Raw genomic sequence first — 71,054 nt, 5'->3', positions numbered from 1 at the left:
GCTTCGAAAAGTGGGATCCCAAAAACGACGGAGTACACGTAAGCAGCCAAGGCCGACCGAGCCGAGGGACTCCTACGCCTCCGGGATACGGATACCTCACTCATCACCTTCTGCGATAAGTAACTCACGCTCGGATAAGCGATTCCGCTGGCCGAACAAGTCTTAACACTCGAAAGCTCTTCTACCGAAACAATTTTTCGTGCCTTCTCGACTATGTCGATAACAGAATCCTACAGACGAGTAAGAGCACACGTAAGCGGCAAGGCCGACCGAGCCGAGGGACTCCTACGCCTCCGGGATACGGATACCTCACTCGTCACCTTCCGTGATAAGTAACTCTCGCTCGGACAAACAATTCTGTTACCAACAGATAAGTCCTGATACTCGAAACAAGAAGAGAAGAAACGTGGCTTTACAACACGACAACAGTATGTTTGGGCCTCGGCGGCCGCAAAAATATATGCATACTACAGGCGAGCTGATCCTGCAGGCTCAGACGACGACAGAGGAGGAGCAGCAGCACCCTCGGCGTCACCTCCACCTTCGGCGAAGTCCGACCGAGCCTCGGACGGCAACACGGTCGGAGGATCTCCGCTCCGAAGGACGACGTCAGCACCACGCCCGGGCCACCGCCGCCAGGGTCTCCTCCAGGAACCTGGTTCGAGCAGATGGCTCGGCCGGCCGCCCCGAAGCCTCAGCCAGCTGTCCCCCGAGGACACCAGCCCAACTTGTGGCCTCGACAACTCGACTCCGGCGTCGGTCTCGCCAGTGGACGACCCGGCCAGGCTCCGGCCGACGAAGTCTTCTTTTCGATCCAACTCTGCCTCTGTCCACGTTGACACCACTACCCTCGGCTCCGGCTCATCGCAGAGCGGCCGAGGGTTTCTTTAACTAAGCAAGTGAAGCCTCGAGCGGCAAGGCCGACCGAGCCGAGGGATTCCTACGCCTCCGGGATACGGATACCTCACTCGTCACCTTCCGCACAGAGCAACTCACACTTGGTTAAGCGGTTCAGTTAGCCGACAGGCGGGTCCTAGTGCTCGAAATGAGAAAAAAACATAGCTTCACGCCGAAAATACATACATGTTCAGGCCCCGACAGCCACAATGAACAGACACCGGCACTCAAGGTGCCATTACAAAGAACTCCAGTTCCACCCCCGCAGGTACGAACAACCCCCCGCGTTGGAGGGCCTGCTGGGCGACGAAACCCCAGGTGGCTCACCGCCGCCCGCTCCGGCAGCGGCGACAACGACCTCCGCTCCGAGTGGCCAAACAGCAGCAGCGATGACCTCAGGGCGGACGCTGCTGCGGCGAGCTCCTCGCCCACGTCCCCACTCGAGGGGCGAGGACAAGCTATCAAAGCCAAAGAGCCGGAGGCCCGGAGCGCGGATGGTGGCGGTGATCCCGTCGGCGACGGGGACTTCTTCAGCCGCCACCACCGCAGCACCGACAACGGCAGCCGCCTGCCCACCGGCAGATCCCCACTCGGATCCTCCCGGACGGGCGAACACCGACCTCCACGCGGGGGCGTCGTACCGGAGCAAAGGCAGGACAGCCCAAGAACACGAACGCCGCCCTAGCAGCGCGCAACGTCTTAGGCGGTCCCCCGGTGCGCGCGGCGCGACAGCCGCGCCCCGCCCAGCGGCGTAAGGCGGCACCGGAAGCTGCGCCAGAGCCAGCTGAGCCAGCGAGCACAACGCGCTGAAGCTGACGACGCTCGCCGCCGACCAGCCCCGTGTTGTCGAAGTCCGACCCTCCCGCTAGGCTGGTGAGCGCCCTCTCCCTTGAATGCTGAGGGAGAAGGTGACCCACGAACCCGCGCGGGAGGTAGGGCTCCGGCTCAGTCGGGCCTCCGCCCCAGCCAGGATGATGAAGATCCTTGAAGCTGAGGGTGGGGCAAAGGCCGCAGCCCGGCTCGCTTCTCCCCACCATCGAACTGGTGGTCACCGTCTTGGGTGACCACCGGCGAGGGGATGCAGCCGGGCTGCCCGATGAAAATCCTTGAAGCCGAGCGATGGCTGAAAGGTACCAACTTCCGCGAAGTTGCGTTCCTCCAACGACAGTAAGACGAAAGCGACGCGAGCGCTCCCCATCCGGGGGCTCGGAAGGTGGAAGGGCGCGAGACATGAAGGGGGTGCGAAGACATGGTTGCCATCCAAGGGGGTCACCCTCCTTTTAAAGGCGACTCTCCCCACTTGCGTCCTCAGCCGGCGCGGACTGAGTCTTCTCCAACACGCTCCAGGGTCCTCCCCCTACGACACGGGGGTCGGGTCCCACACGTCATGCAAGATGGCCCAGGACAGAAGAGGCCAAACCGTCGCGCGCGGTGCCCGTAACTTCCCAGTGGTTACAAGCACTCCTCCACTTTCGCCCAGACCAGCGGGTGAAAGGGCGGACCGCCATGCAGGCGACATGCAACTGCACCAAGGGGGCGCACCCTTCCGACTTCGACGCGTCCAGCATGGAGGCCCAGGCCCACATGTCATGTAACCGGCGCGCCGGTTACTACGTGCGAGAAACTGCACCGCCACTCGCGCCAGTACCGCGCCTCCTCGACTGCGGAACCGGTGCCCCGACTCGAGGCGACTCTGCGCATGACCCAACACTGCCAACCGAGCACATCGGCCATGGGTCAGTCAGCCACGGGAGAAGGCGCGACGGTCGATACGGCCAGAAATGGGCCGACAGTAATGGCGGTGGCAGGCGGGCGGAAGCGGCAGTCAAGTCGTCAGCAGGCTCACGTCCCCTCCTAGGACAGCGAGAGAGCCCTCTCCCACGGCGTGAAGACGACGCGCCCGTGTTCCGTTCCTCGAACGGCTCGCGCACGCACAACAGCTGCCCCGTGAACCACTCGTCCCGTCGCATTAACTCTGTGGCAGGACAGGCGGCGCCTTTGGCAGGCGAAGCAGGCGACGCTTCACCTCCGCCATAATGACCGCGTCAAAAAAGGTGTGCCACGTCGTTTGATTTCGTATCCTTTTCCTCTTCCTCTTTCTCTCTCTTACAACAGGGACCGGGAAAGGGGATACTCCGAAAGGGATCCTTCTACGCGAAGGAAACGGGCCCCGAGCCCTCCCTACTGATCAGAGGTTCGAAGGCTGGCCCCTCGGAAGGGTTCAACAGCCGCCTCAGAGCACTTGGGCTCCGCGCCCACTACTGGTCAGAGGTTCGAAGGCTGGCCCCTCGGAAGGGTTCAACGGCCGCCTCAGGCCACTCGGGCTCCGCGCCCACTACTGATCAGGGGTTCGTAGGTTGGCCCCCGAAGGGTTCGACAGCCGCCTCAGACGCAGAGCGAGGGATGACCCTGGGTACGTTCGATACATAACCAAGGCTCGGGCTACGCTCCCAAGGTACCCTAGGACATTTCCGAGACCGACGAGAACGATTTTGTAACGGAATCCCACCAGAGGGAGGCATCGAGCCCTCGGACCCCGTCAAAAGGGGACCGGGTCCGGTAAATCACCCGCAGGTACTTTTGGAGCGCGCCTCCGGGCCACTAGCCGACCCCTAACGAATGGGGCACGGGCGTCCACTCGGATTACCCGTTAGCAACTCACTGGAGACACCATGTTCGGCGCCCTCCGAGGGCAACATGGCGCTTTCCCTCCCTCCTCCTTGCCGAAAGGCGACGCAGGGGCGTATGAAAAAAGCCAAGTCTGTCCTTGACCGTCCTCTCGCTCTGTGCGGAGGCTCGGGGGCTGCTCTCGCGAACCCGGCTCCGGCCAAACCGTTGATAGCGTCAACATACCAGCCCGAGAACTTGGGACTCGGCTAAGCACCCGGGCTACGGCCAGTTCGCATGAGGGAACAACCAGACCGACCAAAGCATTACGAAACGCGCTAAGACCTCGAAGGAGTCAAACCACTCCTCCGAGGCCTCGGGGGCTACACCCGGCGGGTGCACTCGCGCGCACCCACCGGAACAAAATGCAACCGAGAAAGGCCGGTCCCCTTGCAAAAAAGTGCGACAAAAGCCTCCAAGCGAGTATTAACACTCCCTTCGAGGCTCGGGGGCTACTGTCGGGGACCATAATTAGGGGTACTGCAAGCGCACCCGACCTGGGCGCAGGACAACACGAAGGCCGCGGGTTTCCCCTTTTCGCCTGCCTCCTTTTTCCTCCTTCGTGCTCCGTCTCGCGCCGACCCATCTGGGCTGGGACACGCGACGACAATTTACTCGTCGGTCCAGGGACCCCCGGGGTCGAAACGCCGACAAATTTATTTTTGAACTAAACTATGATAAATAAAAAAATAATGAAGAAGTACAATGTTAGACACTTGAGTATTGCTCAGGCTATATAAACTGAAATTGTAGCTTCTTGATGTGAAATCGTGTGTGATGAATTATTAGTTAGTTCACATTGGAACATTCTGTTAGATTTATATTGGCTTAGTTAAGTGATTGCTAGTTTTTAAATGTTGTGCATGCGTAAAAATATGGTTTTTGTATTGATGTAACATGACATGGTAGTAATATTGCACAAATTGATCTTGAGTCAAGTGATGAATTTATTCTCGTACTCGAATATATGTGCAGGTGTTGATTGAGGTCAAACATGCCATAGGTCTAAGGTTGGACCTCAATCATGATCGTTCTCACATAGACTATGCTATCGTGTATGGATGTGGGTATGATTTGAGGGTTTTCTCAACTTACGTGAAGATTTACTCCTAGAAGTCGAGTTTTTAATTATAAATATTTAAAATTTATAGATATATTTTGACTATTAGCTAGCGACGGTGAGAGCTACAGTCTTGTGACTTAGAGCATCTCCATGGGACTTTCTTAAACTCGCTCTCTAAATTATCATTTGATATTTCATTTAAATAAAAATTAACTTTTCACACTCTAACATTTTTTGTGTATAATGCGTCCACTCTAATCTAAAGAGACAATTACACTCTTTATTTTTAGCTAGCAAGAAATCCAAAAATGTATGGTAGCAAAATTTAGAGATCTAACTAAAGAAGATGTTGGATAACATTTATTCCAGTTAATAAGCATAAGCGAGGACATATATACTTTTGCCATAGGAATATAGGATACACTGAAAATGGTCAGCCATTAGAAATTGCAATACGCAAAGCAAAGTGTGTTTGATGTTTTAAATAAAACACAGTAAAGGAAGTAACAAGTCTGCCGCGGAAGGGTCCTTACCATTGCAGAGGAATATCAAATAAAATAAAAACCAAACGGTGCAAAAGTTCGAATCAAATGGGTGCACAAAAAATGCAAATTCAAAAACGACTCCGCTGGGGATCGAACCCAGAATCTCTGGTTCCGTAGACCAGCGCCTTATCCATTGGGCCACGGAGTCAGCTGATGGTAATAGGTATCTACAAGATTACTAAACGTATAGTACGCGTTTGAAATTTAAGAAAGGCTGCATTACCAAAAGTACGATCGACGGCCTCATTTTGCACCTCATCTGTTATCAAAACGGGGAGGGGGGTGGAGGGGATTTTGTCGTTCTATTCAATACCCCTCATCTGTTATCATATCTTCTAGAAATAAGGTTGAAGTTGATTAGTTGAATGCTTTGAGGCCTCATTTTGCACCTTGGGAATCTCGAATTTCTAGAGACAGCCCTACGTTTAAGTCCATTTCATGGCTAGTCAATATAAAACGATTTAAGAAAGATACGTGACTGCAAAAACTACATCCAAGTCCGTGTTGAAAGAAAACTTTGAAATGCAAGCATACGCCAAAATACGATCGACAGTTATGGTCTATTATAAGCCATCTGCATTCTAATTTTGACCATCCTAATCAAGTTCACCATCATATGCTCTCAAATTTCTAAAGACAGCTTTAGTAGTGTTTACATACGCTTGCACATTCAATCACCATCAAATGACTCCGTGGCCCAATGGATAAGGCGCTGGTCTACGGAACCAGAGATTCTGGGTTCGATCCCCAGCGGAGTCGAATGAATAAATTTCTCTTTTTTTTGGATTTGTTGTTTTGATTTGAATCCACTGATCCAGTTCGCATAAAATATGCCGTTTTCTCTGATCCTCTGCAAGTCTGCAGTCAGTTCTTTTTTGGCCCTGAAGCAACGAAGTTCGTTATTTCTTTTTTCAATTCACTGATCCTCTGCAGTCAGTTCGCATAAATTTTGCCGGTTTTTCATTTAAAATTTCATTCGTTGCTCCTCTGCAGTCAGTTCTTTTTTTTTGCTCCAAACCAACAAAGTTCTAGTTACCAGTTCAGATCATGTCATTTTCCTTTTCGCTGTGGCCTGCCGCAGAAGACTAAATCTCGTCCCAACCCGTACCGTTTTCTACATTTGACCGACTGTTTCCGTATTTAGAAAAAATATAGAAACAGGACGGAAACGGGAGAGAGCTTATTCTGTCCGTTTTTGCGGGATCCCGTTTTTGCCCGGATTGAACCCATATTTATTCTGTATTTGACAAATATGGGACGAGTCTAATATGCATTAGTGTATAAACTAAATCCTCGTATTTAAGTGATAAATTATAGCATAATTGGCCATTGTAACCACCAACTCTTTTCAAATGACAAGTGATCTAAAATCTTAAACAACATCGGATGTAGCTAAATATACACATTTAGCAACCAAACAACAATAAAATGATGCATCTCTATATCTATTTGTTTTATGTTATTGTTCTGTCAATCAATCACTAGTCAAACATCAATAACATTTCTATTTGTATTAAATTATGAGTTTCCGTTAGTATTTCCGTTTCCGTCCGTTTTCGCAATTCCATTTATCCCACTTCCGTTTCCGTTCCCGACTATTCCGGACCCGATCCCGTTTTTGATGATAAAATGTGGATACGGAAACGGAGAGGGGTTTTCCGTCTGTTTTCATCCCTACTGTCTTTACTGTGTTTTATTTAAAACATCAAACACACATTACTTTGAATACATATATCCCCACTTCCAATGGCAGACCTAGAGAACCCGGTGGGTTTTTGCTCTATTAGAGCTACTTTGAGAGTCCAAAAACCGGAGTGGATTAGAGGAGTTAAAATCTTCTTATTAAATTTTGTCGGGGACCATAATTAGGGGTACCCTCATTACGCCTAATTCTCAGCTGGTAACCCCCATCAGCATAAAGCTGCAGAGGCCTGATGGGTGCGATTAAGTCACGGATCAGTCCATACGAGCGACTCGATCACGCCTCGCCCGAGCCTAGCCTCGGACAAGGGCAGCCGACCCCGAGGGATTTCCGTCTCGCCCGAGGCCCCCCTCCAACGGCGGACACATCTCCGGCTCGCCCGAGGCCTTGCCTTCGCTAAGAAGCAACCCTGACTAGATCGCCGCACCGAACGACCAAGTCGCAGGAGCATTTAACGCAAAGGTGGCCTGACACCTTTATCCTGACGCGTGCCCCCCGGCAGAGCCGAAGTGACCGCCGTCACTTCGTCGCTCCACTGACCGGTCCGACAGAAGGACAGCGCCGCCTGCGCCACTCCGGCTGCAGTGCCACTTGACAGAGTGAGACTGACAGGCTGTCAAGCCCTGCCAAAGGCACCATAGGAAGCTCCGCTCCGCCCGACCCAGGGCTCGGACTCGGGCTAAGACCCGGAAGACGGCGAACTCCGCTCCGCCCGACCCAGGGCTCGGACTCGGGCTCAGCCCCAGAAGACGACGAACTCCGCTCCGCCCGACCCAGGGCTCGGACTCGGGCTAAGGCCCGGAAGATGGCGAACTCTGCTCCGCCCGACCCAGGGCTCGGACTCGGGCTTAGCCCCCGAAGACGACGAACTCCGCTCCGCCCGACCCAGGGCTCGGACTCGGGCTCAGCCCCAGAAGACGACGAACTCCGCTTCGCTCGACCCTAGGGCTCGGACGCCGCCCTGGCCTCTACCGAACGACCTCCGCCTCGCCCGACCCAGGGGCTCGGCCTCGGCCTCGGCCATGGAAGACAGACTCGACCTCGGCTTCGGAGGAGCCTCCACGTCGCTCGACCTAGGGCGCAGGCCAGCCACGTCAACAGGAAGCGCCATCATCACCCTGCCCCGATCCGACTCGGGCCGCAGAGAACAAGACTGGTGTCCCGTCTGGCCAGCTCCGCCAGATAGGCAATGATGGCGCCCCGCAAGCCCTGTGACGACGGCGACTCTCAGCTCTCTTACGGAAGCAGGGGGACGTCAGCAATGACTCAACCGCTCCGACAGCTGTCCCTCCGCCAGGCTCCGTTGCTCCTCCGACAGCCACGACATCACACCAGCTGGGTGCCAAGATCTCTCCGGCTGCCACATTGGCATGTACTTAGGGCGCTAGCTCTCCCCCGCTAGACACGTAGCACTCTGCTACACCCCCATTGTACACCTGGATCCTCTCCTTACGCCTATAAAAGGAAGGACCAGGGCCTTCTTAGAGAAGGTTGGCCGCGCGGGGACGAGGACGAGACAGGCGCTCTCTTGGGGCCGCTCGCTTCCCTCACCCGCGTGGACGCTTGTAACCCCCTACTGCAAGCGCACCCGACCTGGGCGCGGGACGAACACGAAGGCCGCAGGATTTCCACCTCTCTCACGCCCGTCTCCGGCCACCTCGCTTCCCCCCTTCGCGCTCGCCCACTCGCTCGACCCATCTGGGCTGGGGCACGCGGCACACTCACTCTCGGCTTAGGGACCCCCCGGTCTCGAAACGCCGACAGTTGGCGTGCCAGGTAGGGGCCTGCTGCGTGTTGACGAACAGCTTCCCGTCAAGCTCCAGATGGGCAATCTCCAGCAACCTCTCCGGCCCGGGACGGAGCTCCGTTTCGGGAGTCTTGAGTTCATGTCCTTCGACGGCAGCTACGACATGATACTCCTTCCACCGCCGCGCGACAACGACAATGGCGGCCGACAACCCGCCCGCCGGCGGCGGAATCGACGACGTCTTCCCCGTGTGGTGGAAGAACAACATTCGAGCTCGCCCCGTCCTCTCCCCCGCCAACGGAGGAGGAGGCGGGGCAACCAAGGCCAAGCGGGAGGCCGCGCTTCGTCGGCTGTCGAGCGAATCGACGTCCCCAGCGCCCCAACGGGGGGCGCGTCGGGCGTCGACCTCGCGTTTGAGACGAAGGCGAGCATCGTCCCCCGCGACACGCCAATCCCGAGCAAGTGGACGACGCCAGCGCGCTCGCGGAAAGCATGCAGGACGTCGCCCTCGTACCTGAGACGGCGGTGCAATCAGTCCCCGACGTGACTATGTCGCTGCTCGTCGACCAAAAGGTACCGACCGATTCCCATCCTACGTCATTTCGACTCAGCCTCAACCCGCCCAGCGACCTCGCGTTGGCGGGCGCTCTCGTTGAGGCGAGTGCAACCCCTCTGGGGTTTCGTATGCGGTCGCCTTGGGACCGGTTGACGGACGTCTCGACCTACGGGCCCTCTGGGTCCGAGGAAGATGACGATCCCAGCATCTGTTGGGATTTCTCTGGATTTGGCAACCCCAGTGCCATGCGGGACTTTATGACCGCATGTGACTACTGCCTCTCCGACTGTTCCGACGGTAGCCGCAGCCTCGACGACGAGGACTGCGGCCCAAGCCGCGAATGTTTCCACGTCGAGCTAGGGTATCCCTCCGAAGGCAACCATCTCGGCATGCCGGAGGACGGTGATCTCCCTAGGCCGGTGCCTCGCGCTGACATCCCGCGGGAGCTAGCTGTGGTCCCCGTTCCGGCGGGGGGTCACGACCCACAGCTCGAGCAAGTCCGCGGGGCGCAGGCCAGGCTCGACGAGGGAGCAGGAGCGCTTGAGCCGATCCGCCGGGACGTCGGGCAGGTATGGGCGGGCCAACCCCCGGCCGGAGAAATACGTCACCTGCCCCAGGGTTTCCAGCACCGCGTCGCCAACGACGTCAGGGTCAAACCGCCACCCGCATCCAGTGGAGTCGGTCAGAACCTGGCAGCCGCAGCGATGCTCCTCCGCACGATGCCGGAGCCATCAACCACCGAGGGTCGGCGAATCCAGGGAGAGCTCAAGAATCTCCTGGAAGGTGCTGCGGTCCGACGGGCCGAAAGCTCTGCCTCCCGAAGGCAGGGATACCCCTCGGAACCTCATGTCGCGACTTCCCGATCCATGCGGGAAGCCTCGGTCTACACCGGGCGCACGCGCAACACCGCGCCTGCGGCCCTGGGCCACCTCGGCAACGAGCACCATCGTCGCGACCGTCGGGCCCACTTCGACGAAAGGGTGCGCCGAGGCTACCCCCAAGGCGTGGGGGACGCTACGACAGCGGGGAGGATCGGAGTCCCTCGCCTGAACCACCCGGTCCGCAGGCCTTCAGTCGGGCCATCCGACGGGCACCGTTCCCGACCCGGTTTCGACCCCCGACTACTATCATGAAGTACTCGGGGGAAACGAGACCGGAACTGTGGCTCGCGGACTACCGCCTGGCCTGCCAACTGGGTGGAACGGACGACGACAACCTCATCATTCGCAACCTCCCCCTGTTCCTCTCCGACACTGCTCGCGCCTGGTTGGAGCACCTGCCTCCGGGGCAGATCTCCAACTGGGATGACTTGGTCCGAGCATTCGCCGGCAATTTCCAGGGCACGTACGTGCGCCCCGGGAATTCCTGGGACCTCCGAAGCTGCCGGCAGCGGCCGGGAGAGTCTCTCCGGGACTACACCTGGCGATTCTCGAAGCATCGCACCGAGCTGCCCAACATCACCGACTCGGATGTCATCGGCGCGTTCCTTGCCGGCACCACCTGCCGCGACCTGGTGAGTAAGTTGGGTCGCAAGACCCCCACCAGGGCGAGCGAGCTGATGGACATCGCCGCCAAGTTCGCCTCTGGCCAGGAGGCGGTCGATGCTATCTTCCGAAAGGACAAGCAGCCCCAGGGCCGCCCATCGGAAGATGCTCCCGAGGCGTCAACTCCGCGCGGCGCCAAGAAGAAAGACAAGAATAAGTCGCAAGCGAAACGCGACGCCGCCGACGCGGACCTTGTCGCCGCCGCCGAGTACAAGAACCCTCGGAAGCCCCCCGGAGGTGCTAACCTCTTCGACAAGATGCTCAAGGAGCCGTGCCCCTATCATCAGGGGCCCATCAAGCACACCCTCGAGGAGTGCGTCATGCTTCGGCGCCACTTCCACAGGGCCGGGCCACCCGTAGAGGGTGGCAGGGCCCGCGACGACGACAAGAAGGAAGATCACCAAGCAGGAGAGTTCCCCGAGGTCCGCGACTACTTCATGATCTATGGTGGGCATGTGGCGAATGCCTCGGCTCGGCATCGCAAGCAAGAACGCCGGGAGGTCTGCTCGATGAAGGTGGCGACGCCAGTCTACCTAGACTGGTCCGACAAGCCCATCACCTTCGACCAAGCTGACCACCCCGACCACATGCCGAGGCCGGGGAAATACCCGCTCGTCGTCGACCCCATCGTCGGTGACGTCAGGCTCACCAAGGTCCTAATGGACGGGGGCAGCTGCCTCAACATCATCTACGCCGAGACCCTCAGGCTCCTGCGCGTCGATCTGTCCTCCGTCCGAGCAGGCGCTGCGCCCTTCCACGGGATCATTCCCGGGAAGCGCGTCCAGCCCCTCGGACGACTCGACCTTCCCGTCTGCTTCGGAACGCCCTCCAACTTCCGAAGGGAGACTTTGATGTTCGAGGTGGTCGGGTTCCGAGGAACCTACCACGCGGTATTGGGGAGGCCATGCTACGCGAAGTTCATGGCCGTCCCCAACTACACCTACCTGAAGCTCAAGATGCTGGGCCCCAACGGGGTCATCACCATCGGCCCCACGTACAAACACGCGTTCGAATGCGACGTGGAGTGCGTGGAGTACGCCGAGGCCCTCGCCGAGTCCGAGGCCCTCATCGCCGACCTGGAGAGCCTCTCCAAAGAGGTGCCAGACGTGAAGCGTCATGCCGACAACTTTGAGCCAGCGGAGACGGTTAAGGCTGTCTCTCTCGATCCCAGTGGCGACACCTCCAAGCGGATCCGGATCGGTTCCGGGCTCGACCCCAAATAGGGAGCAGTGCTCGTCGACTTTCTCCGCGCAAACGCCGACGTCTTTGCGTGGAGTCCCTCGGACATGCCCGGCATACCGAGGGATGTCGCCGAGCACTCGCTGGATATTCGGGCCGGAGCCCGACCCGTCAGGCAGCCTCTGCGCCGATTCGACGAGGAGAAGCGCAGAGTGATAGGCGAGGAGATCCACAAGCTAATGGCAGCGGGGTTCATCAAAGAGGTATTTGAGAGCACCTAGAGGGGGGGGTGAATAGGTGATCCTGTAAAAACTTCAAACTTAAGCCACAAAAACTTGTTAAGTGTTAGCACGATTATTGCCAAGTGGCTAAGGTGAAGTCTCAACAAAACACAGTACCACAAGAGAATCAAGCACAGAGTGACACAGTGGTTTTATCCCGTGGTTCGGCCAAGACCAACGCTTGCCTACTCCACGTTGTGGCGTCCCAACGGACGAGGGTTGCAATCAACCCCTCTCAAGCGGTCCAAAGACCCACTTGAATACCACGGTGTTTTGTTTTCCTTTCACTATCCCGTTTGCAAGGAATCTCCACAAATTGGAGTCTCTTGCCCTTACAAGTATATGATCACAAATGAAACACAGAGTAAGGGAGGGAAGCAACACGCACAAATCCACAGCAAAAGCGCACACACACGGCCAAGAATCGAGCTCACAAGACTATCTCAGAGTTCTCACTTAGAACAGAGCTCGAATCACTTAGAAACACAAACGAATGCGCAGAGACTTAGTGTGGATGATCAAGAATGCTCAAAGGTTGCTTGTGTGTCTTCTCCATGCGCCTAGGGGTCCCTTTTATAGCCCCAAGACAGCTAGGAGCCGTTGAGAGCAAATCCGGAAGGCCATCTTTGCCTTCTGTCTCGTGGCGCACCGGACAGTCCGGTGCACACCGGACACTGTCCGGTGCCCGATTTGTTTCCTTAAACGGCGAAGACGACCGTTGCAGACCGTTGGCAGATCTGGCGCTGTTGGCGCACCGGACATGTCCGGTGCACACCGGACAGTCCGGTGCCGTCTTCCGACCGTTGGCTCGGCCACGTGTCCCGCGCGGATTGCGCGGCCGACCATTGGCCCTGGCCGACCGTTGGCTCACCGGACAGTCCGGTGCACACCGGACAGTCCGGTGAATTTTAGCCGTACGCCGCCGGCCAATTTCCCGAGAGCGGCCAGTTCGAGTCGCGCCAGCCTGGCGCACCGGACACTGTCCGGTGCACACCGGACAGTCCGGTGCTCCAGACCGAGCTGGGTCTTGGCAGCACACAGCCAAGTCCCTTCTCCTTTTCTCTATTCTTCTTCTTTCTGTTTCTAACACTTAGACAAATATATTAGTACTTAAAACCAATGTACTAAGGCTTAGAAACATACCTTTACTCCATGATTTTCACCTTGTTCATCCATGTACATAAATTCCCAATTAAGCACATGTGTTGGCACTCGATCACCAAAATACATAGAAATGGCCCAAGGGCACATTTCCCTTTCAATCTCCCCCTTTTTGGTGATTTATGCCAACACAACATAAAGCAACTAGAACAAGTGCAAAATCACTTTAAATAAAAACTCAAATTGGTTTTATTCAATTTTGGCATATATGGATCATCCTTTGCCACCACTTGGTTTGTTTTTGCAAATCAAACTCAATTCTCTAACTCTAAGTCAAACACACATGTTGAAGTATAAAGAGAGTCATTCCAAAAGAGATTGATCAAAGATTTCAAAAAACTCCCCCTATTTCCCATAATCAATACTTCTCCCCACAAGAAGCCAACTTTTGACAAGAGAGACAATAAGAGCTGACAAGAGAGACAATAAAAGCTTTTGACACACAAAAACTCTATTCTACTATTTTCAAAATCTCTCAAGTGGTAGCTGATCCATTTATCGCTTTGGCCTTTATTTTCTCCCCCTTTGGCATCAAGCACCAAAACGGGATCAATCTTGGCCTTTTAACCTCATTGCCTCACCAAAGTCTTCAATTAAGAGCAAACAGCAATAAGAGTTAATGAGATGGACTTGGAATAAGTTACCCTCTCATTGGAGTGCAGTGGAAGTCTTGCATGATTCAAGTCCACCTTTTCCCTTTCAATCCTCCTTCGAGACTAAATTATCAAACTCAAGCACATGGTTAGTCTCAAAGGGTCAAGTTGTAGCACATCTCCCCCTACACATGTGCATCACTTTGCAACGGACTTGTGAGGTCCAGGGAGGGTTTGTACAACTTGAGCACCACAATAAGCAACAAAATGCAGAATGAACCTGATCAAATGCATAAACACATGTATGCTACAATTCAATCCAAGTTCCGCGAATCTAAGACATTTAGCTCACTACGCAGCCTGCAAAAGGTCTTCTCATCTAGAGGCTTGGTAAAGATATCGGCTAGCTGGTTCTCGGTGCTAACATGAAACACTTCGATATCTCCCTTTTGCTGGTGGTCTCTCAAAAAGTGATGCCGGATGTCTATGTGCTTTGTGCGGCTGTGCTCAACAGGATTTTCCGCTATTCGGATAGCACTCTCATTGTCACATAGGAGTGGGACTTTGCTCAGATTGTAGCCAAAGTCCCTGAGGGTTTGCCTCATCCAAAGTAGTTGCGCGCAACACTGACCTGCGGCAACGTACTCGGCCTCAGCGGTGGATAGGGCAACGGATGTTTGTTTCTTAGAGTTCCATGACACCAGGGACCTTCCTAAGAATTGGCACGTCCCCGATGTACTCTTCCTATCGACCTTACATCCAGCATAGTCGGAGTCTGAGTATCCAACTAAGTCAAAGGTAGACCCCTTTGGATACCAGAGCCCGAAGCAAGGCGTAGCAACTAAATATCTAAGAATTCGCTTCACCGCCACTAAGTGACACTCCTTAGGATCGGATTGAAATCTAGCACACATGCACACGCTAAGCATAATATCCGGTCTACTAGCACATAAGTAAAGCAACGAACCTATCATTGACCGGTATGCTTTTTGATCAACGGACTTACCTCCTTTGTTGAGGTCGGTGTGTCCGTCGGTCCCCATTGGAGTCTTTGCGGGCTTGGCGTCCTTCATCCCAAACCGCTTTAGCAGATCTTGCGTGTACTTCGTTTGGGAGATGAAGGTGCCGTCCTTGAGTTGCTTCACTTGGAACCCAAGGAAGTAGTTCAACTCGCCCATCATCGACATCTCGAATTTCTGCGTCATCACCCTGCTAAACTCTTCACAAGACTTTTGGTTAGTAGAACCAAATATTATGTCATCGACATAAATTTGGCACACAAACAAATCACCATTACAAGTCTTAGTAAAAAGAGTTGGATCGGCTTTCCCAACCTTGAAAGCATTAGCAATTAAGAAATCTCTAAGGCATTCATACCATGCTCTTGGGGCTTGCTTAAGTCCATAGAGCGCCTTAGAGAGCTTACACACATGGTCGGGGTACCGTTCATCCTCGAAGCCAGGGGGTTGCTCCACGTACACCTCCTCCTTGATTGGCCCGTTGAGGAAAGCGCTCTTCACATCCATTTGGTACAACCTGAAAGAATGGTGAGCGGCATATGCTAGCAAGATTCGAATTGACTCTAGCCTAGCCACAGGAGCAAAGGTCTCCTCGAAATCCAAACCTGCGACTTGGGCATAACCTTTTGCCACAAGTCGAGCCTTGTTCCTCGTCACCACCCCGTGCTCGTCCTGTTTGTTGCGGAACACCCACTTGGTTCCCACAACATTTTGCTTCGGACGAGGCACTAGTGTCCAAACTTCATTGCGCTTGAAGTTGTTTAACTCCTCTTGCATGGCCAACACCCAGTCCGGATCTAGCAAGGCCTCTTCTACCCTGAAAGGCTCAATAGAAGAGACAAAGGAGTAATGCTCACAAAAATTAACTAATCGAGATCGAGTAGTTACTCCCTTGCTAATGTCACCCAGAATTTGGTCGACGGGATGATCCCTTTGAATCATCGCTCGAACTTGAGTTGGAGGTGCCGGTTGCGCTTCTTCCTCTATCACTTGATCATCTTGTGCTCCCCCTTGATCAAGCGCCTCCACTTGAGGTACCTGTTCGTCATCTTTGGTTGGGGGTTGCACCATAGTTGAGGAAGAAGGTTGATCTCGTTCATCTTGTTCCTGTGGCCGTACTTCTCCAATCGCCATGGTCCGTATAGCAGCCGTCGGAACATCTTCTTCATCTACATCATCACAATCAACAACTTGCTCTCTTGGAGAGCCATTAGTCTCATCAAATACAACGTCGCTAGAGACTTCAACCAAACCCGATGATTTGTTGAAGACTCTATACGCCTTTGTATTTGAGTCATAACCTAACAAAAACCCTTCTACAGCTTTGGGAGCAAACTTAGAATTTCTACCCTTCTTCACTAGAATGTAGCATTTACTCCCAAATACACGAAAGTACGATACATTGGGTTTGTTACCGGTTAGTAGCTCATACGACGTCTTCTTGAGGAGGCGATGAAGGTAGACCCTGTTGATGGCGTGGCACGCCGTGTTCACGGCTTCCGTCCAAAAGCACTCGGGGGTCTTGAACTCTCCTAGCATCGTCCTCGCCATGTCGATGAGCGTCCTGTTCTTCCTCTCTACCACACCATTTTGCTGTGGTGTGTAGGGAGCGGAGAACTCGTGCTTGATCCCTTCCTCTTCAAGGAACTCCTCCACTTGAAGGTTCTTGAACTCGGACCCGTTGTCGCTTCTTATCTTTTTCACTTTGAGCTCAAACTCATTTTGAGCTCTCCTGAGGAAGCGTTTGAGGGTCCCTTGGGTTTCAGATTTATCCTGCAAAAAGAACACCCAAGTGAAGCGGGAAAAATCATCAACAATAACTAAACCATACTTACTTCCCCCTATGCTTAGATAGGCGACGGGTCCGAAGAGGTCCATATGCAGCAGCTCCAGGGGTCTTGAAGTGGTCATCACATTCTTGCTGTGATGCGCTCCTCCCACCTGTTTCCCTGCTTGACAAGCTGCACAAGGTCTATCTTTTTCGAAATGAACATTGGTTAGACCTATCACATGTTCTCCCTTTAGAAGCTTGTGGAGGTTCTTCATCCCCACATGTGCTAAGCGGCGATGCCACAGCCAGCCCATGCAAGTCTTAGCCATTAAGCATGCATCTAGACCGGCCTCTTCTTTTGCAAAATCAACTAAATAAAGTTTGCCGTCTAATACACCCTTAAAAGCTAGTGAACCATCACTTCTTCTAAAGACAGACACATCTACATTTGTAAATAAACAATTATATCCCATTTGACATAATTGACTGACAGATAGCAAATTATATCCAAGACTCTCCACTAAGAATACATTTGATATAGAATGCTCATTAGAAATTGCAATTTTACCTAGCCCTTTTACCTTGCCTTGATTCCCATCACCGAATATAATTGAATCTTGGGAATCCTTATTTTTGACGTAGGAGGTGAACATCTTCTTCTCCCCCGTCATATGGTTTGTGCATCCGCTGTCAATAATCCAGCTTGAACCCCCGGATGCATAAACCTGCAAGGCAAATTTAGGCTTGGGTCTTAGGTACCCAACTCATGTTGGGTCCTGCAAGGTTAGCACAAATGTCCTTAGGGACCCAAATGCAAGTCCTGTCTCCCTTGCATTTTGCCCCTAACTTCCTAGCAACTATTTTCCTATCCTTTCTACAAATAGCAAAGGAAGTGTTTAAAGCACAATAAATTATAGAAGGTTCATTCACTACTTTCCTAGGAGCATGAATAACATTCTTTCTAGGCACATGAGCAATATTTCTCCTAGGCATATCCCTATCATGCTTATAAGAAGAACTAGAGGCAAACATGGCATGAGAATCATAAACATGTGAATCAAAATCATTATAAGCATTTCTAGCATTTCTCCTATCATAATACATAAAAGCATGGTTCTTTTTAGCATTACTAGCCATAGGGGCCTTCCCTTTCTCCTTGACGAAGATGGGAGCCTTATGGCTTGTTAAGTTCTTGGCCTCTCTCTTGAAGCCAAGACCATCCTTAATTAAGGGGTGTCTACCAATTGTGTAGGCATCCCTTGCAAATTTTAGCTTATCGACATCATTCTTGCTAGTCTTAAGTTGAGCATTAAGACTAGCCAGTTCATCATTAAGCTTGGAAATTGAAACTAGGTGTTCACTACAAGCATTAATGTCAAAGTCTTTACACCTAGTACAAATTTCAACATGTTCTACACAAGGATTGGATTTGTTTGCTACTTCTAATTTAGCATTTAAATCATTGTTGACACCTTTCAAAGTAGAAATGGTTTCATGACAAGTAGATAGTTCAAAAGAAAGCATTTCATTTCTCTTAACTTCTAAAGCATAGGATTTTTGTGCCTCAACAAATTTATCATGCTCTTCATACAACAAATCCTCTTGCTTTTCTAAAAGTATATTCTTTTCATTCAAGGCATCAATTAATTCATTAATTTTGTCTATCTTAGATCTATCTAAGCCCTTGAACAAACATGAATAATCTACTTCATCCTCATCACTAGATTCGTCCTCACTTGAAGAAGCATAGGTAGAGTTGCGAGTACATACCTTCTTCTCTCTTGCCATAAGGCATGTGTGACGCTCGTTGGGGAAGAGGGTTGATTTGTTGAAGGCGGTGGCGGCGAGTCCTTCATTGTCGGAGTCGGACGAGGAGCAATCCGAGTCCCACTCCTTGCCTAGATGCGCCTCGCCCTTTGCCTTCTTGTAATGCTTCTTCTTTTCCCTCTTGTTCCCCTTTTCCTGGTCACTATCATTATCAGGACAGTTAGCAATAAAATGACCAAGCTTACCGCATTTGAAGCATGATCGCTTCCCCTTGGTCTTAGTCTTGCTCGGCTGTCCATTGCGACCCTTTAGCACCGTCTTGAATCTCTTGATAATGAGGGCCATTTCTTCATCGTTGAGTCCAGCCGCCTCAATTTGTGCCACCTTGCTAGGTAGCGCCTCCTTGCTTCGTGTTGCCTTGAGAGCGAGAGGTTGCGGCTCGTTGATCGGACCATTCAAGGCGTCGTCCACATATCTCGCCTCCTTGATCATCATTCGCCCGCTAACAAATTTCCCAAGAACTTCTTCGGGCGACATCTTGGTGTACCTGGGATTTTCACGTATATTGTTCACCAAGTGAGGATCAAGAACGGTAAATGACCTTAGCATTAGGCGGACGACGTCGTGGTCCGTCCATCGCGTGCTCCCGTAGCTTCTTATCTTGTTGATAAGGGTCTTGAGCCGATTGTATGTTTGCGTTGGCTCCTCGCCCCTTATCATTGCGAACCGTCCAAGCTCGCCCTCCACCAACTCCATCTTGGTAAGTAAGGTGACGTCGTTCCCCTCATGAGAAATCTTGAGGGTGTCCCAGATTTGCTTGGCGTTATCCAAGCCGCTCACCTTATGGTATTCATTCCTGCACAAGGAAGCTAGAAGAACAGTAGTAGCTTGTGCATTCTTATGAATTTGTTCATTAATGAACATGGGACTATCCGAACTATCAAAATGCATTCCACTCTCTACAATCTCCCATATACTAGGATGGAGAGAGAATAGGTGACTACGCATTTTGTGGCTCCAAAATCCGTAGTCCTCTCCATCAAAGTGTGGGGGCTTGCCGAGTGGAATGGAGAGCAAATGAGAATGTGAACTTTGCGGAATACGAGAGTAATCAAAAGAAAAGTTCGAATTAACCGGTTTTCTTTTCTCGTAGTCGTTGTGGTCCTCGTCCTTTTGGGAAGAAGTAGACTCGTCGCTGTCGTAGTAGACGATCTCCTTGATGTGCCTGGTCTTCTTCTTCCCTTCCTTCCGTCTTTGGCCCGAGCCGGAGTCGGTAGGCTTATCGTCCTTCGGCTCGTTGACGAAGGATTCCTTCTCTTTGTCGTTGATCACTATACCCTTCCCCTTAGGATCCATCTCTTCGGGCGGTTAGTCCCTTTGTGAAGAGAACGGCTCTGATACCAATTGAGAGCACCTAGAGGGGGGGGGGGGTGAATAGGTGATCCTGTAAAAACTTCAAACTTAAGCCACAAAAACTTGTTAAGTGTTAGCACGATTATTGCCAAGTGGCTAAGGTGAAGTCTCAACAAAACACAGTACCACAAGAGAATCAAGCACAGAGTGACACAGTGGTTTTATCCCGTGGTTCGGCCAAGACCAACGCTTGCCTACTCCACGTTGTGGCGTCCCAACGGACGAGGGTTGCAATCAACCCCTCTCAAGCGGTCCAAAGACCCACTTGAATACCACGGTGTTTTGTTTTCCTTTCACTATCCCGTTTGCAAGGAATCTCCACAAATTGGAGTCTCTTGCCCTTACAAGTATATGATCACAAATGAAACACAGAGTAAGGGAGGGAAGCAACACGCACAAATCCACAGCAAAAGCGCACACACACGGCCAAGAATCGAGCTCACAAGACTATCTCAGAGTTCTCACTTAGAACAGAGCTCGAATCACTTAGAAACACAAACGAATGCGCAGAGACTTAGTGTGGATGATCAAGAATGCTCAAAGGTTGCTTGTGTGTCTTCTCCATGCGCCTAGGGGTCCCTTTTATAGCCCCAAGACAGCTAGGAGCCGTTGAGAGCAAATCCGGAAGGCCATCTTTGCCTTCTGTCTCGTGGCGCACCGGACAGTCCGGTGCACACCGGACACTGTCCGGTGCCCGATTTGTTTCCTTAAACGGCGAAGACGACCGTTGCAGACCGTTGGCAGATCTGGCGCTGTTGGCGCACCGGACATGTCCGGTGCACACCGGACATGTCCGGTGCACACCGGACAGTCCGGTGCCGTCTTCCGACCGTTGGCTCGGCCACGTGTCCCGCGCGGATTGCGCGGCCGACCGTTGGCCCTGGCCGACCGTTGGCTCACCGGACAGTCCGGTGCACACCGGACAGTCCGGTGAATTTTAGCCGTACGCCGCCGGCCAATTTCCCGAGAGCGGCCAGTTCGAGTCGCGCCAGCCTGGCGCACCGGACACTGTCCGGTGCACACCGGACAGTCCGGTGCTCCAGACCGAGCTGGGTCTTGGCAGCACACAGCCAAGTCCCTTCTCCTTTTCTCTATTCTTCTTCTTTCTGTTTCTAACACTTAGACAAATATATTAGTACTTAAAACCAATGTACTAAGGCTTAGAAACATACCTTTACTCCATGATTTTCACCTTGTTCATCCATGTACATAAATTCCCAATTAAGCACATGTGTTGGCACTCGATCACCAAAATACATAGAAATGGCCCAAGGGCACATTTCCCTTTCAGTATTCCATCCCGAATGGCTTGCCAACCCTGTGCTTGTGAGAAAGAAAGGGGGGAAATGGCGAATGTGTGTAGACTACACTGGTCTCAACAAAGCATGTCCGAAGGTTCCCTACCCTCTGCCTCGCATCGATCAAATCGTGGATTCCACTGCTGGGTGCGAAACCCTGTCCTTCCTCGATGCCTACTCAGGGTATCACCAAATCCGGATGAAAGAGTCCGACCATCTCGCAAATTCTTTCATCACGCCCTTCGGCATGTACTGCTATGTCACCATGCCGTTCGGTTTGAGGAACGCGGGCGCGACGTACCAGCGGTGCATGAACCATGTGTTCGGCGAACACATCGGTCGCACAGTCGAGGCCTACGTCGATGACATCGTAGTCAAGACAAGGAAGGCTTCCGACCTCCTCTCCGACCTTGAAGTGACATTCCGATGTCTCAAGGCGAAAGGCGTCAAGCTCAATCCCGAGAAGTGTGTCTTCGGGGTGCCCCGGGGCATGCTCTTGGGGTTCATCGTCTCCGAGCGGGGCATCGAAGCCAACCCGGAGAAGATCGCAGCTATCACCAGCATGGGGCCCATCAAGGACTTAAAAGGCGTACAAAGGGTCATGGGATGTCTCGCGGCCCTGAGCCGTTTCATCTCACGCCTCGGCGAAAGAGGTCTGCCTCTGTACCGCCTCTTAAGGAAGACCGAGTGTTTCGCTTGGACCCTAGAGGCCGAGGAAGCTCTCGGGAACCTGAAGGCGCTCCTCACAAAGGCGCCTATCTTGGTGCCCCCAGCTGATGGAGAAGCCCTCTTGGTCTACGTCGCCGCGACCACTCAGGTGGTTAGCGCCGCGATTGTGGTCGAGAGGCAAGAAGAGGGGCATGCATTGCCCGTTCAGAGGCCAGTTTACTTCGTTAGCGAGGTACTCTCCGAGATCAAGATTCGCTACCCACAAGTCCAGAAGCTGTTGTATGCGGTGATCCTGACGAGGCGGAAGTTGCGACACTACTTCGAGTCTCATCCGGTAACTGTGGTGTCATCCTTCCCCCTGGGGGAGATCATCCAGTGCCAAGAGGCCTCGGGCAGGATTGCAAAGTGGGCGGTGGAGATCATGGGCGAGACAATCTCGTTCGCCCCTCGGAAGGCCATCAAGTCCCAGGTATTGGCGGACTTCGTGGCTGAATGGGTCGACACCCAGCTACCGACGGCTCCGATCCAACCGGAGCTCTGGACCATGTTTTTCGATGGGTCGCTGATGAAGACGGGAGCCGGCGCGGGCCTACTCTTCATCTCTCCCCTCGGGAAACACCTACGCTATGTGCTACGCCTCCATTTCCCGGCGTCCAACAATGTGGATGAGTACGAAGCTCTGGTCAACGGGTTGCAGATCGCCATCGAGCTAGGGGTCAGACGCCTCGACGCCCGCGGTGACTCGCAGCTCGTCATCGACCAAGTCATGAAGAACTCCCACTGTCGCGACCCGAAGATGGAGGCCTACTGCGATGAGGTTCGGCGCCTGGAAGACAAGTTCTACGGGCTCGAGCTTAACCACATCGCTCGGCGCTACAACGAGACTGCGGACGAGCTGGCAAAAATAGCCTCAGGGCGAACGACGGTTCCCCCGGACGTCTTCTCCCAGGATCTGCATCGACCCTCCGTCAAGATCGACGACACGCTCGAGCCCGAGGCACCCTCGGTCCGGCCCGAGGTACCCTCGGCTCAGCCCGAGGCACCCTCAGCTCGGCCCGAGGCGCCCTCGGTTCAGCCCGAGGTACCCTCGGCCCCCGAGGGCGAGGCACTGCACGTCGAGGAAGAGCAGAGCGGGGCCACGCCTGATCGAAATTGGCAGACCCCGTACCTGCAATATCTCCGCCAAGGAGAGCTACCCCCTGACCAAGCCGAGGCTCGGCGGGTAGCGCGACGCGCCAAGTCGTTCGTCTTGCTGGGCGATGAGAAGGAGCTCTACCACCGTAGCCCCTCGGGCATCCTCCAGCGATGCATCTCCACCGCCGAAGGTCAGGAACTCCTGCAAGAGATACACTCGGGGGCTTGCGGCCATCACGCAGCGCCTCGAGCCCTTGTCGGGAACGCTTTCCGGCAAGGCTTCTACTGGCCAACGGCGGTGGCTGATGCAACTAGAATTGTCCGCACCTGCGAAGGGTGCCAATTCTATGCGAAGCAGACCCACTTGCCCGCTCAGGCTCTGCAGACGATATCCATCACCTGGCCCTTTGCTGTGTGGGGTCTGGACCTCGTCGGTCCCTTGCAGAAGGCGCCCGGGGGCTACACGCACCTGCTGGTCGCCATCGACAAATTCTCCAAGTGGATCGAGGTCCGACCTCTGAACATCATCAGGTCCGAGCAGGCGGTGGCGTTCCTCACCAATATCATCCATCGCTTCGGGGTCCCAAACTCCATCATCACCGACAACGACACCCAGTTCACCGGCAGAAAATTCTTGGACTTCTGCGAGGATCACCACATCCGGGTGGACTGGGCCGCCGTGGCTCATCCCATGTCGAATGGGCAAGTAGAGCGTGCCAACGGCATGATTCTACAAGGGCTCAAGCCTCGGGTTTACAACGACCTCAACAAGTTCGGTAAGCGATGGATGAAGGAACTCCCCTCGGTGGTCTGGAGCCTGAGGACAACGCCGAGCCGAGCCACGGGTTTCACGCCGTTCTTCCTGGTCTATGGGGCCGAGGCCGTCTTGCCCACTGACCTGGAATACGGCTCCCCGAGGACGAGGGCCTACAGCGATCAAAGCAACCAAGTTAGCCGAGAAGACTCGCTGGACCAGCTGGAAGAGGCTCGGGACAAGGCCTTACTACACTCGGCGCGGTACCAGCAGTCCCTGCGACGCTACCACGCCCGAGGGGTCCGGCCCCGAGACCTCCAGGTGGGCGACCTGGTGCTTCGGCTGCGGCAAGACGCCCGAGGGAGGCACAAGCTCACGCCCCCCTGGGAGGGGCCATTCGTCATCGCCAAAGTTCTGAAGCCCGGAACGTACACGCTGGCCAACAGTCAAGGCGAGGCCTACGACAACGCTTGGAACATCCAACAGCTACGTCGCTTCTACCCTTAAGATGTTTTCAAGTTGTTCATATACCTCGCACCCACGCAAAGTTTAGTCAACAAGGAAGGGTCGGCCTCGCCTCGGCAAAGCCCGACCCTCCCTCGGGGGCTAAAAGGGGGGAAACCCCCTCTGCGTTAAAATTTTCCTCGAAAAAGGATCTCTTCCACCAGAATGTCTTTCGTGCTTTCTGACTACTTCGAAAAGCGGATCCTGAAAACGACGGAGTACACGTAAGCAGCCAAGGCTGACCGAGCCGAGGGACTCCTACGCCTCCGGGATACAGATACCTCACTCATCACCTTCTGCGATAAGTAACTCACGTTCGCATAAAGTGATTCCGCGGACCGAACAAGTCTTTATGTTCGGAAGCTCTTCTGCCGAAGCGATCCTTCGAGCCTTCTCGACTGAGTCGGTGACAGGGCCTCATGGACGGGCAAAAGTACGCGTAAGCGGCAAGGCCGACCGAGCCGAGGGACTCCCACGCCTCCGGGATACGGATACCTCACTCATCACCTTCCGCGAGAAGCAACTCTCGCTCGCACAAACACCCCTGTTACCGACAAAAAGTCCAGATACTCGAAACAAGAGGAAAAGAGACGCAGCTTTACAACGCAGTGAGGGTGTGTGTTCTGGCCTCGACGGCTGCAGAAGGCACACGCTACAAGGCAATCTGATCCTGCAGGCTCGGGTCTTCACGCTGGAAGGGGGCTGTAGCACCCTCGGCATCGACGACACCTTCAGCGAGGCCCGACCCAGCCTCGGACGGCGACGCGGTCCAGGGACTTCTCCGGGAATCCGGCCCGAGCAGGCGGCTCGGCCGGTTACCCCTGGGGCCTCGGTCAATCATCTTCCAAAGGGCGCCAGCCCGATCCGAGGCCTCGGCTGGACAACTCCAGCGTTGGTCCCACTAACGGACAACCCGGCTAGGCTCCGGCCAACCAGGTCTTCATTCTCGAGCCAACTTCGCCTCTGTTCGTGCTGATATCGCTACCCCTGGCCTCGGCTCGTCGAAGAGCGGCCAAGGGGTCTCTTTAACTAAGCTAGAGGAGCCTCAGACAACAAGGCCGATCGAGCCGAGGGATTCCTACGCCTCCGGGATACGGATACCTCACTCGTCACCTTGACACGGGGCGACTCATGCTTGGTGAAGCGGTTCAGATAATCAACAGGCGAGTCTCAGTGCTCGAAAATGAGGAAAAAACACGGCTTCGTGCCAAAATTATATACATGTTCAGGCCTCGACAGCCATAATGAACAAAAAACCCTGGCATTCAAAGTGCCCTTACAAACGGAACTCTGGTTCCGTCCCCGCGGGTATGAGCAACCTCGAGCCTGCGGGGCGACAAACATCGGGAGGCTCGCCAGCGACCTCTGCAGCAGCAGCCATGGTCCCGGATGGACGCGGCCACCGGAGGGCTCTCGTTCGCGGTCCCGCTCAAGGGACGCGAACCAGCTATTAAAGCCAAAGAGCGGGCCGCTCCCAAGCGCACCGGCAGATCCTCGCCGCCGTCCTCGCCGCGAATGCGAGGGAGAGGGTTGAATGTTGCATCCTAGCTGGGTAGCAACAGTTCGCCTTCCCCGGCATGGCTGGAGGACGTCTCCGTCGCAGCGCGGGAGGACGATTGCCACCACCAGAAGCTGGAATTAGGGGTGGTCCGCCGACCCGCGCAGGAGGTAGAGCCCCGGCTCGCCTCGCTCCCCGCCCCAGCGAGGATGGCGAACACCCCCGATGCTGAGGGCGGGACCACAGCCCGGCTTGCCTCTCCCCATCCAGGAGCTGGAGGTCACCGTCTTGGGTGACCACCAGCGGAGGGGAGCAACCGGGCTGAGTGATGAAAATCCTTGAAGCCGAACGATGGCTGAAAGGTACCAACTCCCACGGAGTTGCGTTCCTCCAACGATGAAGCGAAAAGACGGCGGGTTCCCCCCATCCGGGGGCTTGGAAGGTGGAAAGACGCGAGGCATAAGGGAGGGAGAAGACATAGTCGCCTTCCGAAAGGGGTCGCCCCCCTTTTAAAGGCAACTCTCCCTACATGCGCCCCCAAACGTCACGGGCTGAGTCTTCTCCAACACGCTCCAAGACCCTCCCCTGCGGCGCGGGGGCTGGGTCCCGCATGTCATGCAGACCGGCTCAGATCAGAAGAAGCCAAACCGTCGCGCGTGGTGCATACAACCGCCCGGCAGTTACAAGCGACCCCCCACTTTTGCCCAGACCAACGGGCGGAAGAGGCGGGCGGCCATGCAGGCGGCATGCAACCGCGCCAGGTGGACGCGCTTCTCCGACTCCCAACACGCCAGTATGGAGGCCCAGGCCCACGCGTCACGCAACCGGTGCGCCGGATGCTGCATGCAAGCAACTGCACCGCCACTTGCGCCACCATCGTGCCTCTTAGGTTGCGGAACCAATGCCGCGATTCGAGGCGACCCAGCGCACGACCCAGCGGCGCCGGCCTGGCGCGACGGTCAATGCAGCCGAAAGTGGGCCGGCAGTAATGACAGTGGCAGGCGGGTGGGAGCAGCGGTCACGTCGTCAGCCAAGCTCACGTCCCATCCAGGGGCAGCAAGAGAGCCTCCTCTCACGGCGTGAAGACGACGCGCCCGTGATCCGTTCCTCGAACGGCTCGCGCACGCACAACGGCCGCCCTGCCAACCACTCGCCCCGTCGCATTAACTCCGCGGCAGAACAGGCGGCGCTTCTGGCAGGAGAAGCGGGCGACGCTTCGCCTTCGCCGTAATAACCGTGCCAAAAAAGGTACGCCACGTCGTTCGATTCCGTATCCTTTTCCTTTTTTTCCTCTTTCTCTATCTCTTGCAACAGGGACCGGGAAAGGGGGATACCCCGAAAAGGATCCTTCCCCGTGAAGGAACCGGGCTCCGAGCCCCCCTACTGATCAGAGGTTCGAAGCCTGGCCCCCCGAGGGATTCAACAGCCGCCTCAGATCGCGTGGGCCCTACACCCACTACTGGTCAGAGGTTCGAAGGCCGGCCCCCCGAAGGGCTCCACAGCCGCCTCAGGCTACTCGGGCTCCGCGCCCATTACTGATCAGGGGTTCGAAGGCTGGCCCCCGAAGGGTTCACAGTCGCCTCAGACGCCGAGCGAGGGATGACCAGGGGTACGTTCGATACATAACCAAGGCTTGGGCTGCGCTCCCGAGGTACCCTAGGACATTTCCGAGACCAGCGGGAGCGATCTTGTAACGGAATCCCATCGGAGGGAGGCATCGAGCCCTCGGACCCCGTCGCCAGGGGACCGGGTCCGGCAGATCACCCGCAGGTACTTTTGGGCGTGCCTCTGGGCCCCTAGCCGACCCCCAACGAACGGGGCACGGACGTCCACTCGGATTACCCGCTTGCAGCTCACCGGAGACACCATGTTCGGTGCCCATCGAGGGTAACATGGCGTTCTCCCCCCCTCCTCCTTGCGGAAAGGCGACGTAGGGGCGTATGTAAAAAAGCCGAGTCTGTCCCTGATCGCCCTCTCGCCCTGTGCGGAGGCTCGGGGGCTGCTCTCGCAAACCCGGCTCTGGCCGAACCGTTGACAGCGTCAACATACCAGCCCGAGAACTTGGGCCCCGACCGTGCACCCGGGCTACGACCAGTTCGCATGAGGGAACAACCAGACCAGCCGAAGCATTACGCAGGGCATTAAGACCTCGAAGGAGTGAAACCACTCCTCCGAGGCCTCGGGGGCTACACCCGGCGGGTGCGCTCGCGCGCACCCACCGGAACAAAATGCAACCGAGAAAGGCTGGTCCCCTTGCAAAAAAGTGCGATGAAAGCCTCCAAGCGAGTGCTAACACTCCCTTCGAGGCTCGGGGGCTACTGTCGGGGACCATAATTAGGGGTACCCTCATTACGCCTAATTCTCAGCTGGTAACCCCCATCAGCATAAAGCTGCAGAGGCCTGATGGGTGCGATTAAGTCAGGGATCAGTCCATACGAGCGACTCGATCACGCCTCGCCCGAGCCTAGCCTCGGACAAGGGCAGCCGACCCCGAGGGATTTCTGTCTCGCCCGAGGCCCCCCTCCAACGGCGGACACATCTCCGGCTCGCCCGAGGCCTTGCCTTCGCTAAGAAGCAACCCTGACTAGATCGCCGCGCCGAACGACCAAGTCGCAGGAGCATTTAACGCAAAGGTGGCCTCACACCTTTATCCTGACGCGCGCCCCCCGGCAGAGCCAAAGTGACCGCCGTCACTTCGTCGCTCCACTGACCGGTCCGACAGAAGGACAGCGCCGCCTGCGCCACTCCGGCTGCAGTGCCACTTGACAGAGTGAGACTGACAGGCTGTCAGGCCCTGCCAAAGGCACCATAGGAAGCTCCGCTCCGCCCGACCCAGGGCTCGGACTCGGGCTAAGACCCGGAAGACGGCGAACTCCGCTCCGCCCGACCCAGGGCTCGGACTCGGGCTCAGCCCCAGAAGACGACGAACTCCGTTCCGCCCGACCCAGGGCTCGGACTCGGGCTAAGGCCCGGAAGATGGCGAACTCCGCTCCGCCCGACCCAGGGCTCGGACTCGGGCTCAGCCCCCGAAGACAACGAACTCCGCTCCGCCCGATCTAGGGCTCGGACTCGGGCTCAGCCCCAGAAGACGACGAACTCCGCTTCGCCCGACCCCAGGGCTCGGACGCCGCCCTGGCCTCTGCCGAACGACCTCCGCCTCGCCCGACCCAGGGGCTCGGGCTCGGCCTCGGCCATGGAAGACAGACTCGACCTCGGCTTCGGAGGAGCCTCCACGTCGCCCGACCTAGGGCGCAGGCCAGCCACGTCAACAGGAAGCGCCATCATCACCCTGCCCCGATCCGACTCGGGCCACAGAGAACAAGACCGGTGTCCCGTCTGGCCAGCTCCGCCAGATAGGCAATGATGGCGCCCCGCAAGCCCTGTGACGACGGCGACTCTCAGCTCTCTTACGGAAGCAGGGGGACGTCAGCAAGGACTCAACCGCTCCGACAGCTGTCCCTCCGCCAGGCTCCGTTGCTCCTCCGACAGCCACGACATCACACCAGCTGGGTGCCAAGATCTCTCCGGCTGCCACATTGGCATGTACTTAGGGCGCTAGCTCTCCCCCGCTAGACACGTAGGACTCTGCTACACCCCCATTGTACACCTGGATCCTCTCCTTACGCCTATAAAAGGAAGGACCAGGGCCTTCTTAGAGAAGGTTGGCCGCGCGGGGACGAGGACGAGACAGGCGCTCTCTTGGGGCCGCTCGCTTCCCTCACCCGCGTGGACGCTTGTAACCCCCTACTGCAAGCGCACCCGACCTGGGTGCGGGACGAACACGAAGGCCGCGGAATTTCCACCTCTCTCACGCCCGTCTCCGGCCACCTCGCTTCCCCCCTTCGCGCTCGCCCACGCGCTCGACCCATCTGGGCTGGGGCACGAGGCACACTCACTCGTCGGCTTAGGGACCCCCTGGTCTCAAAACGCCGACAAATTTGGAAGGAGATTTTAGCCCCTCCAATCCTCTCCGGTTTTGTGGCTCCCAAATGAGAGCACCTAGAGGGGGGTGAATAGGTGATCCTGTAAAAATTTGAACTTTAATGCCACAAAACTTTGTTAGGAGTTAGCACAATAAAGCCAAGTGGCTAGAGAAGAGTTCTTGCAAGACACGATAACCACAAGAAGATCAACACAGATAGACACAGTGGTTTATCCCGTGGTTCGGCCAAGTCCAACACTTGCCTACTCCATGTTGTGGCGTCCCAACGGACGAGGGTTGCAATCAACTCCTCTCAAGCGGTCCAAAGACCCACTTGAATACCACGATGTTTTGCTTTTTACTATATCCCGCTTGCGAGGAATCTCCACAACTTGGAGTCTCTCGCCCTTACAATATGATGTTCACAAAGAAGCACGGAAGTAAGGCTGGGATGAGCAACGCACCCAAGACACAAAATCAGAGCACAATACGCACACAAGTCACAACTCGAGCTCACAACACAACCCAAAGAGTTCTCTACTCAAATGGAGCTCTAGTTGCTATCACAAATAATCAAATGCGCGGAATTGGAGTCTTGGTGCTTAGGAATGCTTAGAGAATGATTGGTATACTCCTCCATGCGCCTAGGGGTCCCTTTTATAGCCCCAAGGCAGCTAGGAGCCGTTGAGAGCATTCCAGGAAGGCAATTCTTGCCTTCTGTCGCCTGGCGCACCGGACAGTCCGGTGCACCACCGGACACTGTCCGGTGCGGATTTCTTTCCTTCTTTGGCGAAGCCGACCGTTGGAAATTCAGAACCGTTGGTGCACCGGACAGTCCGGTGCCCCCTTCTGACTGTTGGCTCTGCCACGCGTCGCGCGCGGATTACGCGGCCGACCGTTGGCTGGGCCGACTGTTGGCTCACCGGACAGTCCGGTGATTTATAGCCGTACACCGTCGTCGAAGTCCCGAGAGCAGCCAGTTGACAGACGCCAGCCTGGCGCACCGGACAGTCCGGTGCACCCAGACCGAGCAGCATTTTGGCTGTACACAGCCAACTTCTCCATAATTGTTTCTCCTGTTTCTAGCACTTAGACACAATACATTAGTCTTCAAAACAATGTACTAAGTCTAGAAACATACCTTTAATCTTGATTTGCACTTCTTGAGTCCTTGGCACAATTTAACACTTAGGCACTTGTGTTGGACACTTAATCACCAAAATACTTAGAAATGGCCCAAGGGCACATTTCCCTTTCACCAAACTAGCTCTTAGGGTATGAGTTTGAGCAAATTTCTCTATCCATGGGTTTGTTAATAGGTTCAAATAGAAACCCAGCGGGTACGTCGGTAGGACTGGGCATTCGGTTCTTCGGTTCGGTTCGGTTCCTCGGTTCTTGTAGAAATTTGGTTCTTCAAAAACTAGAACCGAAATAGCAAGATAAAGAAACCAAAACCGACTAGATCGGTTCTCGGTTCTTCAGTTCTAACCGAACTATAACAACCACTCTAAAATTTTGAATAACGATAACTTTTGTGAGAAATTCCAGCAACATCTCCCCACAAACAACCACAAGTGCACAATGACCATAATTTCATAGATAATACATGGATGATTAGAGGTTCAACATAAGTCGATAACACAACATCCGAAGTTACAAACACATGTAACAAATTGAATCTAATACTTTTGGGTTTTTCGGTTCTTTGGAGTGCAGAACCGAAAATATCTCATTTATTTCGGTTCTCAAAAAACCAGAACCGAATTTCATAACGGTTCCTTCGGTTCGGTTAGTTCGGTTTCGGTTCTCGGTTATTTCGGTTCCTCGGTTCCGGTTCTTTTTGCCCATGCCTATACGTGGGCATGAGTTTTTTCTTCCACTACCTATACCTGCAAACCCATGGGTTTTTAAAACCCGCTTTAAAATCAACATATCTTACAGATATGTCTCATTATATTATTAATTGAATATGTTCTAAGTGAAATGAACTTCATGTAACAAAGTTTAAGCTAAAATTAGTTGTTACTTATTTCTTTTATCCTAACTTATTACTATATTGACTATCATTTATCTGATGAATTAATTTTTATGTTGATGTTAGTGGGTATGGGAAACCTGTTGGGTACCCGAAACCCGCATAAGCATGGTTTTGGGCAAAATTCTGTACACATCATGGATATGGATTTTTTAACGGACCTAATTTTGCAGTTATTTTATATTTTAAGCAAGATAGTAGTCTAAGACGTGTTGTCCTTGCAACAGATTGACATGCGTAATTAAAAAAAGACATAAAAATTGTTAACTGCACGTTCAAATGCATGCCAAAGTGAAAAAAATTAAAGAGAAGCCTACGACATAGAAATTAAAAGAATCTAATGTGAGCACCTCCACACGTGGGGGCGTCGCTGTAAAAAAATAGTCCAGAGCTAGTACTAAAACACACACCCTCTTTGCTCCAAAAATTTGAGGTCACCACCAAATCACACATAGCTTACTGTTTGAAAATAAGCAATAATTATATAACAACTGTAGCAAATTATGGATAACTAGCTAGTAATATGTGATTGGCTAAGGAAGAAAAACATTGAAGCATAGGCACGGGAGCACTCCATTATTTTTTGTTGAGCGCCATGGTATCTCATCATTTTTTGTTGTACCCTAGTGCATGTGCATAGCAGGCTTGTTTTAGGTTGTTGCAAATAGGGTTGGACGAAATACTCAAAGCTTGTTGGCTCGCTCAGTTCATGGTCAGTTTGACTTGGCTCGGATCGTCTCGTTTGAATTATTTCACGAGCTAAGCTGATATCCTAGCTCGGTTCGTTAACGAGCCAGCTCGCGAGTTAAACGAGCTACCACATTTTAGCAAAACCAAACTATACCATTTACCTAATAATTGATGAACATCTTATATGTCTATGTGGTGTTTATGTTCTATGAATTAAACTAATGATTGATGAATTGTGAATTCATGAGTGATAAATTATGTTAATTTGGTGTTACATTGATATGGTCCGTGAAAATATAAATATAATTATTATTTTCTATTGTTAAATTAGCTTAAAATTAACTATAAATTGATTATTATATATATTGTTTTTTTCTTGAGCTCGCGACCTAAACGATCCGAGCTAGCTCGTTAGCTTAACAAGTAAGCTCGGACGAGTCGAGCCTAGCGAGTATATCTAGCCCTAGTTGCAAACATAAAAGACACTTTTTTCGGGCATTGATGGAGAATCAAGTAGCTCCATGAACTTGAGATTAGGCATTTAGACTTGGCAAATCTTGAGAATTATGGAGAAACAAGAGTGAGGTACACAGCACTGATCTGTTGTTAACTGATCGGGTGCGGGCGTAAAACAAGTCGGCCCAAGTCCCAACAACGGATCGGAAGCGATCCCCATTCCACATCCACCAAATGGCCGACGCCGACGCTGCCGCCGTCCCCGTTGATGGCCCCGCCCGCACCACCGTGCTGGACTCGCTCGGCGAGGACATCACCCGCATCGTCTACCCCGTCTCCGCCTGCATGCTCCTCGTCGTGCTCCTGGTCTCCCTCCTCTCCTCGCCCTCCTCCCCGTCGCCCTTCTCCGCCTCCATCGCGGCCGCCACCGGCGGCGTCTCCGGAGGGGACGACATACCCACGGCGCTCATCACCGCCCTCACCTTCGTCGTCGCCGTCACGGCCGCCACCTTCCTGCTCGCGCTCCTCTTCTACCTCCGCTGCACGCCCTGCCTCCGCGCCTACCTCGGCTTCTCCGCGCTCTCCGTCCTCCTCGTCCTCGGCGGCCAGGTCGCGCTCCTCCTCCTCTCCCGCCTCCGCCTCCCGCTCGACGCCGTCTCCTTCGCGCTCCTCCTGCCCAACGCCGCGGGGGCGCTCGCGCTCGCCGCGCTGGTCCCGGCCTCCGTCCCCATCGCGCTCCACCAGGCCGCGCTCGTCGCCGTCGCCGTACTCACCGCCTTCTGGTTCACGCTGCTGCCCGAGTGGACCACCTGGGCGCTGCTCGTCGCCATGGCCATCTACGACCTCGCGGCAGTGCTGCTCCCTGGTGGCCCCTTGAGGGTGCTGCTCGAGCTGGCCATACAGAGGAACGAGGAGATCCCGGCCTTGGTCTACGAGGCCAGACCGGTGGATCCCCGCCATGGCCGGAATTGGCGCTTGTGGAGGGAAGGGAGGCAACCTGGCGCGGATTTGGATGCCAGTTCCACGGTTGAGGTGATTGGGGAGGTACTTCAGCCTGACTCTGGAAACAGTTCGGCATCCCAAGTTCATGAACCTGCCACTCTTGCTGGTGATATTAGTAATTCAAGGCCCAGGGTGACATTGGCGGCTGCTTTGAGCTCCTCTGATTCTTCTACTGTCGCACAAGTTGGGGAAGTTTCAGCATTGCAGGAGCATAGAGTTGCTGTTGCTGAAATGATGGTACCTTTGATCCAGCCACGCCCTCAGAGATCTGAAGAAGAGGTGGAAGATGAAGATGGCATTGGATTAAGCTCATCTGGGGCGATCAAGCTTGGGTTGGGGGACTTCATATTCTACAGCGTTTTGGTCGGCAGGGCAGCGATGTATGACTACATGACAGTGTATGCCTGCTACCTTGCCATCATTGCAGGGCTTGGCATCACTCTGCTCCTGCTGGCATTCTTCCGCAAGGCATTGCCGGCCCTACCAGTGTCCATTGCCCTCGGCGTTCTGTTTTACGTGCTCACAAGAACACTGCTTGAGGAATTTGTCGTGCAGTGCTCCACAAATCTTGTGATGTTTTAATATGCACGCAACATTGCTTATTGCTGTACCATTGTAGTTCATGATCGGCACCTTTACCAATGATTAGCTCGTAATTTTCTGCAAGTGTTAATTTTACTGGTCCGTGCACTGATTTATTATATGAAGATATTTGGAATTCCTGTCATATTTTCCACTACTAATCTTGTTCTGTATGCCCCAACTTAGGTACATGCCCATCTGTTTATATTGTTACATGTGAGTTTTTTAGGGGAGTAACATCTGTGATTTTCAAATAAAATAATAGGAACATTTTGTGTGCATTTTATATATCATGGAAATTTTCTCGAACTGTCTAACCATAAGTCCATGAATATGTCTTTTCTAGAGGAACCGTTCTTTATTTTTTGTTCGTGAACAAAAAAGTTTGACAGACTGCACATAGGTAATGAAGATGGATTTGTTTTCAGTCTGCTGTAACTTTTCTTAAAATTGAGCACCCAGGTGCCTTTTCAGCACCATTTAACTGAGCCCTTATCTCACTGAAAAAAAACTACTGTGCTACATTGTTCCACAAAATGATCCTGAGAACTGCTTTGGTAGCCCAGTTCAATATTAGGGTGTCTCACTTCCTGATTTCCCATATGCATTCTGCTACTAATGATTTCTTCATGGCCTTACATAGCATCCTGGAACATAGAAACAAAGCTACTGTTGGCATTGGGTCTGACAGTGGAGGCAACAAAAGATACTGTATCAGTGTTTGCAGCTTCATGTTCACACAACGGATGTGCTTAAAGGAGGGAGGTTGATGCGGACTGGCAGCTTGCTGTTTCTCCTATTCTTCAAGGAATGAGGATGCATCATTTGTTCTCTATACATTCATATTTCTCATTTTTGCAGAGTTATGTTTAAACCTGGGTGCCTCGTCAGAAGTCTAAACCCTTATAAATCTTGTTATATTTACTCCCCAAATAGTACGGTTTTGAATGGATCTTGATTTATTATTATTTTTCAGACATATAACTAACTCATATTCAGATTCACTTCACATATATAGCTTAAGAGTGCATTTGCATTTTTTATGGAGGATAGTCTCAATTTCATTTTCTTATGTCCAGTGTTGACATGTCTTGGTTATAGAAAAGTACAATAGCTGCTAATATGGTATTAATATTGGAGTTTGGAATTTCCAGGTCTCACTGGATTTTCTCTTTGACGTTTATGTATGTGGCTTGTGATTAGCTGTATCTAGCAGATCGTGTATATAGTCATACAAAACACTGCACTGTTCATGTAGTAAAGTTTAAAATAAAAGATGAAATTAGAGATATAATGAGTAAGCCGCTGGAAACAGCCTTACAATAGAAAAGTTGATAGCGAGTTTCGCAGATATAAATCCACTTAATATAGGCCTTTTTGTACATACATTTTTATAACAGTTTGCTGCAATAATCTGGTGACGATAAGATGAGTGAAGGAACATGAGGTATCAGGCTATGAACTTTAGAAGTTCGGCCAGGTCATCTTTGTCGGCTCTCTTCGAGCTAAATAATGTCTGTATAATCTTTACACATTGTGAGTTGTGACATACTATTTTTTACCAACACCGCCATGTTCATGTCTGATGTGCTTTAATAGTAAGAGCGAGAGCTATTATTGCAGTTTTTTTTTTATAAAAATGTGATGACGGCTTCTTTACCACTTACTTCACAACTGTCTAGACATGTTTTTTTCTCTCACTGTGACCCCATTACAACCCTTATCAGTTTGCACTATAGTTATTAAAAGGATGTAAGGCGAGTGACCCCTGAAAGAGAGAGAGAGAGAGAATGGGGGCAGTCAACTCGTGGTCTTCATTATTACACAAAACAGTAGGTCTAAATGAATCCCTTGTTGTAATAGTCTGACGCTCCTTCAAGTTCTTGATTACATACATGTCGCAACTCAGTCCGGCCGTCTCTTTCATTACTCACCTCTACGTTGTGCTGCCTGCCGCATCTGCGGCTGCAACTGCAACTGTGGGCGTCACGCCTCCTCGGCTGTGCGTGCGACGAAGTGCCTGCCTGTCTGGAGCGGCAGACGACAGCACTGTCAGTACGTACGGCCCTGACTGGAAACCAACGGTCCATCTGAATCCTGTAAAAACAAGTCTACTGTTTCCCTCTTGCCTCTTGCAGTTGCAGCTGCATAGTACAGAGTACAGACACACTCACACATGGCCAAGGCTGGCTTCTGCTGCTTCCTCCAATCCTCCCTTCCTTCTCGAGAGCTGCTTCGCTTGGACTCCAACCTTTTTGTGTTGTATTTGTATATGTACTTGTACGTGCGTGCGTGCTGCCGCCTGCCAGCATAGGGGTTTCAGTTCCACACGTTCCAGCCTGCAGCGTCCGTCAATGTGCTTCGTCTCTCCAGAGCATTTTCTGATTTTCATCAGTTTCGCTCGCACTTACGCAACCACCGGCCAGCAAAGCCAAGCCAAGCCAGCTTCTGGAAATGGAAAAGTACGCTGATTATTAATTGGCCTGGCTCCGACATGGTCTGACACGTACGACGTGACCTGCAGGATTAACCATCATGGGCTAGAGCTGCGTCCATTTCGGCGACACACGAGTACTGTAGGACATCACGGACACTGCTGCTTCTGCTTTTGCACCCATGTTAGAGTTTAAATATAGGTATTTGAATGGATAAACTGTATTAGATAGTCTTATAACAGCTTTTAATTGCTTTTCTCTCCCTACTAAGAGCTAGTTTGTGAATCCATTTTTTCAAGGGATTTTCATTTTTCCAAAAAAAAAATTATTTTTCTTTAAGGACTAGTTTAGTAACCTCATTTTTTTCAATATATTTCTATTTTCCTAAGAAAAATTAGTTTATTTTCTCTTGATAAAATTGAAATCAATTGAGAAAACAGTGTTTTTAAACTAGCCCTAACCCCTAAGAAAAGAAGAATCCTCGGAGAAATTGGAGTCGCCATACTAGCCCTAACAGTTCTGGAACTGTAGTAGGTCCGGGTTGAGAGAACCGTGCTGAGCAATGATGGACATGGGCGCATGGCCAGTGGCGACTATTACTAGGGCTTGCTTGAGGGGCGATGCTAATAAAGTAGATATCGTCTTAATGCATACCACCAACCCCTTTGCAGCTTTTTTGCTTCCTGTTAGCCTTTAATTTTGCTCTGTCTCAAACCACCTCAGCCGCGGTACTTATCTAGGACATCCAGCTCATTGATCCGAGTTCCCGTCCGTGGAACCAGCCGTACGTGCGTATGGTCCGTTCTGAATTCTGGCCTGCCGCTCACCTTGCGTTCGACATGTAAGAGTGTTCTGCCACATTCGGTTTAACCGTCGTTCAGAGCTGGCTAAATCGGGTGTCTAGCTAAAATCGACCGAACTGCCATCTCTAATCATATCACAGTAGTACACGAGCAGGCCTGGAGAGCATACAACAGCAAAACGCGAGCTGGCCGGAGAGAAACACATTGATGGTGCTGGCGCCATGCTGCTGTCTCTGTCTGCAGAACATCGACGCTCTGGAAAAAGCCCGAATCATTGCATTTCTTCGGTTCTACCTTACCAAGCACGAGCACAAGCACAGTTCAATCCATGACGCTCAAAAAAGATGTCTTGGATTAGATTACATCCACCATCTGTTTAATAACAGTACATCCTTCATCTCATGATTAAAATATAGAGAGATGCAAAGGAGGTTCAGGAACAAAAAAAACAACTTGCTAAATAAAAACACTGCTAATTACTAACAAACATCTAACAGGTTCTACCCAGTACTAAAACACAAGTAAAAACCATTCAGATGTTCTACTCTCTCTCTCTCTCTCTCTCTCTCTCTCTCTCTCTCTCTCTCTCTCTCTCTCTCTCTTCACTGAGAGGTTAGCTTCGGCTCAATCCGTCAGCAAGCCAAACACACTGAACGCCGCCAATCGGATGCCCAGCCATGACGGCCAAAACACCTGCCTTGCTGGTGAGGAAACCCTTCTTCCTCGCTGGTGGCAGCGACCAAATTAGGAGTATAAGCTAAAAGAGAACCAACCACAACGACTTTCTCATGCGGCTGGAGTGCAGAAACATGCCCTAAGTTTCCTTTCACTAGGAACAGACAAAGAAGAAAGAAAAGCCTGAAGCAGGAAACAAGGCTACCTACCTACTACCATACCATGTCTCTCTGGATGGGATCAGAGAGAGAGAGAGAGAGAGGATGTTTCACACAGATCCGCTTCAATCATATGCAAGACCATGTGAATGCCCCCATGCTTCTTCCTATACAGAGGAGGCATTTGGATTTACCAAACTTCCAAATCCTCTCTCAGCCTTCACTCGTTTGTTTCTCTCCTACACTAGACTCCAAACAGGGTCAGCAGCCGCGCGGCTGTGAGAACCAAGTTTATGGACAGTCTGCGGATCAGTTTTGATTCTCGAGTACGGTTCCACCGCCCCATGCCACTTTACCTTCTTCTGCCTTCCCCAGCGCGGCAACTTTAGCGCGGCAGCCTGGGGGAGGGGGAGGAGGACCGGCCCGGCTTCTCTCGCCATGAGCAAGCTCCATGGCCTCGCCAACAGATCCAGACTTGATGTCGGTGGGCGGGATGAAACAGTCCATGGACAGCCCAGGAACGTTGAATGCTACCTCTTCAATGCTCCACACCTCCTCCATCCGGGTCTTGGTGTGGCTCATGGCAACCTCACCAAACCGGAACAGGGTCACGGCCGAGCGCCCAGAATGCGCCACCACTATACCGTCCACTGGGCGGTAGTCCTCCATGGACGAGCTGATGGTGGTCTCCCAGTAGACCGCGTCCCCTCCCGCGGCCGACTGAATTCGGGTCAGATGTGAATCCTCAATGTGGACAAGAAGACCAGTCCTCTGGCTGAAGTACCCGAACGTGACGTGCCTGATAATCTCTGCATGGCCCTCGCTGCGTGCCTTGAGGATCTCAGGATCCGTGCTCAGCTTCAGGATGAAGCAATCCTCCCCGTTCACCTTCCTCTCGCCGATGCACCGCGCACGAGCAAACATGCTTGCCGCCGTCAGCGGATCCAGGCCCTGCAAAAGAACATCACTCAGGATATATATAGCTGAGTAAATCTGAACAACCATGTTCTATGGGACTGTGGCTGAATTAGCACTGAAAACCAACAAAACAGGGACATGGACAGCAACAGCCATACCTGAAGGGCACGGCGAAGCGGACGAACAGGGCCCTTGGCAGAATGGGCACCGAGCCATGGTGTGTGCCGCCACACGAGCTTGCCGTTGCATCCCGCGTGCACCTTGCTCCCGCGGACAGCCAGCTCGATGTACCACATCTCAGGGGCCATCTGCCACAGCACGAAGCGGCCAGGCTCGCCGCCGCGTCCAGCGCTGCGGTTCTTAGTGAGACGGCCGGCGGTCTCGAACTCGGTGGCCACCATGCGTACCTTGCCCATGGCGTAGGTGCTGCGCAGGGAGGCCAGGAGCTTGTGCCCTCCGGAAGCCGCGAGGTACTGCTGCAGGATGTACTGCGCGGACGAGGTTTCCTGTGGACAAGCACATCACACCCAAAAAAAAAATCATAAATTTATTAAAAATCTGGCATATAACAGCAAACAGTGAATTAACACATACTACCAGGCAACAGCGGTGAAAAAAACAATCAGTCATATATACCAGTCCTAAAGAGCAGTCAAAGATCCTGGTGACCAGACATGCAGACATTGTAGTCACTAGTAACGAACTCTTTTACCGCACTGTAACACTAGTAACGAACTTTTTACAGTCTACAGGGCCCACGAATTCAAGGAAACTCGGATACATACACCCATGAAAACCTTGGCACCGGCATTTCGTCGAACAGTTGATTGCAAAGGAACGTGGAGCAAACAAGTGGGCAGGGGGGGAAAGGAAGAAAAACACAGCAGCAGCAGCGTGACGAGACGAGAGAAGCGCTTACGATGGGAGTGTCCTTGACGCTGAGGTGCGGGAGTGGCTCGGCGGCGCAGACGCGGACCGGCGCGAGCGGCGCAGCCATAACGCCGAGGAGCATCCTGATGTCGCTGCGCAGCGCGACCGCCGAGGACGGGGCCCGCGCGAACTGCACGCGCACCCAGTGGCCCCAGCCTTCCTTCCTCCCGCGCGCGGCACCTCGGCGGCCGCTGCCGTCCCCGTCGTCGCTGGGCTCCGGATCGGGCCCCTCCATGAGCGGCGCCAGCATCTCGCCGGCGCCTGCCACTCCGGTGAAGCTGAGCGCGGCGGCCAGGTCCGTGGCGTCCGGCTTGCGGCGCGCCCGCGCCGGCGACAGCCCGCGCGCCACCTCCTCCCGCAGCGCCGCGAAGAAGCCGTGCCGCCTTTCCATGGATAGATAGGGCGGAGGGCAGAAGGGGACCTTTTGGCGAATAGCGGAAGCTTGGTGGGCGTCTGCGGAGCGCGCAGTGTTGTGGCCGAGAGGAATGAGAGCGACGGGGGGGACTGGGTTGCGAATTTATCGGGAGGCGTGGGCTGCAGAGGAGAAAAAGGTGAGCTGTGGGCACGGGGTTTGCAGGCTGGGAAGCGTGATAGCCGAGTGGAGGGAGGCAGTATACAGCTGCGGATTCCCGTCACCATCTCCAGGTGTGCTCACCGCTCCCTGGTGTCAGTGTCAGTGTCGCTGCTGTAGCCGCCGGTTTTGAGGGCCTGTCTGCGCACTTTTCTCATCTTCTCCTATTGTATGGTTACTACTTATTTACATTTGCTTTTAGTCTTTTACTACATATTTAGTAAGGTTTTGGGGGGCCCAATAAGTGAGCGATACACTACTAGTCGCATAGCATGTGTATTAGGGTGATAACTCTTTGAATGGCACACTTATTCAAGGTTAGTATTCAAATGTGGCACAATAATGATTGGCAAACAATACATTGACGGGATGAATTGGTGGACAGGATCAACATGCACACTCCACAACAAACCTAGAAGCTAGCCATGATGCTAACGAGTGTGTAGTACATATTATCCGTGCATGAAAATGGTAAGAACCGTTTATACTTGATCAGCTGTGGTGATGATTATTGGATAGAATCGGTACCCCAAACAACATAGATCGATAAACCAGAAAAGTTGGCAACGCGTTACTAGTTGCACGCCGTTTCGATCGACGGTAGCAACGCTCTGAACGGCACGAGTACGGAGTATCTGAGGTCGGTGAGTTAGGGGTCCCAGGAGTAACGGCCATCGACCAAGTAATGTGCCGATAAGATGACATGTGGATAAAAACCAACATCTACACTCCATGAAAACTTGAGAGATACGAGTCTACTTGTTGCACATGATATAGTATTTGCGAGCGACAAAGGTAACGAATTAATGTTGAGAATCAATAAATTTAGATTATGATTTGTGGATTGAAACGGTATCCATACAACACCACCACGAAACTAAAAAGGTAGCAATGCACTATTTGTTGCATGCCACACATACCGCGGGATGGATATGACACGTGAGACACATATCAGGGCATGAATGCCTGGAGGGCTCGTTACTTATACCTAATTTGGAATCGTAGTGAATCCCCTCACCCTCCACCAGTGAGCTTGTGAATTGCTGGCACTCAGGGTTGGCCACCTCTATGGCAACCAATATGAGATGAGAAATGTAGACCATTAGAGGAAGGACATATATTTGAACTGTTATTGCTTTGGGGCTTCACCAGGTCTATTCGAACTATCCTTAATGGGCTTGCCTTTTCACCCTTCAACTAACCCTGACGTCTGTCTAACATTGACACGTGGACCCTCGGTCCGTTGCCAACTCGCTCTCGGTATCGTGTCCTAGCAACCTACTGCCACTGACACCTCATTACAACTAACACCATTACCTTGGAACCCCCACTAGCCACACTTGCTTTCACTCTTCCCATTACTGATGCAAAACAGTGGGCCGGCCTTCTAGTGCTTGTCGTCGACCCAAGTGCTCGTACCGAACAACCTTAATGTTATCTAACAACACTTTCACTTTTTACGTCGACATCTCGTCACCGAGCCACCGCCAAAACGTCTTGTTAGCTCCTCCATCGTTGTGCGGCGGGCCTCGAACGTTCTTTGTTTTTTTTGCTGAGTCGCTATTCGGTTTATGCTTTTAAAATTAGCCGACCCCTAGGATTTTTTTGCATTGATGTTCTGTTGTAGTCTCAAATCGACAAGTTTTTTCCTGAGGGGGTTCCGCTGAAATAATTTATTAGCACTGATTAAGTTTTGTTTCAGTACGTAAGTTGGAATTTGCGAGAAAAAAGGTAAGAATCGTTTATACTTAATCAGTTGTGGTGATGATTATTGGATAGAATCGGTACCCCAAACACCAAAGATAAACCGGAAAAGTTGGCAACGCGTTACTAGTTGCATCCCGTTTAGATTGACGGTGGCAAAGCTATGAATGGCACGAGTATCTAAGGTCGGTGAGTTAGGGGTCCTAGGAGTAACGGCCATCGACCAAGTAATGTGTCGATAAGATGACATGTGGATAAAAACCAACATCTACGCTCCATGAAAACTTGAGAGATACGAGGCTACTTGTTGCACAAGATATAGTATTTGCGAGCGACAAAGGTAACGAATTAATGTTGAGAATCTATAAATTTAGATGATGATTTGTGGATTGAAACGGTATACATACAACAGCACCATAAAGCTAAAAAGATAGCAATGCACTATTTATTGCATGCCACACATACCACGGGTGGATAGGACACGTGAGACACATATCAGGCATGAATGCTTGGAGGGCTCGTTATACCTAGCTTGGAATCATAGTGAATCCCCTCACCCTCCACCAGTGAGCTTGGGAATTGTTGGCAATCAGGGTTGGCCACCTCTACAGCAACCTGACATGAGAAATGTAGTTCATTAGAGGAAGGACATATAATTGAACTGTTATTGCTTTGGGGCTTCACCAGGTCTATTCGAACTATCCTTAATGGGCTAGCCTTTTCACTCTTCAACTAACCCCGCCGTCTGTCTAACATTGACACATGGACCCCCGACTTGCTCTCGGTATCGTGTCCTAGCAACCTACTGCCACTGACACCTCATTACAACTAACACCATTACCTTGGACCCCCCCCTAGCCACACTTGCTTTCACTCTTCCCATTACTGCTGCAAAAACAGTGGGCCGGCCTTCTAGTGCTTGTCGTCGACCCAGGTGCTCGTACCCAACAATCTTAATGCTATCTAACAACGCTTTCACTTTTTACGTCGACATCTCGTCACCGAGCCACCGCCAAAACATCTTGTTAGCTCCTCCATCATTGTGCGGTGGGCCTCGAACGTTCTTTGTTTTTTTTTGCTGAGTCGCTACTCGGTTTAGGCTATTAAAATTAGCCGACGGCCTGTTGTAGTCTCAAAACGACAAATTTTTCCCGTTTGGTCGTGCCTAGCGAGGCCCTCGCTCGACTTGTTCTTTGGTTGGTTGGTTGATATTTATCTGTAGTTGTGATGTTATTCATGTGATGAGGGGGTTCCGCTGACATAATTTATTAGCACTGATTAAGTTTTTGTTTCAGTACGTAAGTTGGAATTTGCGAGGAAAAAGTTTACTCGGAACTTAGGATTTAAAATGACTAGTAATTTACTAGTAGGTTTTATGGTAAGGAAGGAAAGCGTAGGGTTGTTTCCTGTTTATGTAGCTACAATTTTTGAGACGGCAGGAAGATCAGAGAGGCAGTAAAAATGACGGGGTGTGCCCACAGATAGTATAATGTTAGGTAGGCCCGAATCCGCCATCCATCACCGGGGTGGTGAGCGTAAACTGGCCCGCCCCTGGCAGCACGAGCCCCGAGAACCGGCGCCGTTAAGCGAAGGTTCGGACGCTGCGGAACGTGCCTCGGCCGGCCGGGCGAAAGCCGAGAGCCCGGCCCCGGCCCCCACGCGCCCCGTGCGGTCCGCTCACATTTATCGCTACGGCTCGCGCGCTGACCCAAGAGCTGCTGCCACCGCTATCTACTCTATCTATCACTCTATCTATATCTTTCACCGCGCCGCGGCGCGCGCGCGCGAGCGAACACCTACCTCAGCCTGTCACTCCCCCGTGACGTGCCGCCGAGCCTTGGCACGACTCCGACGTGCGTGTGCGCGGTCGGCGCGATGGCGTCCCGCGTCGTATGTATCCCCCCCGGGATTCGCGTCACAAAGGCTCGTCGCGTCTCGGCCACCACGTCCCCCGTCGATGGACGGGCGGGCGGGACCAGGCCGCCGTCAGGCTGCGTTGGACCCGTGCTGCCGCGCTCGTGTAGACGGGCGGCCCGGTTCGCGTCACGGCATGCAGCAGCAGCGTCTGCGTCACGGCATGCGTGCGGTGCGACGGCCATATCTTAGGGGTAGATACAGATATACTACTCACAAACGGCAGTACGTCTCTTGCGCAGGCATGTTGCATGCCTAGTCAGTGCAGTAGAGTACAAGGCTACAAGCAAGTGCTGGGAAGTCTGGCCCAAGTTCATTGTGGTTCGACTTAAATAGGCTTAAACCAAGAAAATCTAAAAAAAAATAAGCCAGGCCACGCCGGTGCAAGCCCAAAGCGTAGAAACTATGATCCAACCCGGCTTGAAGCATGTCATATTTTCGTTGGGCTCTATTGGTCTAAACATAGCCCATATATTTGAACCACATAAAATCCAAATATTAAAAACCACGTAAAGTCCATAATTTATTAAATTGAAGATATTAAACAATATCAACATCATTTGACCACATAGAGTTCAAATATTACAATACATTAAGTCTATATACTTTACTAAATTAAAAAGATTAAACAATTTATGATTCGTTAAGTCTTTCTTGCTTCCTTGCTATTGTTGCCATTGTCTATATATGCGGTAAGTTGTAAGCTCTGTGCTTTCGGATTCTCTTGAAGTCGTGTCACATAACTCTCTTTCTCTTAATGAAACATGGGCTCGGGCTCATTCTAAAAAAAACAACTGCTCAGTTATTTATTTTGAGGAAAATGGCTCGTTAATTTTTAGGAGGGGATATGATAACATACATAATTCATGACTTGCATGCTTGATTATAGAAAATCCATCTTGCTATGTTAATAGAGTAAAAGTGATGTGAGAAGAGGTCATGGAGTGATTCTAGAATTCTTCTTATTCTAGGTTTACACTAGACAAATTAGAGCCAATCTATCATGTTATATTTTTTTGTAGTTGTCTAATACCCCCCACTCTAGTATACATTGTTGTGTATACAATAACATCGCTACCAACGCTACAAGCAGCAACCAAGGTGAGCAAAAAAAAGAAGAAAATTATACTGCCAATAGTGAAGACCACAAATCAATATTGCCGGTTTGTAATCCCGAATCTGTAGTGACCACGAGGATATCACTATCGGTTGAGTGTATGAACCGAAGTAATGTTTGATATCACTACCGAATTAATGATATGTTTGGTTTAAGGTCAAAGTATGATGAGTCGGAGGCGACACCGTCCCCTCGATTTTTTGGGATCACGTCGTCCCTAAAAATCACTCCGGTGTTCACCTCGCCTCTCTTGACTCTCATCCAAACACTATAGAAAATATGACCGCCTCATTGCATCCTTCCTTATACATCCAACCGAACGCACCCTAAGTGAACGGGGTTTTGATAGGAAGGCCACGTTGCTACCATTTTCCTCGTGCTGGTTCTATTTTCGGTAGTGATAGGAGGGCCTGACATAGTGGTTCTTCTTTAATTCGATGCATTTAAAGCCATAAGGGCGACAACATTGTTTTGGTAAGGCCTCGGTTCTAGCTAGATTTATAGGGTGGAACATTCCAAGCCATCAAAACGATATGTCGTGTCTATATACACTACCGGAATCAGCTTCTTTGCCGTGTGTTCTAAACACACGGCAAAGGCTATTTCACACTCGGCAACGGCTTTGCCGAGTGTAACACTCGGCAAAGAACGCTCGGCGAACTGTACATCGGCAACAGCTTCTTTGCCGAGTACTTTTTGTCGGGCACTCGGCAAAGTCTTTGCCGAGTGCCGTTTGGCACTCGGCAAAGAAAAGTCACCGTCACGGCGCCAAGTAACGGTGACGGATCCTTTGCCGAGTGCCTACGGCGACACTCGGCAAAGACTGGTCCAGTGGACCCCACAGCCAGTCCCTGTGCCGAGAGCCCTAATGGCACTCGGCAAAGAAGGTTTCTTTGCCGAGTGTCTGGTGGCCTGGCACTCGGCAAAGAACCCTCCAGTGGGCCCCATTGCCAGTATCTTTGCCGAGTGTCTTGGCAAAAGCACTCGGCAAAGATATCTTTGCCGGTTCCCAGGTTTCCTTCTTTGCCGAGTGCCACTGTCAGCACTCGGCAAAGATGTCTTTACCGGTTCCCAGGTTCCCTTCTTTGCCGAGTGCCATGGTCATAGCACTCGGCAAAGCCACCCTTTGCCGAGTGTTACACTCGGCAAAGTGACCAGGATGTCCCTTTTTTATTTGCTTTTGTTGTTCCATCCAAACAAACAAAAGATATATATCATTCACATCACATTATATATCAAGCACATCACAGAATGAACACATTTATCATCAACACCATATATATCACAAAGTCTCACAAAACAGATCACACTAAAGTCAGGATCATCACAAAACAGATACAAGTATGCATCATCACTAACATCACCAAGTATCTCACAAGATAAAGTGTAACTAACATCACCAACACTCATAAAGGTAAGTCTGGATCATCACAAAACAAATCATCAACGAGGTGGGCATCTGGACTGGTTCGGCGAAGGGCTGGACGAAGCATGAGGGTTGTTCGACGCCGCCGATTGACCCTGCACAGAGAAGAGATTGTATGTGTGAGAACATATGAATATATATCATGCAGTACTAAAATTTTGATACTCACAGGAGTAGTGAACTCTGTAGGGTCAGCTGCAGGGAACAACGGAGGTGGTGGAGCATGACCCTGTGCGGCGCCAAGGCTCTGCATGTACGCGAACATCTCCGCCATCCTCTTCTCTAGCTCCTCACGTTGCCTCCTCTCATCATCTAGCTGAGTCTGTAATATTTCGCCCTAATGTTACGATAATGCAAAGAGAAGATATATAAAAATCAATGAACGATGAATAGATAAGGAATAACCTGGAGTTGCTGGATACGATGCTGTGAGGTGTCCTGCCGAGGTCGTATGGCTGGGCTCGCGCTCGTGCTCCTTGCTCGCACCTGAGAGAGAGTGGGAGTGGAGGACGAGTCGATTGCCCCGTCGGCAATCCAGTACCGCCCATGCCTCTTGCCTCCTCCGACCCTCATGAGGACATCTCCGTCGATGTCCTCGGTCCTCGGATCGTAATCTGGCCCATGGACCTCCTTGGCCATGGCGGTGTACTCGCTGAGTCGGCTGTGGATGGCGGGGTTGGTGTACGCCTCGGGCCCGTCATCCGGGTTGTAGGTGACGTCGGACGTCGCCTTCCCCTTGTGGGCCATGGCATATGCCGAGAACGTGGAGCAAGGCGCGCCACCATGTGCCGCCGACTGCGAGAAAACCAACGAGATGGTTAGAAATCATGTCTAATCGAAAGTTAAATACCTAAATAAAAAAGAGCGCGTACCCATGCTTCCGCGTATTTGCCCAGGCTGCGGCTGCCTTGATGGTGGGAGGGACCTTGCATCAGCAAACGCCGTTCCTGGCTAGCGTTGTGCGCCTCATCCCACTCAGCCGAGCACCACCTCTGCACCATCTGCTCCCAGCACTCAGGATGCGCGGCGCACCAATGAGGAATCATCTAAAAAAATATAAGTACACAGCATATCAGAAGAAAAAAATAAGCATATTTAGTACCAATAATAAAGTTTTGTATTTACCTGCAAGTACTGGTCCGGAGTCAACGACATGGTTCGGGCATCCTTCTTGTTCACCTTCTCCCCAAGGACGGAGCCGTGGTAAGTGACGATGGCCTGGATGCGCGCCTCGTAGTGCATGTCCACGACGAGCTTCTTACAGCATGTCGTAGACACCACATCCGCCCTGGCCTCATATCCAGCATCGCACCTGAAGAAATCCTACATACACAAAGACGATGTATCCATACATTATTTCAAGAATATGCAACAAATGCGACTTATTAAACAATATAGTGCGATGAAGACTTACCCACAGCTCTTGCTTCACCCGCTCCGCCTTGTTGTTGAATTGTCTGCCGTCCCGATCTACTGCATCGGGGGCGACGGCGTAGTGGTCGAAGGTGTATGCTGGGCTCGTCACTCCGGCGTACTCGACAAGTCCAGGGAAGTGTTCCCGGCATAGAAGGCCCAGGATGCCATTGGGGTTGCGGCCGTGACCCCCTGCAGTCTCCAAAACCATCCAAGACCTGTCCAAGTGATTAAGATGAAGTATTAGTTTCTATTATTAATTTGAACATATAATATGAAAAGGCAGCAACAATATGTAAAGTTACCTACCTCTCTCCATCGGGTCGTATCAGCGGACGTCTGTCACGAAGTATGGGTCGCTTAGGGAGGCTCGCGGGACCTCGCAGGTAGATACTCCTCGAACCTGAGGAGCCAGAACCTGAGACGTCCTGCTGAGCGGCGTCGTCGTCGTCGTCGTCCTGCTGCGCCGCATCGTCGTCGTCCTGCTGTGCCGCATCGACAGCGGCTTGCTGCTCCACCTACTGCTGTACGGCGTCGGTGCAGTGGGGCTCTGGCGGGTCGGTGCAGTGGGGCTCTGGCGCGTCGGTGCAGTCAGGCTAGTGGGGCTGTGGCGGGTCGGTGCAGTGGCGACGCGAGGCAGACCCGCAACGGCTAGGAAGACCTCTGCAAAAAAATAAACAAGTCTGTAAATAAAAAATTTCGGCAGCATCTCCCCTGCACGGGGAGGTTTCCAAAACCTGCAAATAAAACTGACAACACAATGGCTGACATCCACACATATATCAACGACACGATGGCCGACAATCACATTTAATCGACATCCATATCCACCATCACCAACTAATATTAATTTCTACAACTAATTTCTACACCTAATCCACACATTTAATCGACAATCACATTTATTTCTACAACTAATTTCTACATCGTTATTCAATTACGTACCGGAGGCGAGGACGGCGGAGGCGAGGACGAAGGCGCGGACAGCGGCGATCGGGCTGACGGCTTGGAGAGCGGCGGCGCGGCGAGCGGGCGGACAGCGGACAGCGGCGAGCGGGCGCGGGGGGACAGCGGCGAGCGGGCGGACAGCGGCGGACAGCGGCGACGCGGCGGGCTGGCGGCCGCGAGCGAGCGCGCGTCGCGGCGGCGCGGCGAGCGGGCGGGCTTGGAGAGCGCGGGCGCGGAGAGCGCGGGGCGCGGTGGCGCGGCGGGGTGGCGGCGCGGCGGCGCGGCGGCGCGGCGAGCGGGCTGGCACGGGGAGGCGGCGGCGGAGAGCGAGCGGCGCGGCGTAAGCGTAACAGAGAGAGGAGTGGAGAGAAAGAAGGAGAAGGAAGAACGGGAGAGCCGTTTATTTGCTTTCTTTGCCGAGTGCCCGTGATCTGGCACTCGGCAAAGATTTTTTAAAAATATTAAAATTTTCTTTGCCGAGTGCCAGATCACGGGCACTCGGCAAAGTGTTCTTTGCCGAGTGTCATTTGTGGACACTCGGTGTTGGAACTTGCTCTCTGCTGCAAGTGGGCCAACGGGGGTGAACAATGGCGACAACAGGGTTACGTGCACGGGGGCAATAGCTCTGTTGATCTAGCCTCTCACGGGCACTGTGCGGGGGTATTTATAGGTGTCTGAGTGCCCAGCGTCTTGTGTTAAGGACGCATGTGCCCTCAGACGCCTAGTTTATCCCCGGAATATTCCCATAAAGCAGGGTTACAAGCTGTAATTACAAGTTTGCCTTTACAAGTCAGGCCCGTAATACAGAGGCGGCCACGCGGGGCCCGTTACAATGGGCCGGATCACACGTGGGCCTTGGGGCTGAACGAGGCCGCGCCGTGTGAGGTCGTCGCCGCAGGCCTTCGTCAAAGCGCCGAGTCCTGCGAAGGGTGTCCCTGCCCGCTTTGCCTCCGGCGGACCAGCGGCTGCAGCGAAGGCCTCGAGCGAAGGGTGGCGTCTTTGCCTTCGCTCCAACATTTGCCCTCCGAGGGACCAGTTCGACAAAGTCACCTGGTGCCGAAGACGTCGCTAGATGGCGGAGACGCTGCCCTCGCTCGAAGTGGTTCCGCGGGGGTTTTTGATGTGACCGTTGATGGACGGCGTACTGTTGGATTGCGGGTTTCCCGAAGCGTCGCGGCCTGTCGGGTTGTGGGTTTCCCGAGGAGCCGCGCCCTGCCTATAAAAGGGGGCGGGGGCGGCGCTGTTTGAATTCTGCTTTCCGCGCTCCGTAAAACCCTAGCCGCCCGCCGTCTTGCTGCTCCTTTTCCTCCGCTGCTCCCTTTGCTCGCCGTCGTTCTGGCTCGAGTGAAGCAAACCGCCCGCCGCCGCCGACGGTACGTAGCCATGCCATCCTCTTCTTCTTCCGCCACCGCCACGCCGCCGGCCGCCGCCTCGTCTGAGGAGACGTTGAGTAACGCGATGGTGGAAGAGTTGCGCGCCGGCGACTCTGTTGAATTCGGTGTGTCACGGATGACGTCAGGCCGTATTGAAGATATGCAGCGGTTGGGCTACTTTGGCGGCGGAGTCGCTCGTGCTCCGGGGACGGAGGAAGTCCCCGAGCCGGAGGGCGAGTTGGTTGTTTTCGAGGCGTTCTTCGCCGCCGGACTCCGCCTGCCTGCGCACCGGTTTGTCAGCGAAGTCCTGCGCAGATTCAGTGTTCAAATACATCAGCTTACGCCGAACGCCATAGTGGCGCTGGCGAAGTATGTCTGGGCGACGACTTCGTACGGCGGGCAGCCGTCGGTTGAAGTTTTCGCGAAGAATTATTGCTTGCATTGGCAGAAAAGGGTGGTTGAGGGCGGAGTTGCGCAGTTCGGGTCGTGCACTTTCACGCCGAAGACCGGCAAGACCACGATGCCAGTAGTGGAGTTGGTCCCGTGCGCCCGCAATAAGTGGGGCAGTTGGAATGAGTTTTGGTTTTATGTTGCTGAGGCTACTGTCGAAGGCCATCAAGGGCTCCCTGTGTCCGAAATGTGTTCTCACTATTACTCTGCGTATCCGCCTTTCGAAGTGGCAGAAGAGGATACAGACGAAGGGGCCCTTCGGTACGCCGCCGGTCAGAGCAGCGGGCGTGATTTGGTTGAAGAGTTTGCGGCGTACGGGGTCTGGCCCTTGGCGCACGGCTGGGCGCTGGGCGAAGTATGCCCTCGCCAGATGCCCTTTCACGGAGGAAGGGAGGTGCGAAGTCCTGCCTTCGCACTGAGTTTGCGGAACCGTGACCCGGCCGCCTTCGTGCGTGATGCAGAAGACTTGGCGGTGCGACTCGTGGGGCGCTACGTGCCGAAGACGGAAGGCCAGCGCAGTTTTGATATCCGTGGGTCAAACGATCGCTTGAACAGGGTCTTTGAATTAAATCAACTGCCGTACGACGGCTACCCTGGTCAGGACGAAGCAGACCGCCGCGGGAAGGAACCGGCGGTGGAGGCCGGAGGCGACCCTGCGCTGGCGGCCGCCACCTCTTCGAAAAAGAGAAAATTAGGTACTGCGATGGGAGGGCTTGGGGTGTCTGATAGTTTCGCTAGAGAGTTAATGAGGACGTGTGCGGCCCCGGGGGAGAGGATGTCTTCGCCCGAGCTCCGGGAGTCTTCGGCTCGGATGCTGAGGGTTACCGGGGGTTGCTGGCCTAAAAACATTCCTATCCCCTGGGATGAAGAGGACTGTTTTACATCTCGTATGGCTCGTCGGTGGAAAGTTTTTCCTTATGGGCGAAATATCGGTCATGTTGTGTGGGCAGTGATGGACAAGGATCGCCAAGCGGCGGCGCGGAAACGCCAGGCGACCGTGAGGGTTCATGAAGCCCGGCCGAAAAGGCAGCGGGGAGCATCGAAGGCTGAGGCCTCCGGCGGAGGCAAGCCGCCATTGCCGGCGAAGGCGGGTGCCTCCGCGCCTGGCAAGGCGCCGGAGGCGACGGTGGGCGCCGGAGGCCCCAAGCTGTCGAAGGTGGTGCCGTCCGCCAGCGGAGTGGCGGAGGCTGCGAAGGCGGCCCGATCGCTACCGCCGCCCGGCAAACGCGTTGCCGACTTCGGCACTGAGATTGATGTGGAGGATTATCTTGGGGGTGAGTCTATATGTATACACACATTTTTTTTTAATCTGTTGATGCGTTGCAGGGTTGGACGAGGGCCCGCTCGCTCTAGTTGTGCCTGGCGCGGCGGTCGCGACGGCTGCGCCAGCGCCGAAGGCGGGGGTAGAGACCCTTGGCGCTGGAGGCGAGGTGACTGCCCTCGCGTTGGTCAGAGACGAGGCGGACGCGGCGACCCGCCGGCTGAAAGGAGCAATGGAGGCGCTGAGTCAGGTCTGCTGAGCTTTTTTTTTTTTTAACACGGGCCTTATGTGTGTTCTGCAGGTGGCTGACTTCACCAGCCGTACTGCGTCGGGGGCCCTTACGGCGACGTTGTCTGCCGAGGTCGAGAGACTTCGGACGCAACACGCGGACGCTGTCCGTGAGAAGTCGGCCTCCGACAGCAAGTGCCGCAAGCTGGCGGAGAAGGTGGCCGCCCTTGAGAAGGAGAAGGCAGACCTCCGGCGCCAGCTGATGGAGGAGAGAAGGGAGGCCAACGAAGCCATCGCCAAGGAGCAGTCTGCGCAGGCGGAGGCCAGGCTGGCGCGGGCGGAGGGCAATGTCGCCAAGGAGCTCGCCGGGGAGCTGCAGCGGCGGCTTGCTGCCTTCGAGAGCCGCGCGGAGGGGGCCGAGGCCGCGGCGCGAGCGGAGGCCGAACGGACGCGCACGCAGCTCATGACTTCATATCGCGAGCTGGGTGTGCGGACGAGCGACTTCGAGGTGCCGGAGCGAGAGGCCGGACTTCGCTGTCTGGAGTGGGTGCAGGAGGAACTGCAGGAGCTCCCCACTGTCTTGGCGGGGTTGATGTCGTTCACCTCCCTGGTCACCTGCGAGGCAGCGATGAACGCGCTCTCTCGCGAAGGCTGCCGGCACTTTGAGGCCCTCGACCAGGTGGATGAAGATTTTGGGCGAGATATCTTTGAGGTCGAAGACCCCGTGGTGAAGGAGTCCGCCGGGGCCCTCTATGACCGGATGTGGGGTTCATACGGTCGAGAGGTGGTCCGGGCGCGGGCCGAGGCTGCAAGGGCTCAGGTAACGTTGTCGTTTACTCGGTGCTTGCTGGATGCGGTTTGTGCGTGTGTTTGCTGAATTTTTGTACGTTTTGTCTTAGGCGGAGCGCGGCGAGCGGGTGGACGATTTTGGGGCGCTGAACAGCGCGCCGCCTGAGCCGGAGACCACCCCTGCGGAGGCCGCCACTGGAGTCGCCCCGGTGACCGCGGAAGATGCACCAGGCGCCCTTGTACCTGCTGCGGCCGGCGAAGGCCTACTCCCAAGGGTGGCCGAAGGCGCGTCTGATGCCCCCGCAGCTGCTGTGCCGGGCGCTGAAGATCCAGCGGAGACAACGGCGGAGGCGGCGGCGGAGGCTCCCGCAGCGGTAGGGCCTTCGCAGGTGGCGTAGGTGGTGTTTAGGGTTGAGGGATTTTTGGATGATGTACTGAATTTTGGTTGCTGCGCAGGTTCAAGATTTTGGGCTTGCGCACGCAACCGCTACTACTGGTTTTTTGGCGGCTTCGACCGCGGAAGGTGGAAATGAATGTGGTGGGTCTGTTTCTGAGTTTTTTGATTTTACTGACTCTGGGAGCTCGGCTGAATGGACCGAGGAGTCGTCGGAGGAGGACTTGGACTATTTTGCGGCCCTGGACGAGGCTGCGGCGGAGGCTGCGCTACATGCTGCGGACGCGCCAGGCGTGCCCGGTCCTAGCACCGGGCACCGACGACGAAGGGCGGTTGCGAAGCGTAGGATTAGTGCGGAGGAAGGGGCTCGGCTTCGCGTTAGTAGGGTTGGTCGGCAGGAGCTGCTGTCTTTGCCGGCCGTCTCGGGTGTGGGGGAAGGGGAGCTGCGAAGCCTTTTTGCTGGTGAGGAGCTTAGGATAATGTTATTTAATTATAGAGAGATGGGGATTATTCCTAAGGTTGAGCCGATGTAGGGCGTGGTGCCCTCGCTTGTGTATGTGCAAGGGTTTGTAAAATGGAGTAGTGTGCCCTCGCGTGCTTGTGCCTGCGAGGGCGCTGTGTACTTTGACTGGTGTGATTGATTGTGCTGTGCCAGTGTGATTATAATTGGTCTTGCTGTCGCTTCTGCTTTTGCCATACTGGGTCGGCTGCGCCCTTGGGCGGTTTTTGCGGTAGGCTCCGGCTGCGCCTTTTAGGCGACTTCTGCGCGAAAAGCCTTCGCGATAGACTTTGATTTTTGCGCACTTGTGGAGCTAAGTCCGGCTGCACCCTTGGGCGACTTCTGCGCGGTTAGTCTTCGCGATAGACTTCGATTCTTGCGCACTTGTTGTGCTAAGTCCGGCTGCACCCTTAGGCGACTTCTGCGCGGATAGTCTTCGCGATAGACTTTGATTTTTGCGCACTTGTTGTGCTAAGTCCGGCTGCACCCTTAGGCGACTTCTGCGCGGATAGTCTTCGCGATAGACTTTGATTTTTGCGCACTTGTTGTGCTAAGTCCGGCTGCACCCTTAGGCGACTTCTGCGCGGATAGTCTTCGCGATAGACTTTGATTTTTGCGCACTTGTTGTGCTAAGTCCGGCTGCACCCTTAGGCGACTTCTGCGCGGATAGTCTTCGCGATAGACTTTGATTTTTGCGCACTTGTTGTGCTAAGTCCGGCTGCACCCTTAGGCGACTTCTGCGCGGATTGGTCGCACGCGAGGGTGGCTAGCGCTTAGCCTCGCGGTGACTTCGAATTGGTCGAATGCCGAAGACCGTTGTCGCGGTCTTTTTTCGACACATGCTTTTGCGGGGGATTTTTCTCACATATATTACATGGCTCCGCCTCGTTAAAAACCTCACCCCCCGGGAGGAAAAGAGTGCGGGCCGGTACAAGATTGTTTGCGGTGAATTACAAGGGCGAACTCAGCCCTAGGAATTAAACAAAAAATTTACGAAGGTTGTCAATGTTCCAGGAGTGCTCCAGGTCCTCGCCATCTGGCGTTGCGAGCCTGTAAGCGCTGGGGGAAGCTTTTGTCTTGACTATGAAGGGGCCCTCCCACTTGGGCTCCAGCTTGCCCTTGGACTCCGTCCGAGCTGTCCGGACGAGTACGAGGTCCCCCTCGCTGAACTCCTTTGGGATGACTGCGCGGTCGCGCCATGCTTTGGTCTGGGCTTGGTATTTGTTTAAGGCCTGCAGGGCGAAGACCCGGTCTCCGTCAATGAGATCTTTGGAGGTTGGCTCATCCACGTCAGGGGTGGCTGACGGAGCTGTGCGCGGAGACCCGTGTTTTATTTCTTGCGGGGTCATTGCCTCTGATCCGTATAGAAGGCGGAAAGGAGTGAACCCGGTCGCCCTGCACTCGGTTGTGTTCAGCGCCCAGACTGCCTCCGGTAGCAAGTCGGTCCATCTGCCCTTTTTCTCGTCGAGGAGCATCTTCTTGATGGCTGTGAAGATTTTCCCATTGGCACGCTCCACGACTCCGTTGGACTGCGGATGATAGACTGAAGCGAAGGCAAGCTTGGTGCCAATGGAAAAACAGAAATCCTTGAAATCTTGATTGTCAAACTGCTTGCCGTTGTCAACTGTTAGCTCGGACGGTACTCCGAAGCGGCAAACAATGTTCTGCCAAAAGAATTTTTGGGCGGTCTTTGATGTGATTGTGGACACAGCCCTCGCTTCAATCCACTTGGTGAAGTATTCGACGGCTACGAAGGCGAACTTGAGGTTCCCCTGAGCGGTGGGCAAGGGCCCGACGATGTCCAGGCCCCAGCGCTGAAGAGGCCATGTATGGGCGACCAGCTTTGTGTATTGCGAGGGGTTGCCTGACCGAGGAGAGAACTTCTGGCAGGCTTCGCAGGACCTTGCGACTCGATTTGCGGCGCAGATCATTGCAGGCCAGTAAAACCCTTGTCGGATCACCTTAGCAGCCAGGGCCCTTGGCCCCGCGTGCGAGCCGCAAGTTCCACTGTGGACCTCGCGCAAGATTTGGATGCCTTCGGTTTCGGTGACGCATTTAAGCATTGGCTGACTGACCCCCTTCTTGTATAATTGGCCCTCGATTAGCGCGAAGTCCCGGCTCCGATGCTCGAGGCGCTTCGCCTCACTGACGTCGGTTGGTGATAGTATCCCTGTAGAAACAGGGTTATTGGGGCCCGCCAGTCTTCGGTCATGATTAGGTGGACTATACGGTGGCCCTCGCTATCATTTGTTATTTGGAGCCCTTCGGGGCTCCGGACGGCTGGCGTGCCGATGGTGTGAAAGAATACGTCGGAGGGCAGGGGCTCGCCCCTGGCGGCGGCCTTGGCTAATGCATCGGCCTCCTCATTCTTGGCCCTGTCCACATGCTGTAGGGTGAATCCCTTGAACTGCCTCTCGAGACTTCGGATAGCCGCGAGGTATTGCATGAGCGCGGGGTCTTTTGCTGCATAGTCTTTTTCGACCTGACCGGCGACTATCTTGGAGTCTGTTTTGATGATACAGGTGGTGACTCCGAGGGCCCTTAGCTTGCGGAGGCCGAGGATGACTGCTTCATACTCTGCTATGTTGTTTGTACATTTGTCGGATTCCAGAGCGAAGCTGAGGCGTGCTGCATATCTGTGTTTGACTCCGGCTGGTGAGGTGATGACTGCAGCGACGCCTGCCCCCGCATGACACCATGCACCGTCGCAATGGATAGTCCAGACCTTTTCTGTGGATGGGTCCGGCTGTGTTACTGGCCCAGTCCAGTCGACGACGAAGTCTGCCAGGACTTGCGATTTGATGGCTGTCCTGGGCTCGAAGCTGATGTGGTAGCCGGAGAGCTCGGCTGCCCACTTGGCGATTCTCACTGATGCCTCCGGGTTCCTGAATAGTTCGCCGAGTCCCCTGTCCGAGGTGACTCGGACCTTGAATGCTTCAAAATAATGGCGCAGCTTGCGCGAGGACATAACAACTGCGTAAGCAATCTTCTCCAGCTCTGTCATGTTGCATTTGGATGGTGTCAGGACTTCGGAGACATAATAAACAGGGCACTGTCTGACTGCGCCTTCGACTGTCTGCTCCTGCACTAGTGCCGCGCTGACCGCGTGCGGCGAAGCCGCGACATAGAGCAATAAGGGGAGCGAGGAGTCTGGGCTTGTGAGGATGGCCAGCTCCGCCAGGTACTGTTTTAATGAGGCGAAGGCCGCTGCTTGCTCCGGTCCCCAAGCGAAGTCCTTCGCGCCGCGGAGGGTTTTGAGGAAGGGGAGACTTCGCTCGGCGGACCTGGAGATGAATCTATTGAGGGCGGCCATCCTGCCTGTCAGGCGCTGGACGTCCCTGGCGGACTGCGGAGGCGACATATCGACGATGGCCTGGATCTTGGTTGGGTTGGCCTCGATGCCTCGGCGGGACACCAGGTAGCCCAATATCTTGCCCTGGCGGACACCGAAAACGCACTTTTCCGGGTTTAGGCGGAGTCGTGCATCTCGCATGCTCGCGAATGTTTCCGCCAGGTCGGCGAGGTGGTCCTCCTTATTTTTGCTGGCGACGACGATGTCGTCCACATATGTGAATACATTTCTGCCGACCTGCCCTTCGAGCACCGTTTTGGTGAGTCTGGAGAAGGTGGACCCGGCATTCTTGAGACCCTCCGGCATTCTGACAAAGCAATAAGTGCCGAAGGGTGTTATAAAGCTGGTGCTGGCCTTGTCTTCCTCCTTCATGTATATCTGGTGATAGCCGGAGAAGCAGTCGAGGAGGGACATGACCTCGCATCCGGCCGCGCTATCGACTATTTTGTCGATCCGTGGCAACGGGAAATTGTCCTTTGGGCAGGACTTATTGAGACTGGTGAAGTCTATGCACATGCGCCATTTTCCGCTTTTCTTCTGCACCATCACAACATTGGAGAGCCACGTGGGGTAAGCCACCGGCTCGATGAATTTAGCCTCCAGGAGGCGATGCACCTCCGCCTTGGCGGCTTCTGTCTTTTCGTCTGACATCTTGCGAAGCTTCTGCTTTTTGGGTCGCACCGAAGGGTCAATCCCCAGGCTGTGTTCGATTATGGCTCGGCTGACTCCGACCAGATCGAGGGCAGACCAGGCGAAGACATCTTTATTCTTGGCCAGGCAGCAGAGAAGTTTCTCTTCTTCAAGTGACGTGAGGTCTTCGCTGATAGTTACAGTCTGCTTGGGCGTGGCCTGATCGAGGGGGACAGTCTTGGTCCCGTCTTGGCACTGCAACTGTGCCTTGTCGTGCTGCTTGTCGGTTGGGCTAGCCGGCGCAGGGACTTCGCGCTGGGTCGTGAGACAGTGTACATTTCTCTGACCGGGCACGAAGTCCCGCTCTATGTTGCGCGCCGTCTGCTGGTTGCCGTAGATTGTGATGGCGCCCAGCGGGCCTGGTATCTTCATACATAGGTACAACCCGTGGATGGCGGCTTCGAATTTGTTGATGGAGCCTCGGCCCATGATGGCGTTGTATGGATATACCATGTCGACAATGTCGAAGGTTATTTGCTCACTTCGGGCATTGGGTGCTACACCGAAGGAGAGGGGCAACTCTATCTTGCCAACTGGAAAGGTGCCCTTGCCACCGAAACCATACAACGAGTTGTCCGAAGGCTTCAGCAAGCTGTGGCTTATACCCATGCGGTCGAAGGCGTGGAGGAAGATGATGTCCGCCTGACTGCCGTTGTCGACAAGGACTTTGTGTAAGTCCCAACCTGCCACGCTGCAGTTGATGACCATTGCGTCGATGTGGGGGGCGCTGCGCAGGTCGACGTCTCGCGCGTCGAAGGTTAGCGGTATGTGGGACCACTTCGTCTGCACGACTGGGCCAGTGACGGCGACATGGTTGATGCTGCGGTAGTGGTCCCGCTTCTGCCGCTTGGTGTCGAAGTCGGTGCTTGACCCCCCTGTTATCATGTGAATGACTCCGCGATAAGGTTGATCGGCGAAGTCTTCTTGCTTTGGGGGATGGGGAATGTTTTGGTGTTGCTGGTGTGGTGGTGGGGGTGGAGGAGGTACGATTTGTACTTCCTGATGATGTTGGTAAGCGTGGTGCGGTGGATGCGGAGCGGGGGCGTGGACGTATGGTGGAGGGGGTGGCTGGTAGTTATGCGCGACAATTCTGGGATTGTCGGCCGGCTGCGCCCTCGCCATTCTATCTCTGGTGGCCTTCGTCTCGGGGCAGTCTTTGGTCTGGTGGGCGCAGTCTTCGCCGTGGAAAAGGCAATAGAACCGGCGCGGCGGCTGCTGCGCCCGCCCTCGACCCCTGCCGCGCGTTCCATTTCCGCGGCCTTGGGGGGATATTCCTGGCGGCGAGGGGGGTCAGCAGCAGGCTGTTGGTTGACGATGTTGTGGACTTGCTGCTGACTGCGGCTGTCTCGACTGGAGTCTGGCTGCGAAGTCCTTGTCCACGTGCGGCTGGACTGCGGAGTCTGACTGTTGGGTTTCCGTTGCGACTCGACCTTGCGCTGGTGGAGCTCTTCGGATTTGGCATATTTTTCGAAGAGCTGATATAGCTCCTGCAAGCTCTTGGGTGGATCCCTGATACAATGGCTGTAGAGGACGCCGGCCCGAAGGCCATTGATGGCGTAGTGGATAGCGATCTGATCGTCGACAGAGGGCAGCTGTGACTTGAGTGTTAAGAACTTGCGGTAATACTCCCGCAGAGTCTCCTTTTCCAGCTGTTTGCAAAGCGAGAGCTCGGCCAAAGCGTCGGTGTCTGGACGGTACCCTTGGAAGTTGAGGAGGAACTTGTCCCTGAGACTTCGCCACGAATCAATGGACAGCGGGGGCAATCTGGTGAACCAGGTGAGTGCTGGGCCCTCTAGGGCGATGATGAAAGACTTTGCCATTGTGGCGTCGTCCCCTCCGGCTGATGCAACGGCGACTTGGTAACTCATGATGTATTGCGCCGGATCGGTGCTGCCGTTGTACTTGGGGTATGCCCCCGCTCGAAAGTTGGCTGGCCAAGGCGTCACTTGCAGGTGTGGCGCCAGGGGACTTCGCTCGTCGAGGTAGTTGATCCCTTGGAATGGCGCGCCGTGCTGGGGGGCGTAGTCATGCTGGGGGAAACGCGGGTTCTCCGGCTGCGCCCGGTGCTGCAGGGGTTGGCCGTGCTGTCGGCCGAGGTAGCCTTCGCGCATGTCCTCCGGCTGAGCGCGTTGTTGGAGGGGTGGTTCTTGCTGCAAACCGAGGTGGCCTTCGCGCTGCATCAGCGCGATCTCGCGCTCGAGGTCTTGGGCTTTCTGCTCCTCGTCGCGTATCATTTGCCGCACTTTGGCTAATGCGGAAACACGTTGGCGCTTGGCCTCCAGTATCTCTTTCTGCCTCTGGAGATTGCGGTTCCTGAGGCGCAGGGCGCGCAGCTGCAGCTGTTCTTCTGTTGAGACGCCGAGGGCCTCACCATCCTCGGTGAGGTCGGCGCCTTCCAGTGGGGCGAAGCCTGGGGGCGGCTGCGACTGTCCTTCGGTTCCGCAGGTGCGGAAGGTGTCGTCTTCGCCGGTGTGGGGAACATTGTCCTCAATGGGCTCTTGGTGGGTGGATTGGGTGAGGGCGAGGGCCTTGCCCTTTCTTGCGGCCAGCAGTGCTGTCTTCGCAGCCTCGTCAGCCTTGGGGTTAGCTCTCTTGGGTGCCATCGCGGGTGGTTTTGTCGTAGCACGAACGGTGGGCGCCAAATGTTGGAACTTGCTCTCTGCTGCAAGTGGGCCAACGGGGGTGAACAATGGCGACAACAGGGTTACGTGCACGGGGGCAATAGCTCTGTTGATCTAGCCTCTCACGGGCACTGTGCGGGGGTATTTATAGGTGTCTGAGTGCCCAGCGTCTTGTGTTAAGGACGCATGTGCCCTCAAACGCCTAGTTTATCCCCGGAATATTCCCATAAAGCAGGGTTACAAGCTGTAATTACAAGTTTGCCTTTACAAGTCAGGCCCGTAATACAGAGGCGGCCACGCGGGGCCCGTTACAATGGGCCGGATCACACGTGGGCCTTGGGGCTGAACGAGGCCGCGCCGTGTGAGGTCATCGCCGCAGGCCTTCGTCAAAGCGCCGAGTCCTGCGAAGGGTGTCCCTGCCCGCTTTGCCTCCGGCGGACCAGCGGCTGCAGCGAAGGCCTCGAGCGAAGGGTGGCGTCTTTGCCTTCGCTCCAACACTCGGCAAATTACTTTTTTATTTTTTTTATTTTCCCTGCCAAACTTTTTGTGGTATGTTCCTACACTATGTAGACCTACATGTACCATTTTGGGACAATTATAACAGTGTTTTCTATAACTAGTACATTTAGTTTGTTTATTTGAATTTCTTCGGAAAATTCAGATTTGAACTGCAGGTCACTCGAAACTTGGAAAACCGTGCATGCAAAAATGATATCCATACTACTTAGCACAAGTTACGACCGATTTCAGGAGCGGACCGGAAACTTCGAGCACCATGCTCACTCAACATGACCGTAAACTTGCCACACAACTGTTTAAAAATTGTATAAAACACAAACAAACTTAGAAAATCATGAAACTTGTCCACATGTCATGATATCATATGTAGAGTCTGTGATAAAAAATTTAGAATGTTTGGAGAAAGTTGTGAGACATTATGTGTAGAAACCTAAAAGAACCACACATGAAATCATAGAGTTTCAATGTGGATCTCTTAGGTTTGTACACATAGTGCGTTACAGCTTTCTCGAAACTTTTTCAAATTTTTATCACAGCCTCTACATATGATATCATGACACGTGGACAGGTTTCATGATTTTCTGACTTTGTTTCTGTTTTATACAATTTTTAAACACCTGAATGGCAAGTTTACGGTCATGTTGAGTGAGCATGGTGCTCGAAGTTTCCGGTCCGCTCCTGTAATCGGTCGTAACTAATGCTAAGTAACATGAATATCATTTTTGCATGCACGGTTTTCCAAGTTTCGAGTGACTTACAGTTCAAATCTAAATTTTCCGAAGAAATTCAAATAAACGAACTAAATCTACTAACGATTGAAAACTCTGTTAAAATTGTCCACACATGATACATGTAGGTCTACATAGTGTAGGAACATACCACAAAAATTTCGAGAGACAAAATAAAAAAAATAAAAATATACTTTGCCGAGTGTCCAGGGATGACACTCGGCAAAGTATGCTTTGCCGAGTGCCTACTATGTGGCACTCGGTACAGATCCTCTTTGCCGAGAGCCAACGGATGACACTCGGCAAAGACTAACGGCCGTCAGCTTTGGGACGACCGCTGACGGCCGTTTGCCGAGAGCCCCCTTTGCCGAGTGTTTGACTCTCGGCAAAGTTGTCTTTGCCGAGTGCCGTTCTGTGCCGAGTGTTCAGCGCTCGGCAAAGCACGTTTTGCCGAGTGCCTAACGTTACCGAGTACGGCACTCGGCAAAGCTTTCTTTGCCGAGTGCCCGACAAAAGGCACTCGGCAAAGAAGCCAACACTCGGCAAAGTCTCGGATTCCGGTAGTGATATGAGGACTCGTGAACATGTTCAGGTCTAGCCCAAGTTGCGGAACCACAAGTCACAACCATAGCATGCTATGTTTTTTTTTTGTATTCCTAGTAGTCATCATTATATTTTGTTTAGATTCTGCTTATGTTAGTCTACCTTTGAAGATTCCGACGTGTGAGCTTAACCGAATCTGTAGCTCTAGATCGTGTTACTTTGTATTCTTGTTGTGTTCTACATTGATTTGCAAGAAATAATCATTTTGGCAACAGGAAAGCTATACCTTACTAAGCAACTACAAGAGACTCTCTACATTCTTCCTAATTGATATAAATAGATATTTTTTTTTTAAAAAAAAACTACCATCCAACAGCTTATTTAAAGGGTTATCCAAATATAGACATCTTCTATTATAGGTTTGTCGCTAGCCAAATATAGAATACGTGAATGCTCTCTAGAGTCTAGAGTGCAAACTAGATACAAAAAGCGGTTGGAAATTGAAAAGATATAGAAAGTGTTTTTATATAAATGACTCTCCGTATGATAATTTAGAAAGTGAAATTTAGAGAGACTATTTGAGATTGTAAGTGTTCTAATACTGGATTACTGCATTTATTTTCCTTCTCTTTCTTCCCCCTCTTCTTCTCCATCTTCAATGTGGGCATAGAATTTCTTTTTTGGGAGTTAGACAGGCCAAAGGCAGTGGAAACGAAAGAGACGGAGATAGATGAGGCATTGGGGTGAGAGCGAGAGCTAGCACGGTCATATTACTATATTAGGGTTAAGGGTGGGGAAGAAGGAGGACGTTGCTGCGCTGTTTTGGGATGGTGGGCGGCTGGTGGTGGCCCATGTCATCGGGAGAAGGAAGAAGATGAAAAAGAGTTAGAGAGATATAGAGAGAGAAATGTGTGGAGAGGCCGAAGAACGAGCTGAAAACACTACTTGAGTGGTAGGTAGACATTCTTTAACAAGGTTCTTAATCCTGAGACAGACTATAAATCGAGTGAAGCGAGTAGCCGGGTCCATGCACACGGTAGAGTATGACTATGAGAGGCACCCGCACTAGCTACAGTGCACGGTAGAGAGATGCAGCAGCATGCCAACGCCCCGGCTAGCTGCTGTATGCCCTGTATCTCATTCTCACTGGCAGGCAGCCCTGCACGCTAGCAGGAGCTAGCGTCCTGTTGCAGGTACTCGGCCTGCATGCACGGAGCCAAAATTGATGAATTCAGTGCCTTCGTGGTGTAAGAGTGTGACTGTGACCGATCCACCGGAGACTCCGGCCGGCGCCCGACGATGGTGCGTGCGGGCCGCCACGAATGGTGTCCGGTCATCCCCACAAACAAGTCCGGAGGAAAGTTACAAATAAGGCACGTAGAGACAAACTAGAGTGGTTGAGTATTAAAGCACCAGTTTTAACAGTCATATCGCGTAAGTTTTTACAAAAAAAAATCACTTGAATTAACACGTAGTACCAGATCATATCTCATACATATCTTATTTGTTCGCACAATAACGTATCGCAACTGTCGCTCTAACAACAAACCTCGTCCATTTTGCAACAACCTCCGCCCGCTTCTTCTGTCGTTGCACCACCACCGTCGAGGAGGATTAGGGCGCTCGCCTCCGCATAAAGATGCTCACTAGGTGATAAAACTTGCATCGAGTTCAGCCAACTCTGAACCTCCTCGTCGCCAAAAGGGATCGGGAGCCCGTCTCCTAGCTCACTCGTCTTACGCTTCGGCGCGAGCTCCGCTCCGCTCCTCCCATCCTGTGGGCGACGTGGCATCAACGGTAGATCTACCTAGCGTGTGCTTCGTCTGGTCACAATTGTTCTCGTCGGATCTATTAATTATTGGTAGAGACCGCTCTAATTGTGGATATATAGTTGTTGTCTGCAAGGGCTTCCTCTGATCCAACGATTTTGTGCTTAGTAGGTAGATACGTCAAAGGTCAAGTTAGACATGATGAATCCCTTGATTGCCAAGCGGATCACTGAGCTACCTAGGTTTGACGTATGTTTCTGATCCACGTAAAGGGAGTAGTATATGTGTGACTCCATCGTACTAGTACGACTCTTGTACATGTATGCCAGGTTTTGTATTCAACTTGACTTGACGCATGTTCTTCCGATCGACCGAGGCGATACATCCGCCGTTGTCGCACATATACGCGCGTGGGTTTGACCGTAGGAAACGCCGCGCATGTTTGGGAGCTGCTCTGAAAGACGTACTTAATTACGGTGGAAAAATGAGATATGTGAACCCTATCGTACTTTCTAGTCTTTACTTTGCATTGTGCGTGCTCTCCACAGCTGCACTTGCTTATCACTGATCTGGAGAGAGAACACAAGGCCGCGGTGGCGCATGCGGCATGCAGCAATTAAAAAGGTCGAGAACAATGCATGGCGCGCCGTGTGTAAAAAAAAAACAGAAGAGAGAGCGAGATCGATCGAGATGGCCATAACACCGACACCTCAGCTCGCGTTGAATCTTACCCATGCCGGCCGCCTGCGGTTATCGTAGAATGCCCAGAGATGAGCACCGTACCATGCCGTCCAGACATGGGCGAAGAAGGAGGGTGATCCATGCGACATGCACGCCCGGCCGTGTGCTCCGATATCGAGAGACTCGAGAGCATGGCCAGGGCGCGAGGCTCTCCATCACATGCGATCACGCAGCGTGCACATCTCCATGTTTTTTGCGGCCGCCATGCAGAGCCATTAACCCTTGGCCACCCAGTCAACCACCAGTCCACCACCGTCACCTCCACAGCCGCCGTTATTTTCCTCGAAAACCTTATCTAACCCCGAAAAATACGATCCGTCGCAAAAAAAAACTAACTCATCCAAAAAATAATCAACCCAATATATCCAACAGATAAGCATGGATCAACAAAACATGCAAGCGCGATGATGTAATGCACACTGCACACACACCCCGGGCCACCCCCACCCGACCTATAGATACAGATGTCTAAATTGGCGGCACGGCCTGGCCCAACCTGAGCCCGACTCGGCTCAGCCTGTTTGAGCCCAGCACGGTTAGACCCGGCCCGTGTCGTGCCGCCCGACGGGCCTAAACCTCTTCCCGAGCACGGCACGGTGTAGGCCCGAATAGCACGACCCATTTAGTGGCCCATGCCAGCTTGAGCCCGCAAACACAAAACTATATTTAGCAAAAACACCCTGAAACCGACAACACAAAAAACCCTAAAACTTACAACACAAAAACCTCGCTCATGACCCACCCCATCTTGGTGAGGCGGCGTCGAGCTTCTGGCCTTCGTCGTCCTTATTGTCGAGCTCGCGCTCCACCTCCTCCCGCAGCGCGTCCTGCCGATCCGGGTGCGCAGCGAGCATGAGCAGCGTCCACGACAGCGCCAGCGCCAGCGTCGTGGTCTCGTGCCCTCCGAAGAAGAAGGTCTTGCACTCGTCCACCAGCTCCCTCGTGGTGAGCCGCCGGTCGGTGGCCTCCTCCATCCCGGCCAGCAGCAGCGACAGGAGTCCTTCCCCTGGCGGCGGAGAAGGCTGGCACGATGATGTGTCGGTGTCGGGTCCACTCTTCGCCCTTGGCCATGACGAGGCCCCGACCGAACATGGGCATGCGGTCGCAGCGGAACACGTCGGGCTTCCCCAGCGCGCTGGCGGTGGCGGCCTTGAGGAACTCCGGGTGGGCCACGTACAGGAATGGCTCCGTGCCCAACCAGTAGATGCGCCGCCGCAGGGAGGAGGGAGCCAGCCGCCAGGAGCGAGAGGGACTGAGGGAGGAAGAGTGGGTTAGGTTTGCCGGTGGGTGTTAATGTTATACGCGGACGGCTGTGGCCGGGGTTAGGCTAGGGTTGGGGTTGGACTGCCTGGGTCTCGGGGACTTGTGGCCTTGCGCCTTGCGGTTAAAATAAACGGGCCGGTTAAAAGGCCCGACAGATACCGTGTCGTGCTCGAGCCAGCCCAATATGCTCAAATGTCTGTCGGGCTCGGCACGCTATTCGGGTCGGGCTGAGCCCAAGCCCGCTTTAACCCATGTCGGATCGTGCTCGTGTCGTGCTAAAATAACGTGCTTCAGTGCCGGTCTAACGGACCACGTGCTTTCTTACATCTATAACCGTGCTTTCTGACATCTATAACCCGACGTCCCGACCGCACCAACCTTCATTAGTACGTATACGCTAGTACTACTGGATCTTGTCGTTCCCGCGCGCGATCGGCCAGCAGCGCGCGCCGTGCATGTGGACGATGACGACACGCTACGGTGAATGAATCCGTTCTGGGTCGAGGAGCTAGCCTAGGTACGCTCGCTGGCTGTGTGCTGGTCCATCCTCTGCATCCGCGACGACGACGACGACGACCAGCCGCCAGCCGTGGCACGCGCACGGACGTAGGAATCGAATGGGATCGGGGGTGTGCACGCATTGCATGCACAGCAACATGCAAGCGCCCCCTCGGTCCACCCCGGTACGGTGGTCCGGCAGACACCAGCTATTTTTGTTTAATATATATGCTGTACGCACTACCCAGCAGGTAGTGTGTGTCACCGGAACGAACCCGTACCGTATCCGGCCGGGGAGCTTCGTCTTCGTGCATGCATGATCACCCGCAAGCTAGTGCCATGATGATGGGTTCGGTCTGGCAATGCGGCCTGTCTGCTGACCGCATGCACAGACAGACGACAGAGCTTGCTTTGGAAAACGACATGGGGCCAAATCCTATAGTACATGGAGGGAGAACACGCTGCCTCTTGCTTGTTGCTTGTGACTGAGGATGATGGCCCATGCATGACCTAGAGAGCGGTAGAGGGGGCCAACGTCCCGTCTCGGCTGCATGCCACCCTCTTTGTCCGGTCCATCAACTTTGGAGCATAACAGTAAAATATAAAAATTTTGATGGCCATAATCGTTCGGAAATAAGATTTAAACCGTCGGACATTACTTTTTTTTTATGAACATAACATTATGTCCGAGTGCCGTTTGAAACCGTCGAAGGCAGATGTTATTTCCGACGGCTGCCCTCAGACCGTCGAAATTAACACGACCATCGGAAGTCTTCTCTTCTCATGTTGTGGAGCGAGCAGATCTGCAGATGCACGCTCCCTCACTCTCATGTCGAAATGCCAATGCTCAGCTTGAGCTCGACCAAAAATTGGTTGTTAACAGTGGCGTGGCTGTGTGGGGGGAAGGTGTACCTGCAGCGAACGATACTCTACTACGTCAAGAACAGAACCTTGCACACACCAAAATAATTGAATCCTATACTCTACAACAAACTACAGAGGAAAACAAAAACTCAGGTAATGTTTTCTTCTACCAACTAATGACATGAAAAACAGGGTTAAGCCAACTGGCTGCAAGTTGCTCCTCATAAGCCAGCTACAAGTTTACCCGAGTTCCAAACCCGCTTGCTACCTTCTCTACTAAAGACTTAGCCAACACCAGTGTCCTCGAGGGGTGGTGTGTAGGTGTGCCACCTACGGCTACGGACCATGGGTGCATAGTGTAAAGAGGATCGACGCTCTCCATAGCGTGTGATTGTACTTTGCGAGTTTCTCGGTGACCAAATATGCGATCAAAGAGGAAACCGGCCTACGAGGCGGACAAACGTAAAGCGGCCATGAAACAAGCCACCAACGAACCTAGCTATGAAAACATGATGCCCTCTAAAGATCATGGTTCCATATTAATATAGCTGAAAATAGTCATCAGCATGACTTATGCATCAAGAAAATAGTCTAGAAAACATGGTATAAGAAAAAAAAACAAGCAATCGATCCAATCTATCAAAGAACGGTTCTAAAAACATGCCACCGAGGACTAAATAATTCAGGACCAAACACAACTAATTGGTATGTGTATTTCTTAGCAGTCAAACTAATTCACATAGGGTCAACCATGTCTAGGTCATAACCATCCAATCCATCTATACGAGCACTTGTGTTAAATGTAACTTACTAATAATAACTGAATGAACGGTGGCAGCTTGGTGATGGCTGGCTGAATCGAGAAGAACATGGAAGAAAAAGGAAAGGGATATGAATGGTGAATCCCTCCCACCTCTTGCTAGCTTTGGCTCCCAAAGCTCGTCAGCCAACGCACGGACACGGAGGCAGACTCCAGCTTGTCTTCAGCCAGACATCGTCGACTCGCTTCCTATCGCCACCACGATGAAGTAGGTCTTGTGGTGCCCTCGGTGTTAGGGGGAGTGAAAGGGAAATGTACCCTTGGGCCATTTCTATAATGTTTTGGTGATTAAGTGTCCAACACATATAAAGTGAGTTGATTACGTGCCAAACAAGCAAGAAGTGCAAATCATGTAACAAGGTACGTTTCTAGACTTAGTATATTGTTTTTGAGTACTAACATATATTGTCAAAGTGCTAGAAACAGAGAAAAGAAGAAAAGAATTGCAAAAGACTTGGCTGGGTGCAGCCGAAGTCCAGCTCGGCTTGGCACACCGGGCTGTCCGGTGGTGCACCGGACAGTGTCCGGTGCGCCAGGCCAGCCTCCGGTGAACAGGCCACTCTCGAGAAAAATCGGCGGCATACGACTATAATTCACCGGACTGTCCGGTGGTGCACCGGACTGCCCGGTGAGCCAACGGCCGCCAGCGCAACGGTCGGCCGCGCAATCCGCGGGCGATGTGTGGCCCGCGCCAATGGTCGGCAAGGGGCACCGGACTGTCCGGTGTGCCATCTGGCCCGGAGTTGCAACGGTCGTCGGCGCCAGAAAAGGAAAGAGATCGACACCGGACCATCTACAGTGACTGTCGACAGAAGGCAAGGATGGCCTTCCTTGTTGGTCTCCAACGGTTCCTAGCTGTCTTGGGGCTATAAAAGGGACCCATAGGCGCATGGAGGAACTATCCAAGAATTTACTAAGCATCCTAAGACTCTATGACTCCAACTTCACGCATTCGATTCTTTGTGATAGCGATTTGAGCTCTATTTGAGTTGCGAACTCTGTGTGTTGTTCTTCGAGCTCAAGTTGTGCCTTGTGTGCGTGATTGTGCTGTGATTTGAGTCTTGCGTGTGTTGCTCTCCCCTTCCTTACTTTTGTGCTTCTTTTGTGATCATCATTGTAAGGGCGAGAGGCTCCAAGTTGTGGAGATTCCTCGCAACCGAGAGAAAAAGACTAAGGAAGAAAGTCGTGGTATTCAAGTTGATCATTGGATCACTTGAAAGGGGTTGAGTGCAACCCTCGTCCATTGGCACGCCATAACGTGGAAGTAGGCAAGTGTTACTTGGCCGAACCACGGGATAAAGATCGCGTGTCTCTTGTGTTACTCCTCTCTGTGATTAATTGTGTTCGCAAGAGATCGCTTCAAGACACTTAGCCATACTAACACTTATAACTAAGTTTTGTGGCTATTGGTATTTGATTTTTACAGGATCACCTATTCCCCCCCCCCTCTAGGTGCTCTCAGGGAGGGGGCACAATCTTTGGCGTGGTGGGCGGCGCCATCTTGTGGGCCAAGGCAATCACGGGCGCGACATCTCACAGGTCGGGGGCATTCATGGGATGGAAGGCGCTGCATGATTCTCGTCGATTTAGGGCGATGTCGGGGTCCCGTGAGCGATGGCGACGATGGAAGGCGTCGTGATCTAGGGAAGGGAGAGGACGGTGTGGAAGCGCGGTGATGGCATGGGCATGTGGTGGCGCGATTTGGGCGATGATGGGCCACGTGTTGTCATTGTCCCAAGGCCCGCGCGCGATGGTGTCGAAGCGCGATGTGGGGAAGGGAGAGGATGTCCCACGCGCGTGGGCGATGATGGAAGGTGACGAGGTTGCGGCCGGTGGTCTCGGGCCACTGTGGCGGGGGCATGGTGAAGCACATGTAGACGCCCACAATAGCGTCATATAGAGTAGTAGAGATTTTTAGCTTCTACATTTTATTTTATTTTAGTCTCTAAATTATCATTGTTTTAGTTCCATATTTGATAATTTAAGAACTAAAATACAATAATATAAAAAAGTACTAAAAATAGTCTTAAGAAACCAAATACCCCTAGCACCTGGATACGAAGGAATGATGACTGGTTTTGTAAAGAAAAAATATATTCTGTCTGTCACTATTTATAATTTATTTGATATTTTTTACCAAGTTTGAATGTCTCATCTTATCCAAAGTTTATTGGTCTCGGGACTTCCGGAT

General features: G+C 53.1%; 2 protein-coding genes and 2 non-coding genes across 4 annotated transcripts; 2 read left to right on the top strand and 2 right to left on the bottom strand.

Annotated features, from left to right (window-relative positions):
* Nucleotides 1-5,247: 5,247 nt before the first annotated feature.
* TRNAR-ACG (transfer RNA arginine (anticodon ACG)) lies at nucleotides 5,248-5,320 on the bottom strand. The gene has a single exon. It is a non-coding gene; the product is annotated as a tRNA-Arg (tRNA).
* A 538-nt stretch (nucleotides 5,321-5,858) lies between these two features.
* On the top strand, nucleotides 5,859-5,931 carry TRNAR-ACG (transfer RNA arginine (anticodon ACG)). Its single transcript has one exon. It is a non-coding gene; the product is annotated as a tRNA-Arg (tRNA).
* A 27,140-nt stretch (nucleotides 5,932-33,071) lies between these two features.
* Nucleotides 33,072-34,588, top strand: LOC100285753 (uncharacterized). The gene has a single exon (NM_001158643.2). It carries the CDS (start codon nucleotides 33,100-33,102, stop codon nucleotides 34,447-34,449), a length of 1,350 nt encoding a protein of 449 aa, NP_001152115.2. The 5' UTR covers nucleotides 33,072-33,099; the 3' UTR covers nucleotides 34,450-34,588.
* Nucleotides 34,589-38,016: 3,428 nt separating this feature from the next.
* LOC103626058 (uncharacterized) lies at nucleotides 38,017-40,928 on the bottom strand. The gene is made up of 3 exons (XM_008646439.4): nucleotides 40,358-40,928; nucleotides 39,597-39,944; nucleotides 38,017-39,471 (listed from the first exon to the last, which is right to left on the bottom strand). Exons 1-3 carry the CDS (start codon nucleotides 40,757-40,759, stop codon nucleotides 38,830-38,832), a joined length of 1,392 nt encoding a protein of 463 aa, XP_008644661.1. The 5' UTR covers nucleotides 40,760-40,928; the 3' UTR covers nucleotides 38,017-38,829.
* Nucleotides 40,929-71,054: the final 30,126 nt, after the last annotated feature.

Source organism: Zea mays, chromosome 5 (genome assembly GCF_902167145.1).
Source record: "Zea mays cultivar B73 chromosome 5, Zm-B73-REFERENCE-NAM-5.0, whole genome shotgun sequence".
In the NCBI taxonomy this organism is placed as follows: Eukaryota; Viridiplantae; Streptophyta; class Magnoliopsida; order Poales; family Poaceae; genus Zea; species Zea mays.
This window is presented reverse-complemented; position numbering and strand designations above follow the sequence as displayed.

Excerpts from the sequence above, each read along its gene's own strand:
- LOC100285753 (NM_001158643.2), top strand. The coding sequence starts at position 33,100 with ATGGCCGACGCCGACGCTGCCGCCGTCCCCGTTGATGGCCCCGCCCGC.
- LOC103626058 (XM_008646439.4), bottom strand. The coding sequence starts at position 40,759 with ATGGAAAGGCGGCACGGCTTCTTCGCGGCGCTGCGGGAGGAGGTGGCG. Across the intron at positions 39,945-40,357 it reads GCGTCAAGGACACTCCCATC|GAAACCTCGTCCGCGCAGTA; the intron begins GTAAGCGCTTCT and ends GCTTGTCCACAG. Across the intron at positions 39,472-39,596 it reads CGCTTCGCCGTGCCCTTCAG|GGCCTGGATCCGCTGACGGC; the intron begins GTATGGCTGTTG and ends GTTCTTTTGCAG.